General features: G+C 43.2%; 4 protein-coding genes across 5 annotated transcripts; 1 reads left to right on the top strand and 3 right to left on the bottom strand.

Annotated features, from left to right (window-relative positions):
* Positions 1 to 1,616: 1,616 nt before the first annotated feature.
* Positions 1,617 to 4,929, bottom strand: LOC136520646 (probable cinnamyl alcohol dehydrogenase 1). Of its 2 annotated transcripts, none has more exons than XM_066514226.1 (7): positions 4,671 to 4,929; positions 4,394 to 4,487; positions 3,783 to 3,896; positions 3,415 to 3,642; positions 2,811 to 3,096; positions 2,102 to 2,252; positions 1,617 to 2,016 (listed from the first exon to the last, which is right to left on the bottom strand). In XM_066514226.1, exons 1-7 carry the CDS (start codon positions 4,912 to 4,914, stop codon positions 1,820 to 1,822), a joined length of 1,314 nt encoding a protein of 437 aa, XP_066370323.1. In that variant the 5' UTR covers positions 4,915 to 4,929; the 3' UTR covers positions 1,617 to 1,819. The 2 variants fall into 2 exon arrangements, with proteins under 2 accessions (XP_066370323.1, XP_066370324.1); XM_066514227.1 differs by having other exon boundaries at positions 4,394 to 4,492; positions 4,671 to 4,816.
* Positions 4,930 to 6,906: 1,977 nt separating this feature from the next.
* Positions 6,907 to 10,024, bottom strand: LOC136520647 (probable cinnamyl alcohol dehydrogenase 1). Its single transcript, XM_066514228.1, has 7 exons — positions 9,869 to 10,024; positions 9,606 to 9,704; positions 9,105 to 9,218; positions 8,781 to 9,008; positions 8,173 to 8,458; positions 7,312 to 7,462; positions 6,907 to 7,228 (listed from the first exon to the last, which is right to left on the bottom strand). The coding sequence occupies exons 2-7, from the start codon at positions 9,692 to 9,694 to the stop codon at positions 7,032 to 7,034; spliced, it is 1,065 nt and encodes a 354-aa protein (XP_066370325.1). The 5' UTR covers positions 9,695 to 9,704; positions 9,869 to 10,024; the 3' UTR covers positions 6,907 to 7,031.
* Positions 10,025 to 13,790: 3,766 nt separating this feature from the next.
* Positions 13,791 to 16,235, bottom strand: LOC136519992 (ethylene-responsive transcription factor 1-like). The gene is made up of 3 exons (XM_066513393.1): positions 15,824 to 16,235; positions 14,143 to 14,990; positions 13,791 to 14,055 (listed from the first exon to the last, which is right to left on the bottom strand). The coding sequence occupies exons 1-2, from the start codon at positions 16,071 to 16,073 to the stop codon at positions 14,185 to 14,187; spliced, it is 1,056 nt and encodes a 351-aa protein (XP_066369490.1). The 5' UTR covers positions 16,074 to 16,235; the 3' UTR covers positions 13,791 to 14,055; positions 14,143 to 14,184.
* A 7,645-nt stretch (positions 16,236 to 23,880) lies between these two features.
* Positions 23,881 to 25,467, top strand: LOC136520261 (uncharacterized). The gene is given in 3 exon segments (XM_066513714.1): positions 23,881 to 24,177; positions 24,257 to 24,340; positions 25,100 to 25,467. Coding segments are annotated over 3 exon segments (510 nt in total). The 3' UTR covers positions 25,229 to 25,467.
* The last annotated feature ends 46,622 nt before the right edge of the window (positions 25,468 to 72,089 follow it).

Consider the following 72,089-nt stretch of genomic DNA (forward strand, 5'->3'; position numbering starts at 1 on the left):
GCGCAACTCCAGTGCCTCCTGGCCGACATCGATGCCCAGGCCACAACACCGGGCGCTAGCCTCCATCTGCCCTGTGCCCAGCACGCGCTCCATCCACCGGCGCCTACCTAGCCCGTGTGCCCGCGCCCACCATGGCCAACTCCGGCGAGGCCGCGGGGCCACCCGCAACTGCCTAGGCCGCGACGCAAGCCACGACCTCCGTCGGCCCCGCGCCCAGCCCATGTTCCGTCAGCCCGCGCTTGCCCAGGCCACGAGCCCGGTCCCGACACCGACCGCGCCCACCATGGCTAGCTCCGGCGAGGCCACCCACACCTACCTAGGCCGCGACGCCGGCCGTTCCACGCCCAACCTGCGCTCCGTCCGCTCGCCCGCCTAGGAAGTGAGCCCGGGGAGCTCGCTCCGCCGCCCGCACGAGGCCGGGGAGGCCTCATCGCCACCCGCGCAAGGATGGAGAGGCCCGCACCGCCGCTCGTGTGAGGATGGAGAGGGTCGCGTCGGTCGCAATCATTGTTCGTCGAAGAAGGACGACCAAATCGGCGACGGCAGTGTGTTATAGCAAATAGCCGGTGAACAACGGTTGAAGACGAGGGCAATTTAGACATTTGTCGTACCTTCTCTCTCCTCAAAACTGAAAAATGAATAAAATAATTAGCGCGGTGTCTCTCGGCAAAGAATCACAAATTTGTAATGTCCGCCAGCAAATTTCGACGTTGACGGTGTTCACTAGCCAATTTCCTGTTTCTCTAGTGTCCCACGGCAAAATTACCCATTTTAGTAAGTTTTCCCCAAAAATAATTTTTACAACTTTTTAAATTCTGTTATTTTCAAATTTTCTTTTCTTTTCCTGAATTCTATTTTCAAACCCATTTTCAAAAACATTTTAAATAAATTTGAATTTGGATCAAACCCTCATCACAATAAACAAAATGTGATGGCATGAATACACAAAAATGTTACTAAGCCCTATGTTAAATTTTAATTTAATAAAAATTATTATTTACCTGTGTTTTCATGAGCACAAAAATACCAAATTAAATATTTTTAACCCTATTTCAAAAAGAGAAATTTTTAGGGTGTTACACTATCCGCCCAATCTCCCTATCTCTAAAATTATGAATCCTCGTCTATTTCCATCCAATCTTATCCTCAATAAAAACACATCCTCACTACCACAAACATGTGTGCTAAAAAGTTAGCCTTAAGCTTTCAAATTAATAGGATGAGCTCAACACACCCTATGTAACAGCCTTTGCAAACATCTTTTATCAACTCTGTCAATGAATGGAGCCTGATTCTGTTTTGTTTGTGCTTGGATATGCTGCATTAAATACAGAGGCCGGTTCCGATTTCCCTTGTTCATTTAATTTCCAACATACTCCAGATATACTGAGTCTGGATAATTTTGATTCATTTATACTGTAAGATTTGTGTAAATTGTTTGTCTTGGACAGGAGTGTGAACTCAAACGATTTGCATGTAAATGAACACCAGTACAACACTGCTAATTTAGGCGTTGCAAACAGATTACTATGCTATTATTCGTCAGATCACGCTACAAATTAGGACTAGGAAATATTGTGGAACACATCGACATGATGCCTTATTCATAGAGCGACTTTATCATCACATCACAATATACTTATTTCCCCTTGCTGTCCAATTATGGATGCTTACATTTGCTATTTGACGCCTATGCCACAGGGTTTTGACTAGCATCGTAAAAGCTGCAGGATTACATCAAGTTTATTTGACATGACTTTCACATTTGTGTTTGCTCTAGTCTATTAACAGAAAGATTGAGAGCATGTAAACCAGCATGCTACTTGAAAGAGTTCTCGATGTCGATTACAAAGCGGTATTTCACATCTCGATTAACAAGCCTCGTGAGAGCCTCATTGATATAATCTATCTTAATGACCTCAATCTCTGGATAGATTTTGTTCGCTGCACAGAAGTTAACCATTTCTTGGATGTCTTTTGTACCTCCAGTAACACTACCAGACAAGGTCCGCGCACCTAAAAAACAGTTCAGGTTAAATCTGAATAATTTAGCTTCTAATACCACGTTTCTTTTTAGTAGAGTGTCAGAACAGAGAATTACCACGATTAAGGCTTGCAGGATGCATTTTTATCTCACTTGGAAAGCCCACTATTGCCATCACACCACCAACCTTAAGGAGAGAGAGATATGGATCAAATGGATGGTCACCAGAAGCGGTGTCAACTATGAAGTGCAGGGAGTTTTTCAGGGACTGCAAAAGCAAGAGATCATATATTCACGGTCAGTTTTCACGTAAAGCAGAACAAACATCACTTAGCAACATATCTTTATTCTCAGCATAAGAAAACTATCCAATGTCATATACAGAACTGTCTGCCTGGAACTTTAAAGTCAAGTAGCAAAATAATGAGAAAGATAGTGATCTGCTATCTGTTCCTTCCATGTGAAAACAATGTGATGTGCTTGTATCTTTGGCAATATAAAAAGAACCCCACCAAAAGGGGTGTCATATTATCAAGAAGGCAATCCCTTTCAAAATGTAAGATGTTTTAGTTTTATCCTAAGTCAATTTTCTCTAGCTTTGACCAGGTTTATAGAAAAATATATTGGCATCTACAATACCAAACACATTCCACAGTAGATTCAATAGAATAAATTTGGTGTAGTAGATACTAGTGCTTTTTTCTATAAACTAGGTCAAAGATAGAGTTTTTAGACTTACGACAAAGATAAAACATCTCATATTTTGGAAGAGATGAAGTACGAGGTACCTAGGTACGTTCAGATTATGCAATATCCAGGGCAGTACCTCCATCTGTTGTGTGTCTGATGATATAACAAAATTATCGGCACCAAGGAGGCTGATGGCTTCATGTCTCTTTGATTCACTTGTACTCAAAACTGTGACCTTAAGACCAAATGCTTTACCAAATTTCACTGCCATGTGACCGAGACCACCGAGTCCAATGACCCCAAGTGACTTTCCAGGTTGGTTTATGTTGTGTCGCATCATTGGAGTATACACAGTTATTCCAGCACACAGAAGAGGTGCTGCCTTCGCCAAAGGATAGCCATCGGGTATTTGGAAGCAATACCTAAAGTTCAAATTAATCAACAGAAAATGTGATTCCTTATCTGACAGGTTGTATCGAATCTGCATCAAGGTGTCAATAATGACTTATATGGACCCATATATTATTCTTTGATCATGTATTGACTGTGATGAAAATTGATGGACAGCAATGACCCAGATTTTACTCTCATAAGGAAGTACATAGCATCTTGAATACGACACAGTGTGATCAAATAGGCAAATGAAATTACAGTGGAACCTGTTTTCATCCCTATACTACCTTTTATCAATATAAATTTTTTTTTTGTTTGAACAGCCAAGTAAAACAGTACTGCCATACCTTTCATGGACTACAATGTGAGTGGAGTAACCCCCCTTGGTGACAGTTCCATCTGTATCAATGCCATTGAAAGTATAAACTCCTTTTGGGCAGTGGTTCTCTAGAGAGCTATTGCAGTGCTCACAATCCCGGCATGAGTTCACATATGTTCCAACACCTACATGGTCAGCCACTTTAAAGCCTTTGACATCTGCACCAACCTGAGTTACAACTCCAGCTATCTCATGCCTGCACCAATGAATAATATCATTGACAAATATATAATACAGACACCATTTTGGACAACGGGCAACACTTAATCGGCACTCCTGACTATGATGTTTTGTTTCCTCTAGAGGGGTTCAATGTATTGTTCTGAAAACGCTTACCCAGGAACCACAGGATATTTTGAATCATGGTGCATATTCCGTGTCCAGACAACGTCAGCATAACAGACTCCACAGTATATGATCTTCAGCGCAACATCGCTGCTTTGCACTGCTCTGAAAATTATTATACACATAGTAGCTCTCATAAGAAGAAGTTATCAAAAATGAAACCAATAAGCTAGCTGAACAAAAAGACAAGCACGTTGTTATTTGTACTCAAATTTCTGTAATCAATTTGTATAATTGTTGGCTTAGGCCGCTTCCCCTATTTTTTAATAAACGGCAGATCCTGCCCATTTACGTTAAACAAAATTCTGCAATCCCATCAGATCTAAAATGTTCACCCAATGCCCATCGTAAGCATCAGTTTCATGATTTCGTTTGATAGACCACGAGCAGAAATAGCTGCACTACTTGTTCCACACTGGAAGTGCTCATTTGATAACAGGTACCAAACACACTGAAAACAAAACGTAACCTGCATAGAAAGGCATGGAAACAATACGGTCCATACATATCCCAAAGAAATAGGTCTAGCATAGCAAGAAGACAGTATTCAGAGTGCTAAACATGACGCAACTTTTCTCCAAATCAGGAGAGGGGGAAGCCACCTGCGGTTAAAGCTGTATGGTGAGAGAACTCCAGAAGGATCTCTCGCTGCCCAAGCATCGCAGTTGCCGTTCTCTGATTCAGCAGCCATTTGAACTGAACTGCAGAATGAATTCGTGCCAAGTCAGTAAATCGAAAGACTCGGCTCTAACAGAAGCAGGGGGGATTTCAGATAGCCTATGCTAAACAAAGTCATCGCAGTGAAATCGTTGACCCTTGGGAGTCGAATCGAGGCGGGCAGTACAGGGCAGGGGAGGGGAGGGAAAAAAAAAGACTCACCTCCGTGTCGATTCCTTCCGCACCGGCCGGTCCCCGAAGTCTCCTCGATGCAAGCGCGGCAAGCAGGCTGCCGGCTGTCGCCGGGATGCAGGTAGCCGCCGACGGCGAGTGAGCGTAAAGGGAAGAAGATGCAGTTGCTTGGAAGGGCGGAGGCCGTATCATGTCCCGCTGACGGCTGACCGGTGGATGGATTGGATTGGAGAGGGTTCCGGCCTACGGAGTTACGGGGCTTCTCGCCAGCCATGAGTTCATCGCTGATTGGACGGGCTGGGCCCCCGAGGGCCCATCAGCGATTGAGCGCACGCGTCAAACCCTTTCCCTTTCTTTGACGCCTTCAGCTATAGGAATGAGATCAGGATACCGTCGGGATATTCAAATAAGGTAAAAAAACTAGTAATTAGACCCGTGCCTTGTAACAGGAGAGATAAAAGTACTTGTACATTTTTATAGTGTAACAGACATGGCAAAAAAAAAATCCTCAAGTAAACCCTCGTGAACGCTTGTGTTTGGCGGGGCTCCTGGCTTCGGCTCTGGCTTATCCGGAGGAGCCCTACCTAAATGTTTTGCCTGCAGGAGCCGTTTTTAAAAACATAGGAGCCGGGACCGTTTTGGAGGAGTCATAAAGCTCCTCCAGAGGAGCCTCTCACGAAGAGCCCTGCCAAACACCCCCTTAACGTGGATCCTCTTTTGATTGGCCAAATAGTAAGATAATAGATTTTTTTTCTTACAACATAAATTTTAGTGTTTCATATTGTACTAATTTTATTTTATAATAAATAGAAAATTAACATATAATTGAACATTATATCTGGATTTATAGATCTAATCATAACTTGAAAGTGTTCAACATTATAATATAAGTACTAATTGTTTGATAAAAAAAATGGATATTCAATTGAATACCCTTGACTCAAAGCAGACCCCGCATTGTAGCCCGGTAGTTAGGGATAGATCTGGACGTCAAAAGTATTCATCCGATTTAATATGGATGCTAAATGGATGTATTCGAATTCGCTTTCTATGCTTCTTCTCTATCCAATTTCAAATTCATATTAAAAAATGTGAAATATTTGACACTATCCGTATGTGAAGAACAAAGTACCATCTAAATAATATAACTCTTCTAAACTATTTAAAAGTTATCTCTATGACTAATTAGGCTGATCATAAAGGGTAATTTTAATTTATGATAATTTTAAAACTTATATTTATGATAATTATAATATTATAATTAACGATATATAAAGGTTAAGTTTAATTAACTTTAATATGACTACATATTAATTTTAAGTACTTTATTTTATTATAGATGAATATTATGTGTATTGAAACATTTTATCTAACCCTTTGTTGATTTTTTGTACATTTGATTATAATAGAAATATTTGTTTATATGTGTTATCTACGCTATCTTAAAAATGTTCCCAAAAAAATACACTATCTTAAAAACATAGTACATATCCGAATGCGAAACTAAATTTGGGATATCCATTTTGTATCTGTATTCAGATTCGAAATAAAATATGGTAAATAATGCTATCTAGATTCGATTCCATACCAAACCAATGTGAATCCATCCATATCAGGATAGGTAGCCTCGACCTCGAGTACCGTCACTGCTGCTGCTGCAAGATAAGCAATCATTGCATCTAAGCCATCCGCGAGAAGGAACGGCTTCGGTGAAAGCTCACCTTTTCCCTGTTTCTTGTATCATTTTATATTCAACCTCTATTGTCAGCCGGTTTTATTGAGTAAAAAAACAGAAAAAAAAAGAGAAGGCATAAATATTACGGTAAAATATTCAGTGGAAACCACATCTTCGATACAATCCGTGAAAACCCCATTAAAACCGTACTCAGGAGTTTTTAAAAAATTTGAAACTATGCACACCAATAGTGCATCTATAGATGTGCACTGTCACAAAATTTGAGATTCAAACTCGATTTGCAAAAATTCATATGAAAATAACAAATTTCATTCGCATTTACAAATTTCATTCGCATATGCACTAGAGGACAAAAATCCAGATGCGAATGAAATTTGTTATTTTTATATGAATTTTTGCAAATCGAGTTTGAATCTCAAATTTTGTGACAGTGCACATCTATAGATGCACTATTGGTGTGCATAGTTTCAAGTTTTTAAAAAAAATCCTAAGTATGGTTTTGCAAAGGGTTTTCACGATTGCACCGAAGATGTGGTTTGCACCGAATATTTTGCCTAAATATTACAATAATGAAATTAACACATGACTAGAATTGTAAATGAGTTGCAGCATTACATCAAGTTTATTTGACATGACTCACATTTGTGATTGCTCTTGTACACTAACAGAAAGACGAGACCATGTGAACCAGCATGCTACTTGAAAGAGTTCTCGATGTCAATTACAAAGCGGTATTTCACATCTCGATTAACAAGCCTCGCCAAAGCCTCATTGATATAATCTATCTTAATGATCTCAATCTCTGGATAGATTTTGTTCGCTGCACAGAAGTTAACCATTTCTTGGATGTCTTTTGTACCTCCAACAAGACTACCCGACAAGGTCCGCGCACCTAAAAAAGCAGTTCAGGTTAAATTTAAATAATTTATTTCTGTTACCATGTTTTTTCAGTACAGTGTCAAAACAGAGAATTACCAAGATTAAGGCTTGCAGGATGCATTTTGATCTCACTGCCGCCGCCCACTAGTGTCATCACACCACCAACCTTAAGGAGAGAGAGATATGGATCAAACGGATGGTCACCAGAAGCGGTATCAACTATGAAGTGCAGGGAGTTTTTCAGGGACTGCAAAAGCAAGAGATCATATATTCACGATCAGTTTTCAGGTAAAGCAGAACAAACATTACTTAGCTGTTATCTTTATTCTCAGCATAAGAAAACTATCCATGGTCATATACAGAACTGGCTGCCTGAAACTTTAAAGTCAAATAGCAAAACAATGAGAAAGATAGTGGGCCTCTTCGGCTGGCTGCACTGCTGGCTGCTGTTGCAAAACGAAAGTAGTAAATACGGTTCATCGCAGTTAAGAAACAAGCCAGCCGCAGCGTGCTGTAGCGTAAAGCCAGCAAAAAGAATAGGCAAACAGATGGTGTGATGTGCTTGATCTTTGGTAATACAATGAAGAAATAAAAAGAACCCCACCAAAAGATGGTGTCATATTATCAAGAAGGCAAACAGGGTATATTCCCTCCATTTCAAAATTTAAGATGTTTTAATTTTGTCCTAAGTCAATTTTCTCAAATTTTGACCAAGTTTATAGAAAAATATATTAACATTTACAATACCAAATAAATGCACCATAAAGACACATTTCACAGTAGATTTAATGAAATAATTTTTGTGCTATAGATACTCGTGCATTTTTCTATTAACTTTGTCAAAAATAGAGAATTTTGACTTAGGACAAAAATAAAACGTCTCATATTTTGAAACAGATAAAGTACAAGTACTAGGTGTCTAGGTATGTTGAAATTATGCAATGTGCAGGTTAGTACCTCCATCTGCTGTGTGTCTGATGATATAACAAAATTATCTGCTCCAAGGAGGTTGATGGCTTCATCTCTCTTTGATTCACTTGTACTGAAAACTGTGACCTTAAGACCAAAGGCTTTACCAAATTTCACAGCCATGTGACCCAGACCACCGAGTCCAATGACCCCAAGTGACTTTCCAGGTTGGTTCATGTTGTGTCGCTTCATTGGAGTATACACAGTTATTCCAGCACATAGAAGAGGCGCTGCCTTTGCCAAAGGGTAGCCATCGGGTATTTGGAAGCAATACCTAAAGTTTTAATTTATCAACAGAAAATGTGATTACTTATCTGACAAGCTTTATTGAACCAGCATCATGGTGTCAATAGTGACTTATATGGACCTATATATTATTATTTCATAATGTATTGATTTTGATGAAAATGAAAGGATAACAATGACCCAAATTTTACTCACTCTCATAAGAAATTACATAGCATCTTGAATAGGACACAGTGTGATCAAATAGGCAAATGAAATTACAGTGGAACCTGTTTTCATCCCTATACTAGCTTTTATCAATATAAAAAAAATTCTTGTTTGAACAGCCAAGTAAAACAGTACTGCCATACCTTTCATGGACTACAATGTGAGTGGAGTAACCCCCCTTGGTGACAGTTCCATCTGTATCAATGCGATTGAAAGTATAAACTACTTTTGGGCAGTGGTTCTCTAGAGAGCTATTGCAGTGCTCACAATCTCGGCATGAGTTCACATATGTTCCAACACCTACATGGTCAGCCACTTTAAAGCCTTTGACATCTGCACCAACCTGAGTTACAACTCCAGCTATCTCATGCCTGCACAAATTAATACCATTGACAAATATGATGTTTCGACTGTGATGTTTTGTTTCCTCTGAAGGATTCAATCTATTGATCTGAAAACGCGCTTACCCAGGAACCGAAGGATATTTTGAATCATTGTTCATGTTCCGTGTCCAACTAACGTCAGCATAACAGACTCCACAGTATATGATCTTCAGCGCAACATCGCTGCTTTGCACTGCTCTGAAAATTATTATACATATAGTAGCTCTCATAAGAAGACGTTATGAAAATGAAACCAATAGGCTAGCTGAACAGAGAGACAAGCACGTTGCTGTTTGCACTCAAATTTCTGCTAATCCCATCAGACCTAAAATGCTCACTCAATGCCCCATTGTAAGCATCAATTTCATAATTTAGTTTGACAGACCACGAGCAGAAATAGCTGCACTAGTTGGCTAGTTGCTCCACACTAGACATGCTAGTTTGAAAACAGCTATGAAACAGGCATGGAAACAATACGGTCCATAAATATCCCAAAGAAATAGGTTAGTAGGCGTCTAGCATAGCAAGAAGACACAGAGTGATAAAAAATGATGCAATTTCACCAAATCAGGAGGGGGAAGTCACCTGCGGTTAAACTTGTATGGTGAGAGAACTCCAGAAGGATCTCTCGCTGCCCAAGCATTGCAGTTGCCGTTCTCTGACTCAGCAGCCATTTGAACTGAACTGCAGGATCAATTCGTGCCAAGTCAGTAAATCGAAATAATCGGCTCTAACAGAAGCAGGGGAAATTTCAGATAGCCTATGCTAAATAAACTTATCGCAGTGAAATCGTTGCCCTTTTTGAATCGAGGCGGGCAGTACAGGGGAGGGGAGGAAAAAAGACTCACCTACTGTCGATTCCTTCCGCACCGGCCGGTCCCCGAACTCTCCTCGATGCAAGCTCGGCAAGCAGGCTGTCGGGTATCGCCGGGATGCAACGATTTATAATGGGTTAGCGGCCGACGGAGAGGGTGGCGAGAGCAGTGACGTTGTAGACCTGGCTAAAAAAGTGTTGATTACGGGGCTTCTCGCGAGCCATGAGTTCATCGATGATTAAACGGGTTGGCCTGCATCAGCGCATGCGTCAATCAATCCCTTTCCCTTTCTTTGACACCTTCAGCTAACGGGAATGGGAATAAGGGATGAGATCCCATGTCAGACCTATGTTTGGATGCACGTGCAGCGTTGAAGCGGATTAGAGTAAAATTGAACTAAATTTTATTTCATTCTACTCCAACACACATGGATTAAGGTGGATACACATGTATCAAATAAGACCTCATATGGGATTAGGATCATATGAGTACCGTCGGGATATTTAGAATTTTAAAGGTATATAATAAAACTAGTAATTATACCGGTGCCTTATAATAGGAGAGATAAAAATACTCGTGCATTTATATAGTGCAGTAACAAACATGCCAAAAAAAAAACTCAAGTAAACGCTCATGAGCGCTTCTATCTTTTTCACAATATATAGATAGATCATTATGCTCTTATATTAGATTTATATTATACGCTCATGAGCGCTTCTATCTTTTTCACAATATATAGATAGATCATTATGCTCTTATATTAGATTTATATTATTCTTTGCTTTATTTACTAGTATGTCTTTATTCTTTTTCTAAAAAAAACTCAGGAACGTTTGTCTTTTATTATAGAGGAGTATCATATTATTTGGATTACTACCTTAAATTTAGTATGTGGTTGGCTTCATGTTATTATTTCTTTTTTTATTGGTTTTATGTTTTTCTTAATGATAATGATGGTACATTAGGTAATAACAGAATAGGCAAGAGGGTATTTTGGACAAATTTTGGCTAATGATAGTAGTGGGCAATTTATTAGATGTCCACTGAAATTTGGATTTTATTTTCTTCAATTAATGTAGTAATTTCTAGACCTGGAGATTTAATATGGACCCTCTTTTTATTGACCAAATACTAAGATAATAGATTTGTCCTTTATTACAACATATAAAGCCTAGTGTTTCATATAGTACTAATTTTGTCTGTATAATAAATAGAAAATTAAAGATATAATTGCACATTATATCTAGATTTATAGATTTGATCGGAACTTGAAAGTCTTCAACATATATAATATAATTAGTACTTGTTTGATAAAATAATATAGATATTTAATTGAAGATCCTTGACTCAAAGCAGGCCAGCCTGGTAGTTAGGGATGAATTTGGATGTCTAAATATCTAAAACGCATGATATTAATATCTGTATTTCGGTATTTGCATCCAATTTTAATAAGAACGCTAAATCGATATATTCGAATTCGTTTTGTATGTTTCTTTTCTATCCGATTCTAGATTTGTATTTAGACAAATGTGAAATAATCAACATTCTGAACGGTCAACGGTGGGAAGGCATGCTGATTCGCTACAGTAGTACATACAATGCGACCATCTGATGTTCGTTTGGGTAAGGTTTCTAACAGGGGCGAAACCATGTATTCCTTGCCGAGTGCACTCGCACCATGGGAAAAAACTGGCGTTCCGACGGTTTGGCGCTATTTTAATTTGATCCGGCACATATAAACGGCTTAACAGTCTTTATCTGACATATTTCTCTTCCACACCGCTACTTTTCTTCCCAACGCGGCACTGGGGCGGGGCGTTTGTAACTGGCGACGCCATGCTCGCCATTCTCCTTCGCCGATGTCCGCCCTCCATCACTACATCCTCCTCCCTCACGGCCCTGCCCATGATCACCAGTAGCAGCCACGCAGACGCCGGACGCCGCGTATGGTCAGGTAGCCAGGAGAGGTGGCCGTCGCAAGCCGGGCCCAGGCCAGGCGCCGGCACAGCTGCCCGCTACCAGGCCGTGCCACCATCCTCGCCCGCCAGCTTGCTAGAATTGGGCGTTCTCCCACTCTGTGTTGTGTCCTACGGGAAAAAGAAGGGTGAAAACCGCATGTTGCAAGAGTATGCTTCAAGTATTTCAGATATTAGAGGTATGTTGCAAGTGTTGTATATCGATGTTGTAAAAGTAGATCTAGATATTGCACATGTTGTAATGGCTACATATGTATGTTTCAAGTGTATATTCTATGTTTTATCGTTCCAGACGTATGTTGCAAGTGTTTTATCTGGATGTTGAAAAAGTAGATATGGATGTTGCATATACATGCATGTTGTAAACATATGTTTCAAGTGTTTTTCAGGTGTTTCATACGTATGTTTGCAAGTGTTTCATCTGGATGTTATGTATATTTGCAATGGTTTTCAAATGTTTTTCAGGCGTTTCCGTAAGTGTTTTAGGCGCTTGTTTAAGTGTTTCATCTGTTTTCTTTTTGTATGTTACAACTGTTTCAAAAGTAGATCGGGGTGTTGCACATGGGATGCGCGTGGGAAGCGGCTGACGTATGAGGCGGCGTACTCCCACTGCTAATGCGCTCGCTTGCGAGCCCATCGCGCTAGGCGCTCGCTCGCTCCCTGTGCGGGCACCAATCCAAACACTAGCGTCTATATCGGACGTCCGGACGATAGCACGTCTGGTGATTATAAAATAATTTTTCACATTTGTGCACTCTATTTTTTTTTATTTTTTTGAGAAAATTTGTGCACTCTATTGGCCTAACTGCCTAAATACATGCACCACCATGTCAGCGGCGGCCCATCTGCACATGACACATACGGCCCACCCAACAGGCAGCAGTCACGTACTCATGTTTGACGGGCCCAAGCCCAACCAAACAGGCGGACGGCACGGGCAGGTAGCACCGTGGGTGGTGCATCGTGCGTCTCTGGATCCGCGCTTGCCAGTTGCGATTCTCCGGTTCTACCTCCTGCTCTGCTGCGAGCAAACGAAACACCGCCCAGGCGCCCTGCCGCCCTCCTCTCGCGTTCAGAAAGCAAGAACGGAAAGGGAAAGTCCTTCGCGACGGTGCCGACCATTGAAATGAAATCGCACGCCTCGTCGGAATCGCCATCGGAAGCCTGCGACAGTGCAACATTCTCATTCCTCACAGGCTCCTCTCTCGTACTCTAGCTGCACATCACAATGGTACACACATTTGATGTCTTCACAAAAACATTGTACAAATTGCCTATGTGCGTCTGGTCCTTCCTACGTGCCGATTGTAATTTGTTTGTGACTAGCTAATAAAATTCTCTCTTTGCTCGTAAAAAAACATTGTACAATGAAAATAAATTAGAACAATGTCTCCTATTTAGAAATGAAATTCTAACATGTTCTGTTCTGCTGTTTTTTTTTCCCGTAGAGTCATGTGTCTAAGTTTGCTAGCCCACGCAAGGCGTAAGGTTTCATGATGGCAGCTGCGGCAACCGTTGGGTACTAGGGTTCTTCAACATCCAACAAAACATTGTGCCCATGAGCCGTGTACACCTAAAATCCGCCTTGGTGTGTGGGCCAGAAATTTGGAGTTCATGATACACGACCACTTTTTTGCACTCGAAAACAAATGGGTAATGGCTAGTTTGGAGTTCCTGGTACACATCCACTTTTAGCCCATGCTCCATGCTCCTTTGTAAAACAATTATTATTGGTAATAAATGGGTAGAACTCGTAATATGGATTTAATTATAGGTATATATTGTTGTGCCATCCTAGACCATATGCATGCATCAAGAAACTGACTTCCCCAAAAAGAAAAATTGATTGTTATTCATCCATTATGAAGAAATTTGATTGTTATTCATCTATTTCGATGGAATGCTTTTCCATAGACGTGCTACGCGCACATGCATGCCCACAAAAGCCTATTCACATTGCAGCGAAGGATGAACTAGACTAATAGCAAACCAAGCACATAGTACACATATATTGGCTACAAACTCGCAATGTTCAAAGCCATTTGAAGTAAAGGCAGGAAGATAAAAATTGCAGACACATAGTTGTTGTCACGGATACATAGTCAAACTAAAAATAAGGTACATGTCCAGCGCCAATGGGTACTTAAGAAACTGACTGAACATCTAAGCATATACTAATACCACAGCTACTGCACGCCTGCAGGCACGCCACACAGGCGTTTCTTCATCTCCAGAACATTATTCCTGAAACACAGGGAGAGAAGAAAGAATTAAAGGAATGGAAATTGCAAGTATCAGAAAGAGCCAATCTCTATTACTACACATGCTTACCCTTTGTTCCTATGTACAAGCACCTGTCGCTGGGCCTCAACCTCAGTAGAAACCAGCAGACATGGGCATGTCATCAAAGCTCCAAAGGTCCATGTTGCTAACCACATCCTGGGATCCATCACAGCTCAAAAGGGTGTTGAGTGAGTCCTCTGAACCACTTTCCATCAGGAAATTCATATATGGGTCCAACTCTGTGAGATCAACACTAGCATTCCCCATCACAGGAGGCACCACAGCAGGATCGGCGTTCTGGACGAATGCAGACTCACCACCAACTACCGACGTTATGTCAGGGGTCCTGGTGTCATTCTCGAGGCTGAAGTCTGAGCAACTGAAGGAGTTGCTACCTTGGTCTGAAGACAGGTTCATGAAAGGTTCCTGAACGGGGGCGGCAGAATTCACCAAAGGAGCAAATGACATGTTTTGAGTATGCATAAATGGCTCAGGCATGTTGTGGCCGACAACAGGGTAGTGATATGCATTTGAGTTGGTCATGTTGTTGACTGCCATCTTGATAATCGGTTTCTCTTCAACGTCCATCTCAGGCACTTTCAGAGAGGTAGGCCCAGCACGGTGCTTCTGAGAAATCGCCGAAACCTCATCTGGGAAATTGACTTTAGCCTTCTTGCCACGGATCCTGCGTGCCTCAGCATCATAAGCTCTGGCAGCTTCTTCGGGAGAGTTGAAAGTACCAAGCCAGACACGAACGCCTTTGCGAGGATCTCTGATCTCAGCAGCCCATTTACCCCATGGGCGCCGGCGGATACCCCTAAACTGGTTCTTCCTCTTCCTTTTAACTGAATTTGCAGCAGGGCCATCAACACCAGCTGCACCGGTGTTCAATCCATCTAAAGCAAGGAAGGAGATCAACACAAGACATCAGCTGTGGCCATGAAATAGATTGAAAGTGTGCTACTATACCATAGTATAGACTTAGAATTGAAGCATTAATGATGCACATGAACATACAAATTCTACTAGACTGGCCAACAAATGAATATTCAGAATGAAAAATAGATAAATAAATAAACAGAACAATACTCCCAATCTTCGTTCAGACATATCAAGCTGCTGTATAGCCAGATTGGAACACACGATTGTCCCTCTTTTCCCTCGGTCACAAGGTAAATTCGAACATGAACGGCCACAATTCAATGCCAACATCATGAAAGAACCATAGATCCGATGCAATCTGGACAGATTCCTTGAAGTACACCAACACATGCGTGACTAAGGGGAAAATATTGGGACTAAAGCTAAAAATTCACGAGACCCATGATTAGCAACAGGTACGTTAGAGGAAATGATTAGGTACGTTGTGCTGATCTAATGATCTAATAACAGCAATCATTCATGGCAACAAAGGTCTCACTGCATTAATCAAGAACCGGATGAAAAAAAATGCAGAAACGAAATTCCTATAGAAGAAATAGTAAAGTACAGCAGCTACGGCTTTTCGAAGCAATCGGAGTAAACTATCATCTATGCGAATTTAGCTCGTCACCTCTCCCAGATCCAAGCAACAACCTACCTACGAACCCAAATCTACCTCCGAAATCACAAACAAGCCCAAACAATGGTACGAACCCCCAAACCAGTGGCCCAAAATTCCCAACTACCTACCGAAGTATACAGTGCATAGTTAAGACATAAGAAATCGGCGACGAACCCAGTCGAATACCTCTAGCGAGCGCGCTCCTGGGGGCGGCGAAGGGCTTGGCCTCATCGGACTCGAGCTCCGACTCGCCGGACTCCACCTCGAACACCTCGAAGTCGGCCTCGAAGTCCTCCTCCGCCTCCTCCTCCACGGGGGCCCTCCTCCTGCCGGCTCCGGCGGCCCTCCTCGGCTTCTTGCTCTCCGGCCAGAGGTGGCCCGCCGTGACCCGCCGCGGCGGCGGGATGATGTCCGACAGGATGGCGCCGCCGCACATGGCTGGCTGCTGCTGGCAGGCACTCGCTGGGCTGCGGGGCTGGACCGACCGAACGGGACGGTGCGCGAGGCGAGGGGAATCTGAGCTCGCGGGCGGTGGGTTGGTCGCTAGCTAGCTTTGCTTGTCTGCGTGATGCGGAAGCGGAATTGCGGAGTGCGTGGGAGGAGTGGGCTGGGGGGCTCGGCTGCGGGTTAAATACACGCAGGGAGGAGACGCGGCGCGGCGACAAGTGTGCGTCGATGATTGGGTGGGGCGATGGAGCATGGCGGAGGCCGTCTGATGCAGGGCCAACGGCTGCGATCGAGTGATCTTGGTACGAAGCCCTGGATGAGAGGTTTCTCGTGGAGAAATTGTCAGCTCCTCGTTGGAGCACGACTGCGATTTGCAACTGTGTTGGTGTTGCGTTGTGTTTCTCATGACGAGTGCTCGTGAACGTTTCTAAGGCGTGTTCAGTTTCTGAGCAAGCTTTGCCACGTTTCGTTTGGGTGAGCGAGCCTTTCCTTGCTATTTCAGGCGACTCGAAGCCCGTCTCCTGTGAAACCAAGCAAAATGCTCGCTAACTCATACCTCGAGGCCAGGGGCACTCGCTGGAAATTAAATATGGGTCTATTCGGATTCATTAGCACTAAAATTAGCAGCCAAAATTAGTACTAGTGGATCAAACATACCTGCTAATAACTTGCCAATTATTAGTTGAAGGGCCAGTAATAATTAGTTTCATTAGCAGGTTTGAAGTTGCTAATATATACTAATAATAGTTATATATACCTTCATCTCACTATCTAATTATCTATTAGCAGGTGGATCCAAACAGCATACCGCTAAAAATTAGCAGTTACAGAGTATTAGCTATTGGCTAGCTATTTTTTTAACCTAGCCACCTAGCTAATTTTTTGTTCTCATGGATGATGGATCTAAACAAGCCCATATATACCTTCATGTTTACTTTCTAGCTAACACACCGTAGCCATCCGTATGTGTGGGCTTATGCTATTTTTTTTTCTTTTTCCCCTTTTTTAAAAGGAGCCTAAGATACTTTGAAACAATAGAAAACATAAAGATAAGGAGAGAACTGTCCAAACTCGGGTGGCACATCTAAAAAAATCCATGCGGTTGTACCTTACACTAGGCCTGACCTGCGACACCGTTCGGTTTACCTTACACTAGGCCTGACCTGCGACACCGTTCGGTTTGGAGTTTAATTTGCATGGGCTGCATAAACGAGTTTATCCCCTTGATTTTTGGATAATGAAATTGTCCCACATCTAGCTAGAGAGAACACAGCCATCCTCAGGATGACTTTGTCCGGAGTGTCCCTGAACCATAGAGAAAATATATATACCCATATGAGAATGTTCCCGAAGCAAATACTAAAATGCTGTCCCACCCCAAAACCAAATGCTACCTTATTGAAACAATGCGGTGCCACTTGACGGTTGCATTCACTAGCAGAGGGACCGAGGGAGACACTAGCGGTTCGGCTGGTTATTTCACTCCCTTGTCATGGATACACGTCAGGTATCTAGGCGGTGTCATGCCATTGCCGTGCAACACTGATGGCATATTATATATTATAGGAATACTATTGTTTTTATATATTTGTTTTATTAATGTGTTTATTTTATTTTGGGTTTCTTATTGTTGTCTTGTCCATCTAGCTTCCTCGTTGTGTAACGAGCTTGTTGCGTGATGTTGCAATTGTCGTGTTCCACGTGCCACTGCTTCGAAACTATGCCTCTACAGTGATAGTCATCTCTGAGTAGGTACATAAAATGTTCCTAGACATGTAGGCGGCAGCATAAATCCGAGCATCCTACTAAAACTACCAATTTGCACTCTTTTACTCTTGGTTTTAGCTGCTAACTCTTCCGCAAACTGTTTGTTGAGGTGTCACTGCTGGAAAGTTAAAATTCCCTGTCGGTAGAAACGTAACCGACAAAAAAAATAATTTTATCCTGTCGGGTAGAGAAAAACGACACGAAAATTAGAAAACTGACAGAAAAATTGTAAATATCCTGTCGGTTTTTATCACTAACAGAAAAATTATAAATATCCTGTTGGTATTTTTGGTACACACAGGAAAAATTATATATTTTCTGTCGGGTACAAATTTTTTCTGTCGGTATTTTTCTAACACATAGGAAATTTATGAGAAAAAAATCAACGCGCCAAAATTTGCCGCCAGTCCGAACATCCGGCGCCAAGCGAAAACCCAAAAGGAATCCGGTCTAGCCTCCAGCGCCAAAAGGAAAAAAAGAGGCTCACAGCTCGTACGTTTTTTTACAGAGTCCATAGCTCGTACGTGACCCAGTGACTCAGGCTACTTAAAAAAATAAAAAACTCCCAAGAGATATAGCCATGCCCGCATCTTGAGGGGTTTGTGACCCCGTGAGGCCGTGGCTCCAGTTCGCGAGCTCGCGTCTTCCCTTCCGCGCCGCCAGCTTCTCTCACGTACACGCGCCGCCCGTACGCCGCCCCTCTCCTCGTGCCGCTGTCCGCCCCAAACGCCCTCGTTCCGACCCAAGGCGGCGGTTCGCACCCCTACCGCTACATTTGAGGTATTATCCTCTTCTTCGGTCTCTACTACTGCTGTGTTCATGGGATCCTCAATTCCATGACCAACTCGCTGAAACCCATAACCCTGATCCCCAGATCTGCCCGTGAAGGTGTCTGTGACCATGAATCTGCAGTCAGAGGAGCCCGTGATGGAGCCCTAGGTGGAGGAGAAACACTACAAAGGAGCCAAAATAGCCCGCAGTGAAGGAGCCGGAGCAGCCTGTTACATCGACTCAGATTTTGCTACTTCCACCTCAAAGGGTAAGCATTGTTTCTTTATCGTTTTGCTACAGTTAATTGGCCTATTGAATAAGTAAAATGTACAATTTATATGATCTGCAACATGTTTGAGGTATCGATGGAAATGAACTAGGGTTTCAGCACTATGTTTTGAGGGTTACACAGAGTGTATGGAGAAGCAGGTAGCTTTAGTTCACTCTTTTTTAATCTTAATAGATGAATATTTTTGTTGATGGTTAGTTAATGTGTCAAAAAATCAGTAGAACAGTGATGTGCTTGGTTAAATTTGATATTGTGTGCTTTGATTGAGGTGCTCTATGGATCTGCTTGTTACTTTGTGTGTTTGTCCTATTTTTTCTAAAACACTACAACATAAAAACAATGTGATGCCTACTAATTTTAATCTTTCAAATACAGCTAGTTAATATGTCACACCACACTTGGATGTATAGTGGCTGGCAGCGTGGTAAAGCGCCCTCTAGTGAATGGATTAATCAAACCACTCAATTCTTGGACCATGCATTTTCCAATATAGAGGTAGCTACAAATGACACCATCAAGTGTCTTTGTGCCATGTGCCGAAACTATTTCAGCCTCAAAAGGGATACTATAGAGATGCACTTGTGCAAGCATGGTTTTAGGGAAGGCTATGAAACATGGACGGAGCATGGGGAGACTCATATTGGGCATGATGAAGGTAATAGCATAGCAAATGGGAGGGTTTTGATGAGGTTGATCGAATGGATCAAATGATGATTGATCTAGCTGGGGACAATCCACCTATAGTAGATGAGCAACCAATACCATTTGCCACAGCTTTTTATAGGATGGTTGGTAGTGCAAGTGAGTTGGTGCATGAGAAGACCACACACTCTAGGTTATCTGTTGTGGCTCACTTGCTTGCCATAAAGTCACGACACAACATGTCAATTGCTGAATATGATGATATCATAGGCATAATACATGAACTTCTTCCTTTAGATTCTAATTTACCTAATGACTTCTACCAATCAAGGAAACTACTACATGGTCTTGGCATGCCGTATGTGAAAATTGATGTTTGTTATAACAATTGCATGCTCTTCTACAAAGATGACGCAAGTAAAGAGATATGTGATGTTTGTGGTGCCAACCGGTATGAGGAAGGCTGCCGAACAAAGGTTCCACGCAAAGTTCTGCGGTACCTACCCATCATAGAGAGGCTGCAAAGGTTGTATGTGTATGTGGATACAGCCAAGCTAATGAGGGCACCTAGTCCATCAACGTCTGGGAAGATGGTGCACCCTTGTGATGGAGAAGCTTGGCAGCAATTTGATGAAGACTTTCCAAAGTTTGCAAGGGATAGAAAAAATGTGCGGCTTGCTGTAGCAACTGATGGTTTTCACACCATTTAGTAGAGATGCTGCCCCGTACTCATGCTGGCCAGTCTTTGTGACGCCATTAAATCTACCTCCTGGAACACTCTTAAGGTTAGAGTATATATTTCTTGCCCTTGTTGTTCCTGGCCCTAAGCATCTTGGTAAAAACTTGAACATTCTAATACAGCCCTTAGTTGATGAATTTAAAACACTGTGGGAAGGGGTTGACACAATCGATGCTTCCATAGAACGTAGCTTCAAAATGAAGGCAACATACCATTGGTCTGTACATGACTTCATGGCATATGGAGACTTCGCTGGATGGAGCACCCATGGTAGATTGTCATGCCCATGTGGATATGGTTGCCTAGGTTTCCAACTCCGTAATGGTCATAAGGCTTGTTGGTTTGACTATCATATGCGCTTCTTGCCTATGGATCATGTGTTTAGGAAACAAGCTAATGCATTTTGTAAGAACACAAGGGTGTTGGATGAGCCACCTAGGAGGTTGACAGGGGAGGAACTCCAGGCCAACGTGACCAGATTTGCAGGTGACGACACCTTTGGTAAATTGCACAATTGGACACATGTACTTTGCTTTAGGCAGCTTCCATATTTCTCTAAGTTACTTTTTCCATATAATATTGATGTGATGCACAATGAAAAGAATGTGAGTGAAGCCATATGGAACACATGCTTTGACATAGGTAGTAAGACCAAAGATAATGTAAAAAGCTAGGCTAGATTTAGCTATGATTTGTAACCGACCTTCGTTCCATCTGGTCCAAAAGAACAATGGGAAGTGGGATAGGCCTAGAGCTCCATTCTGCATTAACAAAGATGACAAGCCAATCATTCTCCAATGGTTCAAAGAATTGAAGTTTCTTGATGCATATGCAACCAACATTAGGCGTGGTGTGGACTTGCAACATAAGAGGATTCTTGGCCTAAAAAGTCACGACTACCACATCTTTATTAAAAGATTGCTTCCTGTTGTGTTCCGTGGGTTTCTACCAGATAATGTATGGCGCTCTTTGGCTGAGCTTAGTTACTTCTATCGGCAATTGTGTGCCAAAGAACTTAGTAAAGATGCTGCTCTGTAATCTAAACTTGGTGATATTAAATCTGAATTTGGTGTTATGTAGCTACAGCTTGGTGTTATAGAATACAATATTCTAACTCATCGTTCCTATGCATTTGTTCAGTTCTATTTAGCTGATGTGTACTATTGAATACAATATTCTAACTCATCGTTCCTATGCAGATGGCTCATGGAATCTGTCATGCACGTAAAAATCATCTTCCTAGGAGGCATGGATCTGAAATGGGTGCTTCTCAAGAAACAGCCACCCAAACAAGTGCATCTCAAGGAACAACCACTACTAATGGATCCTCACAAAGGACTAGACCTGCTGCCCCTCCCGAAGTAGAGCCTCCTTAAAAACAAGGAAGGAAGCCGGGGACTAGAACCAAATTAAAACTAGTTCCACCATCTGGCCGGGTGGCTCTTTATCCAAGTGGTGACTCGTGAGTAAATTACCAACTAATTCATACTGTTAGGTTCCATTTTTAGTTATTTATAAAAGCATCTGTCATTTATGTACAGGCAATTTGGTTATGTCAACTACAACTGCAAGCCCCCTTATAGATACACTACTCAACTTGGTGTCATTCTCAAGAGAGAGTACCCAGGTTTGCTTCAAGAAAAGGATGAGGATGGTGTACTGATCAGGGAGTGGCCAGCTCTAGACTGGCCTGATTATTTTCTGGGTAGTGTGAATAAAGAAGGCATGGCAAATGGGGAACGTGTGCTCTATGAATTTTGGGTAAGAGGCATGTTTTTTGTTAGTTAGGTTCATTTTCATGTGTCACAACTATGTTGGACTTCATTCTACTGTTAATACATTGTAGATAAGAACTTGGATTTCTTAACCAGTCTTCACAATTCATGTTTCTTTTGTCATATAAACGTAGAGAGCATATTTCCATTTCATATTATTAACTGAAATTTCTTGGTACACATGCAGCGGTTGTTCCAAGTTAACGAAGAAGATCAAGCAAAGGCGGATCGTGTTCTTGACAACTATTTGAAGAAAAAGGTGAGGGACATCATGTATCAAGCCCGTGTGGATTGTGTAAAGGCATACTACAGAAAAAGGGGTGAAAGTTTAGATGATACACTAGCCCGCACAATTGAGCTTGAATATGAACAATACAAGGTGGTCAGGCTAGATTGGTTCAATGACACTGTGTGGCTGGTTCTATGTCACTATTGGTGCTCAGAGGAGTTCAAGACAAAACGAAAGATAGGACAGGAATGTCGCTTCAGTTCTGATGATATTGCTCAAAACCATGGACGGTCTAGACCCTTCACAGAGACATAACAAGTTCTAGTATGTTATGTGTATGTGTATCTTTGACTTAATATTTGCATACAAATGTAAACATGTCTATTTTGATGCTGCTCATTAACTATTTGTATTTGTAGGCACATAGGTTTGGACAACATAAGGGAACCCCTATTAATGCATTTGCTGCAATGAAATCTGGCATGAAAAATGTGGATAGCAGTGGTAATTGTGGTCCGATCAACAGCAACAAAGCACAATAATGCATGGTATGTAAATCTAAGTCTGGCTATGAAAACATACATTAATCGTTTAGTTTCTACAAAATTTTAGATCTTGAAATCCAACCATGATAGCCTGAAATGGATACATGACTAGTGATTTCTGTTGAGCTTCTCCTGTGCATTGTTCACGTGTTCTATGTGTTAGCCATGTGTGTAAAAAGGTATTGTACCTGATATCTACTAAGTTTGTTTTAGAAATGAAGCTAAACTTTAACCTTAAAGTTACAGTTGTATCCTGTTTGTCTCTTCATGTAACATGAAAGCATGCCACTTTTAAATATTTGGTTGTTCCACAGTCTCACTGTCAGCAATGCTTGAAGTGCTTATTTGTTTGTCATGGTTATGGCTACTAGTGATAGACTTCAATTTTGTTCACTTTTTATGATCAAGTTGGCTTATGGCTATGTGCTTACATTCAGTAAGACAAGATTACTAGAACTAGAATGTCAGTAAGACAGTATGGCTGCTGCTCATAAGCTTCTTCAAGGATCTCCCTATCCCGTGGAAATGTGCAAGTAGCTGTGGCTGCAACCTGTTTTCTATTAACTGCAATTTTCCTGACATTCGAACTCTAATCTGTAAATAGTATATCAACAATGACATATTAGTAATATAGAGGTTACATCTTATTTTGTGCTACATTCTAATTTGCATAGAGAGTCTAGGTAAGTTATTTTTAGGATGCAATTTGCTTAAAATGGTCTAGACCCTGAAACAAGAGTGATTAAAATACCAGCAGTGTTTTCACTCCATTCTTGGCTTGATATATATATATATATATATATATATATATATATATATATATATATATATATATATATATATATATATATATATATATATATATATATAATTAAAGGACAATTAAATTTCTTGTTTTTAGATTAAGCTAGTATCCTAGTAGCATCACAACATGATTACTTGGAATTGCTTGTAGGATGACTATATAGCAGGGGTTAAGAGGGTTACACAAGAGCATGAAGAACATGAAGACGACGGGGAGCATGAAGAGCATGAGGATATGGAAGAGGTGGAACAAGAGCAAGGGCTAGAACATGAGCAAGAGTTGAATGCAAAGGTGTTGTACGACATGTCGGGTGGTTTGTCCACCCATGGGCGCTTTGCTATAGGATATGGCACTGTTAGGGCAGCTGATGTCAGAGCAGCTGTGAAGAAGAATAATGTGAGTCAATCAAATCCAGTTTCAATGAAAGTGTTGGCCCAACAAAATGCAGAACTATGATGAGAAAATGCAAGGCTACATAAAGAGAAGGATAGTGTGATGCAGCAAGGCAAAGTTGCTATAGATCTGACAATGGTAAGTATGTGTGTTGATAGTTTTTTTCTACAGGCAAACCATTTTTCAAAATCTGAAATATTTAATGTCTTCACTATAGGCACTTTGTCGACGCTTAGGACTAGGACAAGAAATTCCAGAGGCATCCTCACAACTTGCAACAGTAGCAGCAGCGCAAGCAATTGTGAGTATAACTAGCCTAACTTATTATCTTTTCTATAAAATGGCTATAATTTTGATGTGGTATTCAAAATGGCAACATGCAGTCCACCAGTGAGGAAGTGGCCTCATCTTGATTCTTGCATAGCTACTGGACTTAAATTGAATTAATTGAGTACTAATGGTAAGGTAGATATTTGCATTGGTTCAGTTCCCATGGACCGGGACTCAGTTGATATCACTCCAGATTTCTCATCTCAACTAATTTTTGAACCAATGTGTTATCATGCACTTATACTTACTGCCTAATTTTCATAGATCTGATTCCCTAAAAATAGGTAGCAGTGTTCTGTTCTCACATGACTTGATATTAGCACATATTTTTTTAATATTGAGTGGCATTGATGACAAATGGGAATTGTATGTTTTTTCCTTATGAATGAATAAATATTAAATGAAACAATAAGATTAGCATTTTTAAGACGTCTTCTGTAAGACTGTAATATTGCTTGATGATAAATTTTGTGAGCATTATTTGAAATTAGTGATTTGTTCTGAGTGTATGCTTTGATAGATCTATGGTACAACTACAAGTACACCTTGGGATGGACAATTGGTGATACATTTTTGTTTATGTATGGCTAATTTGTAGTACATGCTGAAGGCAAATAATCTCTTTGCTTCCATCTGAAATGTGTTTACCTACTGGCTGTTGTTAGCATCTGGAAGATTACTACTAGTACCTGTAGCAATCTAACTAATATTTCTCTTCATATATGTATAGGCCACTGGTTCTTCTCATGCTGGCTTGAAATCGACCAATGATGACAATGCCACATATGGCCACGATGAAGACAATCTCAATGCCGCATACAGAGCTGCATTAGAAACACTTAACCAAAACCATGCATGAAGGTGGGAGTCATCACAAACAGATAATGCCATTTTGTGTTTGTAGAAGCTGTTGGTAGTTGCCACTTCTAACCTTAAGATAGTAAAGGTGCAGCCAACAAGTTGATGCCAGTTTTTGGGAAAGACAATCAACTAGTTGATGCTTTTGTGAAATTATTATTTATGTAGCTGCGGATGCAAGACCTATGGACATCTTAATTATGTAGCTGTGGATGCAAGACCTATGGGCATCTTAATTTGTGGTTGTTGATGCCAACCATGGCATCTAATCTATATGTATGGCATGTGGATGATGACAAATTGATGCAATATATTTGTGTTCTATTTGAAAACCTTATAGAATCAGATGTCATATTTGTGCCTATACTGTTATCATGAATATCGTATGAAATTATAAATAAATGAGGTGCTTTTGTGGCCCGGTGACTGCAATTATTTTCTGTCGGTACGTTATAATTATATTGTCGGGAGAGGATGACAGGAAAACTATAATTCTCTTGTCGCGGCTTGGTCGACAGAAAAACCAATATTTCCTGTCGGTACGAGTTTATTTTTCTGGCTGTTCAACACTAACAGGAAATTTTATTCCCTGTCGGTACACATATTTTTTTTCCTGTCGTCATTTACCGATAGAAGCAAAATTCAAGACTTGGCGACCCACAATTTCCCGGTCGATGCCCACCGACAAGAAAAATAGTAAACCGCTAGTAAATTAATACAACCGATAGGAAAAAGTTATTTCCCTGTAGCTTTAGTTCTGTCAAAATTTTCCTGTCGTTATACCGATAGAAAAAATATTTTTAATTTTCCTTGTCGGGTTTTTGCTTTTTTCTGTCGGTTTTTTACTGATAGGATTTTTTTGGTTTGCAGTAGTGTGTACATCGACAAAGATACAGTTGCGTGCATGCTCATGGGGACAGGGGCGAACACAAGAATGGATCTTAGGGTGTTTTTCGCTCCCTTTTCTTCTCTCTTCCTCTCTATTAACTCCATGGAGCTCTAGCGGGTAGGGGGCATGAGCCCCCCACGCTGGATCTGCCCCTGCTCATGGAACCACACGCACGCATGTAGGTGGTACAAGGAGACAACCATGCTAGGCTTACTGTCGACGAAATATGGTCGGCAGTCTACCTAGGGGTATGTCCAAGGTAGTAGATTGTCGGCAGACAGATGCGCGAGCCACAAACAAGACGGTAACGCAAGACAGACACGAGGTTTTATCCAGGTTCGGCCGCCAAGAAGGCGTAATACCTACGTCCTGCGTCTGATTGGTATTGCTGTATGTCAATGAGAGATGTTTTTTAGAGGGATCCCCTGCCCGCCTTATATAGTCCAAGGGCAGGGTTACAGATCTGCAAACTAATCCTAATCAGTTACAATTGCCATATGTGGCCGGATAAGGATTCCTATTCTAACTGACCAGGATCCTGCTTGATCTTCAAATCCGCCTTGACTCCTTGCGCGGGACTCCAATCAGGTTGGTTGGGCCGCACGTCGTCTTTCGGATGGACCGGACCCATCGATCCGGGCCGGCCCAAGCTTAGCCGTAAGGGTATAGGGGTTAATACCCCCACACTTACTGACGTTTGTCTTCAGTTCTCTCTCCCGTCTTTTTGGCATGCTTAAGCTCATGGCCACGACCAAGGCTAGATAGGTAAGTTAGAGGAAAATTTTCCTTTCATTCCAAATTTTATGTCGTTACATTTTTTTTCTCTATATACATGATTTTTACTATATATCAGACATAGCCTATATCTAGGTATAGACTACCAAGGAATGAAAAAATTTATGTCAGCTTTATGTATCCTTGATGGTTATATGCATCATGCATCCTTCTAGTAGTATGCTATTAAAAAATCGACCATAGGGAGAAGATGCCCCCCTAGGCATTGGAATAAGAAGTTGTACCAGTAAGCAGAGATCTCTGAGCATACTGCTCTAACCGGTATAACTCGTGAGAAGCTAGTTCTAGTAGTATGCTATTGTTTCTTTGATTTTAAATAATGCACACGTGTCAATGTTTTTTTCTCTCCGTTGACTGCAATGCAACAAAGTGTTGTGATGAGGCATACTACATTTCGAAATATCTAGATCATGTTCTGAAGCCTAGCTCCAAAGCTCTTGGTTCCAAGCCCTAAAACTTTCCAAAATCTTGCTCTTTTGGTGAAATTCGTGAGGATCTTTGAGTTGAGGTTTTCAGGTTGATTTCTTATGCTTCCTAGATGCCATGAGGTTGTGGAAACATGCTTATGATTTGTCTCGACCAGATTTCCCATGAACACCCCCATCTCCTCCATTTCAAGGAAATTGCGAAAACCCCAACTTGAGAGCTTGTTTTTCAATCTGCCATTCAAGATTTGACCTTTTGAAGCTGAATTTTTGTGGACACCTTCAAAACATCCTAGCGAAGGTGTGTGCAAAATTCGAGGTCATTTGGATTTCATTTGATTTAGTTTTGACTTCTTTTCTTCTTTGATTCAACCTGCTAGAATCTGCTTGCGTGGAACCATCGGTAAGCAAATATACCATAAGGATAGGTAAATGTTGTCTTATATATCCTGGTCCGATAGATGTATCGGAATTTGCAAGAAGCCTGAGTACCATGCTTAGGTCAGCATTTTCTTCGCCATCCCATCGTCATTGCTGCTAAGAGTGCAGTGTAGTCACACATGCAATAAGGTGATCTTAGTGTGTGAATAGAGACATCCCTTGATAGTAAGGTGATCATGGTGACTTTAAAGGATTTTTCGAGTTAGTCTGTTAGTCTCAAAGATGTTGATAAGAGTGAGATGCGTGTGTATATATTTGTAGGGGTGTGCGCACACATAAGTGTATCGATCTAAGCCTCTACCATGATGTGTATTGCCAAAAAAAGTATTGAAATAAAAAATAATCTTGGTGCATAACCGATCGAAGTGATCGCTGGTTAATAACTACTACATCATATCCGGCCATTAAGTTTTGGGCTCAACGCTTCGGATTGCAGATAATTAAGATCCTATCTCGGAAAAGGTTAGTCAAAGATGTGACCACATTTTTCTTCAAACGCGAAGGCCTCCGACGACCATCGATGGATGGAGGAATCATGCTATGGTGCGGCATGTGTTCAACACAAGCAATGCCTCTGTGTGTGGCAAGTGATCTCGCTCGGAAGTGGATTACATGCACTTCTCCAACTCAAAGGGTATCGTTGAAATTAACAAGACTTCCCGAATTTGTCCCTTGACGACTAATAAAAAAACAAATAGACATGTGTGAAGAAGAAACGTAGAGTCTGCAAGGTCAAAAAAAAAAAAGAGAGCATCTTTCTGAGTTTTGACCAAATAACTTGTGCAATGCAACTGGACAGGGGCCTGTCCCTGGTACTCTTAAAAAATGAACTACGACACATTGATTCTAGACAAAATGCTTGGTAAGACCAAACTACAGCAAGAAACTCCCCGGTGAGCGTGGGCCAAATAGGCGTGCATTCAGCTAGCTTTCTCCCTCGTCTTTCATCAATTCCTATCTAGACCCATGTTTTTCAATGTTTTTTTGGCATCGAAAAGAGTCTCATTGCAAATTCTAGCTAGCCTTCCAAAATCGTATCTTTGTGATGCATGAACCGTGCCCTTTTCAAGCTACTCTTATAAGTAGCCCAGCATTTTCCAAAAGATGTCAAACGGACCATGTGCGTGCTAGTTAAAGTAGCAAACATGAATGTAATCCAACATCCTCACCAGTTTTCTCTCGTGTTAGGCGAGGGTGGTTTATTAGGGTACCATAGACTGTTGTGCCACCCGTACTACCCAAAATTCTCAGCCGTGCCTCAGCTCCGTGCACTCTAAAGAGACGAGAGAGGTTTAGGCTCTGAAAATCGTTTGACGACTCCACTCCATCTTGCGAATCTGAAGAGGTGCACCGGACCAGCTGAGCCTGAGCATGGGCGACCGATCCGTCGGTTGAAATGTTAGGCTACCAGATTGACAACCTGAGCCCATTGACATGGTGACGACATGTGGGAACGAAGATAATCCAGTGCTTGGAGTCTATCGTGTCGTGTGTCATCGGTCATGTATTAGTTGCAACAGTGGGTTGATTAGCTGAGGCGACCAACTTTACTGTAGAGGCTTGTTCAAAATATATTGAGGAAAGCGACTCTTGTGATCTCCGATCTGCCAAAAAGCAGGGATTGGCAAGCCGTGCCATCAAGTTGTCCCGCCGGGTATATGTGGCGGCCGACGTGACATTTCTGCTAGTAGACAATTCGTAGTAGGAACCACTTACGACAGACAATTAAGGTTGTGTTTAGTTCACGAAAATTCTTGGATGCCATATAGGATGTTTCGAGGATGTCGGAAGGGGTTTTCGGATACTAATAAAAAAACTAATTACATAGCTCGCCTGGAAACCGCGAGACGAATTTATTAAGCCTAATTAATCCATCATCATCGCATGTTAGTTACGGTAGCACTTTATGGCTAATCATGGACTAATTAGTCTTAAAACATTCGTCTCGCGATTTCCAACCAAACTGTGCAATTAGTTTTTTTCGTCTATATTTAATACTCCATGCATGTGCCGCAAGATTTGATGTGATAGTTTGAGGTGAAAATTTTTGTGAACTGAACCAGGCCTAAGGTTGTACCAGTGCTATAATAGTGCTAATAATCATTCATAGCAACTTGATTGGCGTTGCAGGATGCTTCGAGTGGCGACAAAACATGAGGTTACACAATGCGACACGCCTCCACGCGGCGTCTCCCACCCTTTTCCAGCTTTTTCCGGGGGGACAAACTCGCGCTACGACGGATCGGTATATCTATCCATCCATCGGACTTGGATCTGAAAAACTCTGGCCTCTGACGACGCAGTGACCAAGGGGACAAACGGCAGGTGCGGCAGGCACGCGCGTGAGCTTCGGTCAGAAGAGGGCGAGCGCCGATCGAGCGGGGATCGATTCCCTCTTTCTGGGCCGAAGGAGAGGAGAGGAGACATGCGGTGCATGCACCGGGGGGACGGGGGTTTGCCTCATCACGTAGTGGCCGGTGCGCCCGACGAGCGACGAGGTCGGCAAAGGCAAGGTGATGCCGCGTAGTAGTACGTACGAATTAACGTGGCCACCACGTGCCGGGTGCCGCCGTCCATTGTCCATCTCGCAGGCACACAGGCACAGGCACCCAGCGATCCCACTGTCACGTCGCGGCCGTGCCGCGCACGGGCGAGTACCGTAGTGTGTGATCGCTCGTAAAATTCGTCCAGTCGGTCCATTTCATGCCGTATTGCCGTACCTACTTAGGAGTAGCGTGTGGAAGTGTGTAGATCAGATGGAGATCTTGGGTCCAGTTTAGTTCCCTCCCAAAATGCCAAATTTTTTAAGATTCTCCGTCACATTGAATCTTTGACACATACATGAAGTATTAAATATAAATAAAAAATAAAACTAATTACACAGTTTAGACGAAATTCACGAGACGAATCTTTTAAACATAATTAGACTATGATTGAACATTAATTACCAAATAACAACGAAATTGCTACAGTGTCATTTTGTCAAAAATTTCGGCATCTAAACATGCCCTTAGGAAGATCCCTTGTTTCCTCCTACCGGTAAGCCAGTGAGCAGTGCAGGCTGCGCGGCGCGGTGATGGAGTGCTAGCTGTGAGACTAGTACCAGCAGTGCGTCAAAAAGCTACTAGCCCGTCCGTCCGTGCACTGAAAACGGCACAAGACAAGAGCGCGGCTGCAGGTGTCGCAACTCGTCGACTTCATTGGCCAGGCGCGTGCAATCCTATTTGCCGGCATGTTTGGTTGGTTGCGGCGACGGCGCGGATGCAGATCGTGGTGTTGTGGGTGCCGTGCTAGCAATTTTCGTGGATGGTCACACTACGGGTATGTATTTTCTAGTACTATAAGGTGCGGGAGGGACGGTGCGTCACGTGGACCATCCGCACGCCCTGTCCTATGAAAATGGCAGAGGACACAGTAATAGCTTTGGCGAAAAAGCAGATGATACACTGAGGCCCCTCTGGCTCACAGGAGAAGCATAGGAAAAACGTAGGAAAGAAATCATCGTGGTCATTTGGAATGGAGGAAACTTTTCTCTGGAATCGTGCAGTGAGATGCCGATTTGACAGGAGAGCAACACATCACTTTGCAGTATGCAGTGTAGTGATTTGCGTAAATCATTGGCCAACCTTTACGCAGTGTAGTGCGGTTCAACTTGTCAAGTTGGTCATTTGCCTCAAACTTCCCCAAAACTTGAGCTCGAATCGGATGTTTTATTTTCCTGCGTTTTTGTGGGTGAACGAATCTTTTCCTCTGGAATTGGCACTGTGCTTTCCTCCGTTCCAAACACCATGTGATGTCAGCAAACCCATAGGAACTGCATTCCTCCATTTTTCCTACGCTTCTCCCGTGAACCAAAGGGGGCCTGAACGGGGGACGACCATGAGCTGACGACGGCCAGGAATATAATGCCGACATCTCAAGGCACAAGATAGGAAACATTATCCATGTAACTACAAGTGTGCATGACTTGATTCAGTTCATTGCAGGTCCGTGTGTGCTCCATAATTAATCCAACACAGCCTGAAAAAGCACGCATGTGTTGGAATGGTTATACTTGAGTCACTTGAATTGGTCGGCGTCCATCATCATCTGCAGCCAGCGTGTTTGGTCCATCTGTTCGGAATCATCCGATCCTAAAACCGAGCCTGGGAATGGCGTTTGGTTTGCAGCATTTGCTCGTGCCATCGGTCACCAAGGCCGTGATTGGTTGGTCGAACCGGACCATCCTCGTACCATTTAGTTGTCTGATCTCATTTATACGGCGTGTTTGGTTGTTCTGCTCGTACCTTTCGCCTGTATCCTTTCATTCATCTGCCCTCCTCCATCCCGCACGACTTCGTTTTCTGGATTTCTCCTTCCCTCATGGTGCAGGATGACTTGATTCACTCAGGATGCAGGGACCCATGCGTCAGACACCAAAAAAAACTGATGCATGCATGCAACCAAACACAACCCCGTCTCGTACTGAACCAACAGCAAAGACAACCAAACACGACCACCTGCACGAGCTCAACCCGACTTCTTCGGTCCTACACGGCCTGACCATCTAGCTCAAGACTTGCTCTGTAACCAATCACGCCCCAAGCGAATCAGTTTGTTGTCACCCCCAAGTGAATCTCCAGGACCGACCCATTCCTCAAGATAGTAGCGGATGACCCCATGCTGCACGAGTCCATGCCGGATGAAGTCAGTTCTCAAACCAAACACGCCGCTATTGGCCATCCGGCTCAGAGTGCATGCATGTATTGGCTTCACCTTTTCCACCGCCCGCAAGGCCGCAACGGACGTGTACGAGTTCGTCGGTAGATGCTCGCGCTCAGACACGGCAACGTACAGTACAGACGTAGAGTACGTGAAAGCTATCGCGTGGCAAACTGCACGGGCCAGCGGAGGACGGAGGTACGAAAGCAAGCGCGGATGGGCATGCACCGAGGTGGCCGAGCCACAGCGGAGCTTCGCGATCGCCAGTTCGCCACGTGGTCGGCGCGGTGGCCACAAGCTCACCCACAGATTCCGTCCATGGAGGCCCGGCCAGTGGTTGGAAGAACAACGTCGTCCCGGGCCTTGACAGTGGAACCGTGAACAACTGTTGCGCGTGAACTATATACAGCGGATAGTACTCGTACGACAGTGCAAGAAGTGAGCGAAAGCACAGCGCCAGAGCAAACTCGCCCGTGCAACGAGAAACCGCGACGTGACACCCGGCACGCGCCCAGACCCCAGATCGATCCGATGGCCGAGCCACCTGTCGACTGCGTCGCCGGGCCGGCCTTGGAGGCTTTGGACTCTTCGGTCGCTTTCGCCCGCGGACAGCGACTGGCGATCATCGGTACGGCCGGCTCAGGTTGTGCGTCGTGACGAGATACTGACGTGTACACGTCCTGATCATACTGACAGGTTAGTAATACTGTACGCTGTACGGAGTATCATCAGGACGGACAGGCCGGGCCGGGGGACCTGTCAGGCTGTCACGTGGGTGGTCATCGACTCGCCCGTCCTATGAACACGCCGCCGGGAAACGATAGATATGGTTCTGCCGAAAGCATATCGACTCGTAGGGACAGGTGTGTTGGGACGTCGTCAGACGATGATGGGCTGGGCCAGGTGCACCGATGTCGCACTTTTTTGTTTTTTTTCCCCCTTTTTTTTTTGAAAGTTTTTTCATAAATATATCTTTGAAAGTATGTTTTTAAAACCTGGACTCTTAGCTCGGCGTCATCGTTGGTGGCGCCGAGCTTACAAGTCTCAGCACCAAAGGGTTTGGCGTCTAGGTCGGGGCCACATTGGCGGCGTGGACACTGACTTGGTAGGCAGCACGGTGCCGGGGTTATTGGTGCCTTGGCGCCGTGGTTATTGGCGTCGTTATCGGCGCCAAGATCTATGTCGCCGAGGTGGTGTTTTAACCCGGCGTCCAACCTTCCTGCCCGAGCCTTCTTCCTCTTCTTTCTCCTCCCTCTCGGGTTTTTTCTCTCCCCACTTTATCCTACCTCACGAATTGACATATTGGACCTTGGAAACTTTGATTTGATATGTAGATCTTCGAGAGCAAGGTATCCTCGCTCCCTCCTAGTTTTTTTCACATCGATTCAGTATATATTAGTCAAAATTTTCAACTTAAGAATCGTCATTACTTAGGGTTTCATGTAATTTTAATATTTATATTATACAGCCGTAGATGCCAAGGCATGGAAAAGCTAGGAAACCAAGGTAACCTCAGCGCACGTTGTTATGTTATGGGTTCATTGTCATGGATGAAATGGAAAACCCTAGGTGTAGGGTTTAATGTTAATTGCTTTCGATTCTTAGAACGAAAATAGCTAAATTATAGTTATGGCCGGATGACCGACCCATTGCCTCTGCCTAGTGGTGTTCCAGTGCCCATGTGCTTTTGCGACGATCCTTGCAAGGTAGCCAAGTCTGATGAAGAGGACATGTATAGGCAGAGGTATTTGATGTGTTCCAATTTTGCGTTTAAGCTTATACTTCGTCAGCGCCGCATTAACAAGATGGTGAGGAATTGATGTTGTGTAATAATTATTTTGTGTCATATGACATCTTGCATGATTTTTTTTGTTTTGTAACAATTGCATTTGTTGCAGACCCCTCCACCGCTCTGTGATTTTGAGCAGTGGAACAACACTGAGATCGAGCCTGAAGACAAGGAATGGATGCAGAAACTATTACGGTGGGAGGCAGAGGACAAAAAGATGATGAAGAAGAGACGTAGAGAGGAGGCTGTAGAAAAGAAGCACAAGGAAGAGGAGGAAAGGAGGCGTGTTGCTGCGTACAGGGAGGAGAGGGAGAAGAAGCTTGAGCGTGCACACTGAGCAAAAGCAGCGATGGAGGAGAATCCCGATGTCGTGAGGAAGGGAAAGTGGCCTCGTTGCACTCAGTAGTCTCCATTACTTGCTAATTCTATGGTTTATTCATGAACAATGTTATCTACTGTTGGACTTTTCATTGTGTTGTCATGTAATGCACTTTAAGTATGGGCATGCTTAGGTCATATACTACGTTATTTAGTTTGTCGGCATGTACTTCTAGTATTATTGTGTTGTTTAATGTGTTATAGTATTGGACTTTTCATTATGTAGTTGTTTTTATTATTTATGGTCATAATATTCAGTTTAATATTACGGACATAGTGAAATATGATCACATGCTGCAAACAAAACCTAATGAAGTAGGGCATTATATAATTCATCACACACAACACATGAAATGGCATGTGAGAACATGTACCGAACTAGGGTATAGAGGTCCTGAACTAAACCTAACATGTCTTAGGTAATTAAAGCGAACAACAAGCACACGAAATGGCATGTGAGAACATGTACCAAACAAGGGTACATAGTTCCTTCGACTAAACCTAACATGTCTTAGGTAATTAAACCAAACAACAAACACATGAATGTGCCATGTGAATAATATAGGGTCGTCCTAGTAGTGTATCCACATAGCAAATTGTGTTGCACCTTCTCCATAGTAGCCTCCCATTATTAGTGGTGGTGGTGGAGGGGGTGACGGCGGAGGCCCCTTGTTCTTGTGATTAGGGCAGGTGCAATATGAATCATTGCATAGTGCCTCCTGTGAACTTGCACCACTATTGTTGTCATCGTCTTCGTCTTCCTTGTACCCGCTGCTAACTTTCCTTTGTGGATCGAAGATTTGGTCTTGCAGGTAGTAGATGTACGGCTGATGCGGATAAATTGGTCGAGGATCGACCCACCTAGTGAACCCACAGTTTTCTTCGGACTCGGAAGACTATAATAAGTATGTCTGTGAGTTATAAAGGTATTCGAGAAACATATTCAACAAACGAAATGTAATAGTAATTACCCATGCTCGCGGGTATTTAAAGAAGCGACGACCTCCGTCGATCCCCTCGGTGAACATCTGCACTAAGCAGTCCTCACCATGCATTTATTTTGGCCAATCTTCCTTCCTGTTATCGTATCCTCTGAGTGGGTACTCTTTAGTGAAATCACTCTTGCTCTCGGGGGGAAACTGATACACTGGTTCATCAAAGAAATCAGGCCCAAGAGACCCCTCCCACACAATGGTAGTTCCCTTCATCCCCCCTTTCCTCTCCCACTCCTGAAACCCTTTCCTCTAGATGACTCTCCAGACATTCCCACTCCAACGAAACTGAATACTAGTTTGGTTTTTCTTTTGGTTAGCAATGCATCCTAGAACGCATATATATAGGCGGAGGCAGGATTGCTAGCCGTTGTATTGTGCTATAAATGCTCCTGGAAAGTCTACTCAGAATCACTAAAAATCCTACATCGTAGGACACTAGAGAGCCTAGATTCCATGACTGAAAAGCCTATTCGATTTTAGACTTCAATCACTATTTTGAAGGACACTGAAAAGTCTATTCGATGGTGACATGACAAATCACTGTAAATGCTACATTATTTTACTAACCGCAGTTGGAGACTATGACATAAACGTACTTACCCGCTAGTCTACTCCGCTGCTGCTCAGTGGCTCCGTGCTCGGCCACTCGCATGCAAGATTGGCTCACACGCATGCAATGTACGTAATCACGTTCAGTTCTTTTGCATAAAATGGAAGGAAAGAAAATAAAATCTCAACCAATGTGGTACATAATCATGTTTGATTCTTTTGCATAAAAGAAAAGATAATCTCAACCAATGCGGTAGGCCGAGAGGCATACATGCATACTCATAACAAAAAACAAATTGATTACTTAATGAACCGGAAAAAACTGATGGTGCTGATTAATACGTACTTTAGGCAAAAAATTTCAGCAAAATTTCCTCTATTTTTTTATGCAATCCATACACAAATATGAGATGAATATTTAACCTCAATACAACATGTTCAAACATACAAATATATGCCACATTCATCTAAAACCATATATAAGAGCATATTAATAGTCCACACAGTCCATAATTATAGTCCATAGTAGCTCATAGTTGATAATAATAGTCCATACAGTCCACAATAGTTCATAATGAAAGTCCACAAAGTCTATAATAGTACATAATAACATCTACCACAAACCCTCACTGCCTCCTAGTCTTAGCCTTACCCTTGTGACCAAGAGCGTCGGTGCCTGGAGTGTAAGGGTTAGGTGGAAGGCTTCGCCTAGTGCCTGAAGGATGCTACAACTCGAAGGTGCCACTAACTAAAATAGAGACCTCAAACGTAGAATGTATTGGTATGCAACTTAACATAGAAAAATAAGGCAATTAACTTACCACTCTATCCAAGATTGGTCCTGCCTCCACCTGCCTTCCAACACAAGTAGTTTGGTCGTAAGCCGTGTCTTCATCATCGGAGGACTCGATGTCGGTGTAGTCATCTTCTGTCCATTGTAGCCTCAGCTTGCAATGTGTCACACCTTGGTACCAAACTTGGTAGCGCCTGTACTCACATTTCGTGTGTGACTCATTCTTCTCGTCCATGTTGTCATGCAATAGCTCCCATTGTTTAATGTAGTACTAGTGGTGCTTCTCCCAATAAAAAATCTTCCTGTTCTTCTAACGGTCCAACCTGCACATCACGTAAGATGTTAGTTTCTTAGAGATGAAATTGATGCTATAAAACGATCGCGCCTAATCTGTATGACGTGACTATTTGATGTAAGCTTCACAAGAAAGGTACAGAGTGATTGAAGAAATCATACGTAACAATATCATCATATGTAAGCTTCACTATGGAAAATGTTACCATGTGGGTTCCAAAGAAAGAATAGAAAATAGATCATGACATGGGTTGAACCCATAGTCCTATAACTTGCCATAATGATGAGAACAAGAAATGCCCATACACGCACATTCTTCTCAATCCATGTACATGTCACCATATTAAAAGTACATGTATGTCATCATTACTCAATCTTATATAGGAATTAATGGAAATGGACCATCACGAGACAATTGAAATAGCAAAACACTTACTTGTGTAAGTCAACGCCAGTCGAGAATGGAGCCGTTGGCCAAAGCTGTCTCACTCCAAATTGGCGTGCAACTCTATCTAGTAGGTAGAACTCGACAACATAGAAACAGATTAGAGGGCACCTCATCCTGTAGAAGTCGTCGTCGTACCCACACATGTTGCTCAATTGAAAAGGAAGTGCCCCCTCTCCATCGTACGACTCCCATGACACCTGCAACATGTCCAAACAAGATGTTAGATGCTATACTAAACTATTTCAAACCAGCATGGAAAATAAAATTTACTTACACTAGACGCCGTGAGCATGTCTAGCTCGTTCGTGAACTCAATGTACGCTCGCTCTAACCTCGCATGTGGAACCCTAACCTGGTCCTAAAGATATGCCCACGTCGGTTGCTGATGCGGAGGCTGACCTAGAAACCACTCATGATGAGCCAGAACCTCATGACGGCCAACTAGTAGATGAGCCCACATCCACAACTAGAGCAGGTACACGCATCCACCAAGTGACACTGAGGACAAAGTCCGATGACACACCTCACAAAGCTATCGGTAAAGAAAACCCAACACTGTAGAGCCCTAGCTATACTAACCCGCCTGGTCCCAGTCACTGAGGCAGTGGACCCACATCCACGACATTGTGTCACTCGTGGTGTCGGGGAAGAGAATGCAGGTAAATAGGTGTAGGATCCACGCCCTATAGTAGTACCCAACTGTTTCTTCATCTGCCTTCTCGGGGCATTATGCGAACTCTTGCTGGAGCCTAGAGATTAGAACTCCAAAAGTGCGAGCCTCTTGCTCGCCAACCTCATGCCTAAGGAAGGCCTCTACTCATGCTCTCCAACCTTCTAACCTACACTGCCCAATTACTGCATTGCCATGAATCCTCAGACCTAGCATCTTCTGACAGTCCTGGAGCGTGACTGTCATCTCTCCGAAAGGCAAGTGAAAGCTATGAGTCTCCGGCTGCCACCTACATTTTAGACAAAGCAAGATTACATGTCAAAAAGGCAAGCGCATGAACAAATGGCCATGAATGGAGGCAATGATTGGAGCCACGGAATCCATCTCCACAGTGCACTTGCACAGCAACAGGGGTGAAAGCTCTAGTTTGGTTTTGGTAAATTGATGAAACCCTAAGTGCTAACCTAGTTTATCAAAATGATTATGAGATAGGTAGCACTACTCCAAGTGGTGAAGCAAATAAAGATCATGACATGATGATGGTGATGCCATGGTGATGATCAAGTGCTTAGACTTGGAAAAGAAGAAAGAGAAAAACAAAAAGCTTAAGGCAAAGGTGAAATTCATAGGAGCTTTTCGGTTTAAAGTGATCGAGACACTTAGCGAGTGTGATCACATTTAGGATCAATAGCCATACTATTAAGAGGGGTGAAACTTGTATCGAAATGTGGTTATCAAAGTGTCACTAGATGCTCTAACTCATTGCATATGCATTTAGGATCTCATGGAGTGCTAACACCCTTGAAAACATTTGTGAAAATATGCTAACACATATGCACAAAGTGATACACTTGGTGGTTGGCACATTTGATCAAGGGTGGTGAAGTTCAGGGTCAAAAGGAGAAGTTTCATATTGACTGTACTCTAACCCCACGTCCGGTCAGTGACGCATAGTGAAGGCCGCCCTCGGTCCCTTGACCGAACGCTGAAGAGAAAGAGGGACCAAACGCGCAAGGGGTGTGTCCGGTCACCTAGTGACGTACGCTGACACAAGCAATAGAGAGGGCTGAGTTGACCTGACGTAGGCCTGGGTCCAGTCATGAGCCACCAGAAGCATCCGGTCATGAATTTCTGCCTCTAGAACCTTACTGGAAGTGATCGGACGCCAGGCGACAGTGCGTCCAGTCCTACACTATAGTGCATCTGGTTGCAACTTAACACGTGGCATAAAGCTGACTAGCCATTTAGATCGGGCACTCAGCATTTGAGGCTGATGACACATGGCGAGCATCGGGCGACTAGACGCTGGGGTCTTGCGTTCGGTCAACCTGACCGACGCGTCCGGTCTGCCCGTGTTTCACTGGACAAAGGAGCCAATAGCTCTATTCGTGGGGGCTCTCTATTTAAGCCCCATGTCTGGCTCAAGCTCACTCTCTTGGCCACTTGATTGACATAACAACCTTGTGAGCTTAGCTAAAGCCCTCTCACTCATCTCCATCATTGATTCATCATCTTTGTGAGATTGGGAGAGAATCCAAGTGCATTGCTTGAGTAATTGCATCTAGAGGCACTTGGTGTTCATGTTTTGCTGTGGGATTCGCTTGTTAATCTTGGTGGTTGCTGCCACCTAGACGGCTTGGAGCAGCGAGGATCATCGAGCAGAGGTTGGTGATTATCTCCGGCTCCGATCGAGATGATTGTGAGGGGTTCTTGTCCTTTCCTCGGTGGAGAGCCAAAAGGTACTCTAGTAAATTACTCGTGGCTTGTGTGATCCTCATCTTGTGTTGGTTGTGCGGCACCCTATTGAGGATTTGGCGTGTGATACCAATTAGCGCGTGAACCTCCAAGTGAGTGAATCACCACAACGAGGACTAGCTTGTCGGCAAGCAAGTAAACCTTGGTAAAAATCATTGTGTCATCATTTGATTCTAAGGTGATTGGTCTTCATTGGTATTAATTCTTGTGATTGATTGGTTCATTCCTTGACTCAGCGGTATAACCATCTTGCTCTCTCTCTTTACATTACCGCAAACTAGTTGTCAAGCTCTTTAGTGTAGCTAGTCATGAGAGCTTGTTAGTTTGGTTAGTGTGGCTCTTTAGTTAGCCTTTGAGAGAACACTAACTTATTATAGTAACATAGCCATTATGTGGATAGAGACTATAAGAAACTAGAATTGTGGTAGGTGGCTTGCTTTTTAGTAGGCTAGCCCAATACTTGCTTTGCCTCATATTTGTCTAACCGGTTTGCTAAGTGTTGTTGTAGAAATTTTTAATAGGCTATTCACCCCTCCCTCTAGCCATTTGGACCTTTCAAGTGGTATTGGAGCCGTGGTCACCGTGATTTGAGGCTTAACAACCTTCGGTGTCAAAATGGCTCAAATCAACAATACCAAGAATCCACCCCAACTTGATGGCTCAAACTGTCCCTATTGGAAGGCTAAGATGACAACATATATCAAGTCAATAAATAGGAAGGTTTAGAAAGTGGTGGAGACCAAGATTGAGATAGAAGATCCGGAGAATCCCACCGCCACTGAAGAATTGCTTCTCCAATTCAATGACATTGCTCTTAGTGCCATTCATGATGCCATTGATGAGAGAACATTTGAGCAAATCAAGAACATTGAGATGCCTCATGAAGCATGGAAGATGTTGGAGGAATCATTTGAGGGCACTCAAGCCATGAAGGGTGCTAAGGCATATATCCTCAAGGAGAAGTTTGCTAGTTTCAAGATGAAGGAGGATGAAAGTGTGCCAAAGATGTTCCATAGGTTACAAGTGCTTGTCAATGATCTCAAAGCACTTGGTGAGAAGGTGGAGGACAAGGACTTCTCCCATAAGTTCTTGAGATGCTTATCCTCAAGATTTGGCACATTGGTCACTATTTTAGTGACGAGTGGTTTGGACACTATGACACCAAACCAAGTGTTGGGAGATATAATGACCGATGATACATATAGAGATAATGATGAGAAGGAAGAAAAGAGGGAGAAGAAAGATGACAAGAAGGATGACAAGAAGAAGAGTGTGGTGTTCAAGGCCATATCATCCAAGGGCAAGGCAAAGCAAGAATCATCAAGTGAAGATGAAGACTTGAGCTTTGATGAGATGGATGATGAGAAGATGGCTCTCTTTGTCAAGGTCAATGAGCTCACTCACACCTTGGCTAAGGTCTATGGTGGTGAGGACCGCTTGCTTATGTGCTTGGTAGCCAAAGAGCTTCTCTCTACAAAGAGGGATTGGGCTATACCCCTAAGAAAGGCAAGGCGGCCTTTGCTCCTCATAAGACTAATTTTGTGAAGAACAATGGTCGGTTTTGCACTAGTTGCAAGCAAGTTGGTCATAAAGAGCATGAGTGCAAGAACAAGAGCAAAAATGCTAATGTATCCTCAATTAAGATTGATTCTTTCTATGTGCTTACTAAGGTGTACAAATGGTGTGAAAGCTAAGTTCATTGGTACACCATGGATGGGCTCAAAGAAGAAAGCCATTTGAGTGCCAAAGAGCTTGGTCACTAACCTTCAAGGACCCAAGCAAGTTTGGGTACCTAAAAAGAATTGATCTTTTTTTGTAGGTCAATTACAAAGCCGGAGGAAGGCCTTGGATTCTTGATAGTGGGTGCACTCAACACATGACCGATGATGCAAGAATGTTCAACTCAATCAATACCAATGGCAATGATGGGTATGATAGTATCACATTTGGTGACAATGGCAAAGGCAAGGTCAAAGGGCTTGGTAAGATTGCAATATCCAATGATATGAGCATTTCCAATGTGTTGCTTGTAGAGAGATTGAACTTCAATTTGCTATCCGTGACTCAATTGTGTGATCTTGGATTCAAATACATATTTGGGGTAGATGATGTAGAGATTATAAGTGTATATGGCTCTAACTTGATCTTCAAAGGCTTTAGATATAAGAATCTATACTTGGTTGATTTCAATGCTAGTGAAGCTCAACTATCTACATGTTTGTTCACTAAGTCTAGCATGGGTTGGTTATGGCATAGAAGGCTTGGTCATGTTGGAATGAAACAATTGAATAGATTGGTTAAGCATGACTTGGTTAGAGGCTTGAAAGATGTGTTTGAGAAGGATAAGCTTTGTAGCTTTTGTCAAGCCGGCAAACAAGTTGGAAACACCCATCCTAGGAAAAGCATGATGAGCACTAGTAAAGCATTTGATTTAGTGCACATGGATTTGTTTGGGCCAACACAATATACTAGCATCGGTGAAAATAAATATGGCTCTATGATAGTGGATGATTATACTAGATACACTTGAGTATTCTTCCTAGTAGACAAAAGTGATGTGTTTGCAACATTTAAATAATTTGTCAAGGGCATTCACAATGAGTTTAAAACAACCATCAAGAGAGTTAGAAGTGACAATGGTAGTGAGTTCAAGAACATTAGAATTGATGAGTTGTGTGATGAATTTGGAATTAGACATCAATTCTTGACCAAATACACTCCACAATCAAATGGCCTTGTTGAGAGGAAGAATAGAACACTCATTGATATGGCAAGGTCTATACTTAGTGAGTATAATGTGAGTCAATCTTTTTGGGCCGAAGCTATCAATATGGCCTGCTATTGTAGCAACCGCCTCTATTGTCACCCATTGAAAGAGAAGACATCATATGAGCTCTTGAATGGTAGAAAGCCCAACACCGCATATTTTTAGGTCTTTGGTTGCAAATGTTATATCTTAAAGAAAGGCACTAGATTGGGCAAATTTGACAAGAAATGTGATGAAGGATTCCTACTTGGATACTCAACTACTAGCAAAGCATATAGAGTTTGGAATTTGGATAGTGATACTCTTGAGGAAGTTCATGATGTTGAATTTGATAAAACCAAGGGTTCTCAAAATGAGAATGGGAACTTAGAAGATGTTAGAGGCATTCAACTTTCAAATGCCACGAAGAACATGGATGTTGGTGAATTAAGGCCTATGCAAGTGAATGATAATGAAGATGAACAAGTACAAGTGCTCTCTAACACAAATATGCAAGATGATACAAATCAAGCTAGTACAAATGGCTCTCATGACAATGAATAAAATCAAGTGGCTAGTACATCATCTCAACCAAATGATAAAGCAAGTGCAAGCGATCAAGTTTCAATACTCTAACCAACCAATATTGCAAGGGATCTTCCATTGGACACTATCATTGGTGATATTTCAATAGGTGTGGAAACTAGACCAAGATTGGCTTTATTTTGTGAGCATTTCTGATTTGTGTCATTCATTAAACCAAAAAAGATAGATGAAGCATTGAAGGATGTTGATTGGGTGAATGCTATACATGAAGAATTGAATAACTTCACAAGAAATCAAGTATGGGAATTAGTAGAGAGAACAAAGAGACACAATGTGATTGGAACCAAATAGGTTTTTGGAAACAAGCAAGATCAAGATGGGATAGTAGTAAGAAACAAAGCAAGATTGGTAGTACAAGGATATACAGAAATGGAAGGTCTTGACTTTGGAGAAACATATGCCCCCGTTGCTATATTGGAAGCAATTAGAATCTTACTAGCCTATGCTTATGCCCACAACATCAAGCTCTATCAAATGGATGTTAAGAGTGCTTTTCTCAATGGTTACATCAATGAAGAATTATATGTTGAGCAACCTCCCGGTTTTGAAGATAACAAGAAGCCCGACCATGTGTACAAGTTAAAGAAGGCATTGTATGGCTTAAAGCAAGCACCTAGAGCATGGTATGATAGATTGAGGGACTTACTATACTCTAAAGGGTTCATGATGGGTAAGGTTGATACCACTCTTTTCACCAAGAAGATTGGCAAAGACTTATTTACGTTGCAAATCTATGTTGATGACATCATATTTCGATCAACCAATCAAGATTTTTGTGAAGAGTTTGGAAAGATGATGGCTAATGAGTTTGAAATGTCTATGATTAGGAAGCTAAGTTACTTCCTTGTTCTTCAAATCAAGCAATTGAAGAATGGTACATTTGTGAGTCAAGGCAAGTACATCAAAGACATGCTCAAGAAGTTTGGCATGAGTGATAGCAAAGCCATTAGCACACCAATGGGGATAAATGGCAACTTAGATAGTGATGCAAGTGAAAATATGGTGGATCAAAAATTGTATCGGTCTATGATTGGAAGCCTACTCTATGTGACCGCATCAAGGCCGGATGTCATGTTTAGTGTATGCATGTGTGCAAGATTTCAAGCCTCACCAAGAGAAAGTCATTTGAAGGCTACAAAGAGAATATTGAGGTACTTGAAGCATACACAAAACGTCGGTTTGTGGTATCCCAAAGGAGCAAAGTTTGAGCTAGTTGGTTACTCTAACTCGGATTATGCGGGATGCAAGGTTGAAAGGAAGAGCACCTTAGGCACATATCAATTGTTGAGAAGATCACTTATTTCATGGTCATCAAAGAAACAAAATAGTGTTGCATTATCAACCACCGAAGGCGAATACATATCGGCCGGTAGTTGTTGTGCACAAATACTTTGGATGAAGGCCACCTTGAATGACTTTGGAATCAAGTTCAAGAAAGTGCCATTGCTATGTGACAATGAGAGTGCAATCAAGTTAACTAACAATCCAGTTCAACATGCAAGAACAAAGCACATTGATGTCCGCCACCATTTCATAAGAGATCACCAACAAAAAGGGGACATTTGCATTGAGAGTGTAGGCACCAAAGATCAACTTGCCGATATATTCACCAAGTCATTGGATGAGAAAAGGTTTTGCAAGCTAAGGAATGAGTTGAACATATTGAATTTCTCAAATATGTGTTGATGCACCCCCCCACTTATATGACATGCCTCTCCTTCGAGCAATCCAAGGTAAAAGTTGATTGGCATGGCATACATCCTTACTAAGGACATGATTAGTGCATCTAGTCATCTTTCACATTTAATAGGCTCATTCATGAAATCAAATGAATTTGTTGATTGTATGGTACCACTATTACTTCTATGCTTGACTTGATCTAGTGGTAGCATATGACATGTTTGTGGGCTTGTAAACCTAGTGTTTGATCTAGAAAATGAGCTCTAAGTGTTTAACTCAACATGGTACAAGATAACCCTTATTTGGAGGTGTGAAGAAGCTTGTCCTTGGATCAATCCGAGTTAAATATCTTTGGCAAATGATCTAGATTGGATCAAATTTGGGAAAATGATCCTCACCCCATTGATTGACATTGATAATCTCAACCTATTTAAAGTTAAACCTTTGTGGTCATTAATGACAAAGGGGAGACATAGTGTACAAAGATAGTGAGAAGATAACAAAGGGGGAGAAATTGACATAGGGGGAGAGATATGACAAAGTAAGGGATCAATTAAAATTTTGAGCACACAAGTAGGGGGAGCAAGCTCATAAACTTGGTGGATGCATTTGAATGAGCATTTCATATGTTTGCTTGCATGGTGCAAGTTTTAAATTTAAATATACATGCTTGTGTGGTGTATGCTAGTTGTAGGTTTGAATGATAAAATAAAAAACTAGCATGCATAGGTTAAGTAACTAGACTCATGATCATATTTTGAAAACTAGACCCTTGCTTCTAATATTGATCTCATGGGGTATTCTAGTTTTTGTGTATGTTACTCATGGTGCCAAGGATGGTATATTGGTGCACTCCGATTGGTATCATGCTTCAAAGGTCCATCTCTTATATCTTAGCATTATTTGGTAGACATTGTCTCCTATATTTCCTATCTAAGCATATGTGCAAGCTACAATCCAAACTCTTAGCACATATGTAGGGAGAGCAATTGCTACCGTTTGGGGTTCATGAAACTTGTCCATATCCTTTTATACATGGTAAATATGCTTGGGCAAGCAACATAGATTCAATTAAATTTCAATTCATATCTTTGTGTAAGGGTTGTCATCAATTACCAAAAAGGGGGAGATTAAAAGCTCTAGTTTGGTTTTGATGAATTGATAAAACCCTAAGTGCTAACCTAGTTTATTAAAGTAATTATGAGATAGGTAGCACTACTCTAAGTGGTGAAGCAAACGAAGATTATGACATGATGATGGTGATGCCATGGTGATGATCAAGTCTTGGACTTGGTGTAGCACCCGGTTTTAAGAATAAAACCAGATACACACCATATGTGAGCCTAGGAAGTCAAATCTCACATATAGCTACAAATAAGGGTAATATCATAAGACAATGCTTATTACTTAGCATATTAGCATAAAGAATACAACCTCATAGTATAGACAGCAGAAAGGCAACTCCGATCTTTAGGTGAAGACTCCACTTCCACAGGGACAACTGACTGGTTGATCACAAGCCTAATTCCTCAAAACTCTAGCAATCTGGCACCCATCCGGGATTTTTATCCAAATAATTAAAAAAATAAAGCAAGCATAAGTACATGTTGTACTCAACAAATATATCATGGGGTTCATGAGGCTCAAAAGGCTGACACTGGTTTAACTACGATTAGCTTTTAATGAGTCATCTTTTAGCAATTGGGTGGCAACAAGTTTATTCACAAGCCCATATAAACACATGATCAGGTAAACATGAATAATGAATAGCATAAACATTAATCATTAATGAGCATCTTTATCATTAGTATCATCAGTGTTCATCATCTATTCCGTAAGGGTCCAAGGCGAGGACCGTGAGCATGGCTGATATACCAGTTTTACACTCTGTAGAGGTTGTATATTTTCACTATAAGTCATGATTTACCCTTTCGCTCGAGGTGATTAGCCTCTTGACCCACTACCAAGGAAGGTCGGCAGGGTTCACTATGAAGCCTTTCAAAGGTTTATCTAACAAGTTAGGGCCGCTAAGGTTTCCCCATCAATAAGCATGAACCCCCCTTCGAGGAGTGACTAACAAAATACCAAGAAACCAAAGTGCACCCTCTTGGCAGGCCGATATCATACCTATCGAAGCCCCTCTTGCACCATAATGGTAACCACTAACAAGCTAGAAAATGTCCTCATACTGAGCTAAAGCCAGAGCCATGTAGCCCTTATAGCTGTACTATAAGTCCCGGATGATCACTTACAGATAAGTCCTTAGGGAGAGGAATCTAGAGCACCATAAAAACCACCCAATGCTCTAGCCCCCTTGTTCCATATTGCTAAAAAGCATCTTTTAGTGTTTATTGCGTATACCATTAGTCAAGTTACAAGATCATGGCTTTGGTTGAGCACTAGCATCATACTACCCAATGCAATAACCCATAGGAATCAAGGAATCCAGGATATCAAATACCTTAGAAAATTACTATGGTTGTCAAGGTAGACACATGCATATGATTAAAATGATATTAAGGTGAATAGGATAACAAGGAAGATCCCATGCTATACTTGCCTTAAAACACCGATCCTTGGGTAAGCTTTAATCTTCAACGTTCTTCTTCTTGATCACCACGTATTTCTCACCGACTGAACGTAATCGTAGAACACCACACAAACATCCATACACATACATGCATAGCATACAATTACATCTACATTAGAACAATACACCAATCATAGAAAAATAAGTAAAAGAGTTTGAAATACGATTCTACGCATCGCTACGAACACACAGTCGCGAGAGGCACGCTATTCGAAGCTACGGTTTGAAAGAAATAGCTTCCGAAAGATCTACTCATAAGAGAAAATATAAAACTATAAGCTTCATGTGTTTTAACTATATAAAAGCTTATATAAATTGAATTAAGTCAAATTTAGATTTGAAATATAAAACTAAAGTAAAACAAATCATATTTTATTTATAAAATCTAGTTGCATAATTATTATTCAAATGAGAGTTTAAACCATGAAATTTTAGAAATAATGACATGATAAACATTGTTACTAATGCATAGATCTCGTTGTAATGAATCTAGCGCAACTTGAACAGGTCAAATCAGAGCTAAAATGTAGAAGATATGAATTAAACAAGATTTCCTTTAATAAAATAATAGATTAAATCTAACCTTGAATTTTAAAGTTGAAAACATACTTCACAGTAGTATGAACATGTAGATTATGGAATTACGAACCTAACGCAAGTTGAACGGGTCAAATCAGAGTTAAAACAGAGAAACTACGCATAAAATAAGATCAATGGCAATTCTATAAATATTTTGAAATCAATTTCATATTAAAAAATTAAAAACCAAATTAAAATAGTTCTATGGACCGGGGGTCATTTTTGAAAAACTATAGGGGCTGAAACAGAAAATCTAGGGGCATATGTTGAATTATTTTCAACAGAGAGTGGACTGCGGGTTGATTTAAGTAAAACAGAGGGTCTCTTTAGCAAAATGTCCGCACAGTCAGCGCGGTCGCTGGCGTGGCGCACACGTGGTGATAGGTGGCGGTCTTTGAGTGGCTGGTCCATGGTGAACCACCTACGTGGCGTGCTGACGCAGACGATGTGCCTGGTCTACACTGTGCTCATGGACCGAATATGTATCTTCTAATCTAGGCCGTTGATCTCAGATCGGGCGACTACCGAAGGTTGGGAGGATTTCTTCGGCTAGCATAGTGACTCCGGCGCGGTGGTGACCATTAACGGCGCCGTGGAGCTCACCGACATGCATGGGGAAGCACCTACGGGACATGTTACGACACAGGAAAGGCACCGGGAGAGAGAGCAGAGCATGGCGATCTCACCTAGGGTGTTCCCGATGGCAGAGGAGGCATGGACACGACTTGTGGCTTGGTGGGGTGATGGCGGATGGTGGTGTGAGCTTGCTAGGGCAAGGGAGGTAGCTGTGGCACTCTAGGGTTGGGGTAGAGAGGTGACACAGGGTCCTGGCCCATATTTATGAGTGCAGAGGAGCTTGCGGCGTGTGACAACGAGGAGGCAGGGCGGACGCAGTCTCACCGGCGGTGGTCGTGACTGACGCAGACTCAAGTGAGGAAGAAGGAGGGGATGTAGCTGACACATGGGCCCCACTGTTGGCGACTACGTGGGAGGGAGCAAGGGAGGAGAGCGCGGCAGCGGTGCAGGCCTTCGGCTTAGCTGGGCTGCGGCGTAAAATAAAGAGAGGAGCGTCCCGAGAGGAGGGAAGAGTGGGCCGACACTGCCGCTGGGCTGCGGTGGCATGCTGGGCTGGCTAGGCTAGAAGAGGGAGAAGAGTTTTTCCTTTTCCAAATCCTTTTCTTTTTTTTTGTTTTCAAAACCAAATCCAAATGTAAACCAAATCAAATTCAAATAGTGTTTCAAATATACTTTTCACTCAAATAGAAATGAGAAATTTTGGTAAGTTTTCCAAAAATAAATTTTACAACTTTTTAAACTCTTTTATTTTCAAATTTTCTTTTCTTTTATTTCAAAGCCATTTTCAAACTCATTTCCAAAAGCAATTTAAACCATTTTGAATTTTAATCAAAACTAAACCAAATAAATCAAATGCACTGGCATGTATGCACAACCATGTTGCTACCTCTTATGATGAATTTTAATATAACGAAAAATATTATTTTTCTTTTATTTCATGAGCACAAAAATTCAAAATTAAATCAATTTAACTACATTTCCAAAGTAGCAAATTTTAGGGTGTTACACTTGGAAAAGAAGAAAGAGAAAAACAAAAAGCTCAAGGCAATTGTGAAATTGATAGGAGCTTTTTGGTTTAAAGTGATCGAGACACTTAGCGAGTGTGATCACATTTAGGATCGATAGTCGTACTATTAAGAGAGATGAAACTCGTATCGAAATGCGGTTATCAAAGTGCCACTAGATGCTCTAACTCATTGCATATGCATTTAGGATCTAGCGGAGTGCTAACACCCTTGAAAACATTTGTGAAAATATGCTAACACATGTGCACAAAGTGACACACTTGGTGGTTGGCACATTTGATCAAGGGTGGTGAAGTTCGGGGTCAAAAGGAGAAGTTTCGTATTGATCAGACTCTAACCCCGCGTCCGGTTAGTGGCGTGCAGTGAAGACCGCCCTCGGTCCCTTGACCGGAGGCTGAAGAGAAAGAGGGACCAGACACATAGAGGGTGTGTCTGGTCACCTAGTGACGTACGCTGACGCAAGCAACAGAGAGAGAGAGGCCGAGTTGACCTGACGCAGGTCTGGGTCCGGCCGTGAGCCATCAAACACGTCCGGTAGCGAATTTCCACCTCTGGAACCTTACTGGAAGTGACCGGACGCCAGGCGACAGTGCATTCGGTCCTACACTGCAGTGCATTTGGTTGCAACTTAACACATGGCATGAAGCTGACTAGGCATTAAGATCGAGCGCTCAACATTTGAGGCTGATGACACATGGCAAGCATTGGGTGACTGGACGCTGGGATCCTATGTCTAGTCAACCTGACCGACACGTCCGGTCTGCCCGTGTTTCACTAGACAATGGAGCCAATGGCTCTATTCATGGGGTCTCTCTATTTAAGCCCCATGGCTAGCTCAAGCTCACTCTCTTGGCCATTTGCATTGACATAGCAACCTTGTGAGCATAGCTAAAGCCCTCCCACTCATCTCCATCATTGATTCATCATCTTTGTGAGATTGGGAAAGAATCCAAGTGTATTGCTTGAGTAATTATATCTAGAGGCACTTGGTGTTCATGTTTCACTAAGAGATTCACTTGTTACTCTTGGTGGTTGCCGCCACCTAGATGGCTTGGAGCAGCGAGGATCATCGAGCGGAGGTTGGTGATTGTGAGGGGTTCTTGACCTTTTCTGGCGGAGAGCCAAAAGGTACTCTAGTAAATTGCTTGTGGCTTGTGTGATCCTCATCTTGTGTTGGTTGCACGACACCCTATTGAGGGTTTGGTGTGTGATGCCAATTAGCGCGTGAACCTTCAAGTGAGTGAATCACGATAACAAGGACTAGCTTGCCGACAAGCAAGTAAACCTTGGTAAAAATCATTGTGTCATCATTTGATTCTGAGGTGATTGATCTTCATTCTTGTGATTGATTGGTTCATTCCTCAACTCGGCGGTATAACCATCTTGCTCTCTTTCTTTACATTACCGCAAACTAGTTGTTAAGCTCTTTAGTGTAGCTAGTCATGAGAGCTTGTTAGTTTGGTTAGTGTGGCTCTTTAGTTAGGATTTGAGAGCACACTAACTTAGTGTAGTAACATAGCCATTGTGTGGATAAAGACTATAAGAAACTAGAATTGTGGTAGGTGGCTTGCTTTTTAGTAGGCTAGCGCAACACTCGCTTTGCCTCTTATTTGTCTAATCGGTTTGCTAAGTGTTGTAGAAATTTTTAATAGGCTATTCACCCCCCCTCTAGCCATTAGGACCTTTAAGGGGGCACATCCACATTGTCAGGAATGTCTCCTGCAACATAAGTAGAAAAATGAGAAAAGAGTGAAAAAATGGATGTAAGGAAGGGGGTAAACTCCCAATAACCATGCAGATAAGACACTTACTTGGATGATTCTGTGTCAAAGGGATCTCATGAGGAGGATCTGCTACAACATCATGAGTCTGATAAGCATCTCCAATTAGCTCATTGGGGGCAGATTGAGCATCGGGAACCATAGGTGCAACCTCCACATCCATATCAGGTTCTAGGATGGGAGGGTCGAAGTGTGCCTACTGACCCATTGGTGGGGAAACCCCATGAGGGATGGGATCAACTAACACCCAATGCACAACCGCGTCCAAACTTTGGAACTGGCACTTCATAGCTGATCTCACATAGTTCTCCCACTGGCCTGCACACCCAATTAGGATCATCTTCCTAAGGATGTTGGGAGGGAAACCTAGGTGAAGTACACCCTCAACTGTGATGCCATCATCATCATGGAATTGTAGCTCCTCTTGAGCCCTTGCAACCAAATCACTAAATGAAGGCTTCCAATTGAATAACACAAGCACGCTTTGCATGTCAACAAACTCAACATATCCATAGCAATCTCTTTCCACGGAGCCTCTATGATATATGCTCACTAGGTTGTCCATCTATTTCATACACAAATCCAAACACATTTTGTTTAGTCCAAATTACATGCCAACAACTACATACTAGGTAACTGCTAGCTTTGCAAATAACATAATAGCTAGCTCCATACATGTCCAACAACTAGGTTATCACCTTATTATCACTACATCACCAACTAATTAAACTAAATAGGTTATCATAACTTACTAAGTAGATAGCAAACTAAGTAAGTAAATAGTCTAACTAGGTTATCACCTAATCTCTAGATCACCAACTAATTAAACTTAATAGGTTATCACATTACCATCCTAAGTACATCAATAAACTAACTACTACACCACAATTCAACCTCACTATCTAACTACATTGCATATACATGAAATTTACCTGTCCAATGATGGCAGTGCACGATGCGGAGGAGAGCAGGAGGAGGCATCGGGCGCGGTGGAGGGTCGTGGGATGGGGTGGTGGAGAACGACCTACCTGTCTGGTCGAACATGGAGGACAGAGAGGTAGCAGCGCCTGGCCCAGTGCTATGGGACAGGCAGGGCGCGGTAGCCGTGGTTGGTTGACTGGCTATGGCGGGGAGGCCACCTCGAGAGGGGCACAGTGGCGGCCAGGGCGGTGGGCTGGCCAGATGGTGCAGCGCGGCCGGGATGGGGGCGCGGTGGCGGGAGCGGCGTAGGTGGCGGGAGGCATCGGGCGAGAGAGAAAAAAAAAGAGAGGAAAAGGAAAGGAAGGAAGGGAGAAAGGAAAATGACCCACCTATATGGCCGGCTCGGCGCTAGGATCTATGGTGCCAAACTCAATGCCAAGATCTACGGCGCCAAGCTTGGTGCCAAGATCCACGGCGTTGAGCTGGCTGCCATGTCACCCCCGGCTCTACTTTGATGTCGACGTGGCCCCCCGACCTAGGCGCCAAACCCTTTGGCGCCGAGACGTGTAAGCTCGGTGCCACCATCGATGGCGCCGAGCTAATGGTCTAGATTTTGAAAGCATACCTCCAGGGACATATTTGTGAAAAACTTTAAAAAAAGGGCAAAAAAAAATTCAGCACCGATGTCGACATCGCCGGAGCTAACGGACACAAACACATTAGCTTGGGCTAGATACTACCAACGATCGTCAGCTCGGTTCATTGCATTGCTCTTCTGCTCCGTCCTTAGATTGATTATTATCAATTCAACGAATGAGTGATTGATTAGTCCAACAACAGGGACAAAGCCAGAAAAAAATTTAGGAGGGGCTGAACAAAAGAATAGAGGCTTTTTTATCTTCTTTTAACCTTAGTCCCTCCTACCTAATACATATATGCATAAAATTTTAAAGGAGGGCTTAGAGGGGCTCCATGTGTCTAGGATCAGTAGGGGGGCTAGAGCCCCCCAGCCCCACCGCTGGCTCCGTCGCTGTCCAATAGCGCAGGGAGGAGGAGTTAGCAAGCAAAGACATACTTATGCATCAATAATGGACACAAGTTGGTTGTTATAGTTGAGTGTGTGTTATGCAACTATGCCTATGCATGCATCAGACGATCGATGCAAAAAATCTGTACCGGCCAACTAATGATAAGGACGTAAATGGATCGGATAAGGACGGATATCGCTTGTTTTTATTTATTTCCATTCGGATTCAGATTTGAATACGGATAGTATCAGGTATGTCAGATAGGATATGAATGGATATCGACATGATACATACGTGATTTGAGTACTTGGATATGGATACGGTATCAGATGCTGAATATCTGGACTCAGATACAGACGGATCCGAAATGAATTCGATCTCGAATATGGTAAGAAAATATCCGTACCATTTTTCACCAAATGCAGCCGATTTTCAGTACACCCAACCAAAAGGACAAGATAGTCACGTGAATAGGATATATTAGTGCCTAGCATAGTACTTCCTCTGTTCAAAATTATAAGTCGCTTTGATTTTTATGGTTCATTCATTTTGCTATGTATCTAGACATATTATTATATCTAGATATATAGTAAAATGGATGTACCAAAAAAGTCAAAGCGACTTATAATTTGGAACGAAGGGAGTACGTGTCGACAAAAGATGCTCGGCAGTCCACCGAGGGGTATGATCATGATGGTAGATTGATCGGTAGAGGTGCACGTGATCAGAAACCGGACGGTAACACAAGCACAAGAACACAGAGACACAAGATTTAGATAGGTTCAGACCATCAGTATGACGTAAACCCATACGTCATGTGTTTCAACGACTTGTATTATTTGTATCTGGATGGGATGAACGAGGTGTCATCTAGGGGACCCCTACCCCTCCTTATATACTCTGGAGGGGTAGGGTTACAAGATAAATATCCTATTTGGTATTACAATATCTAATAAATCATATCTTCTTGTAGCCTTGCGTTGCACGCCGATAGTGCCGTGCGCCTTAATATTGTGGGTTGGGCCACCTCTGATGGTGCAGCACATGTATTGTCTTGTGGGTACCGAGGGTCATATCCCCCACAGCTAGTCCCCAAACACCTTGTATCTGCTAGGCAACGCCATCTTGATCAACTCCGAGCAGTTTAACACAAAGCCGATCAGTTTTGCTGATGACCTGGGCGGTGAAAATTGAATTCGACCCATTAAACTGGTGACCTGGGTGGTGAAAGTTAAAGCCAACCAGTTAAACCAGTGACCTGAGTGGCGAAAGTAGGAGCCAATCAGTTTAACTGGTTAACCGATCTCGGACTTAGCCAAGTAAGGCTTGCTAGAAGGATGTAAGGGGCTCAAGATTAAATTGAAAATTTCTCAAGGTGAAGTGTAGCCACTTAGACTCCGTTTACGAGGAATCATCCTTGACTTAGTCAATAAGGAGGGTAAATCAAGAAAAGAGCACTACATTCACTGCCATGTAAAGTGTAACCACTTAGTCCTCGAGCCTGCTGGAAGATGAAGAAATAAATCTTGTAGCAGGGTCAAAGAAAATAAGTCAGAAAGTTTGCCAATGTCATCTGGCATGTGCGTATCAAGACCCTAGACATGCTGCCCATGATTAGCACCCAGATCCGAATAGCGTGGAGCAACTTGATGGCACACCGATGAGACATAGCAAGATCCGACCACCAAGGGTGTCCCCAGCTTAGCTGGCAACTCTCGCACAAAGAATTCGAACGCCGAGGAGTCCCCAGCGTAGCTGATGATGAAGCGATGAACAATCCGACCAGCTGGTTGGTGAAGAATCGAGCACCGAGCAGCCCAACCAACTAGTCAACAACGAAGTGAGCTCTGAGTAGAAGTGAGCGCCGAACAGTCCGACCAACTGGTCGGTGGTGAAATCCGATTGCTAGGTGGTGTGACCACCTAAATGATGATCCTCTTGTCCTTCTTGATTGATCCAGTCCCCGAGCGTGAAAATAAGTTCATAGACTGAACCAGGCCCCTGTAATAGAAATATGTAGAATGGATAGTATATAATGTAAAAATAAAGTATATGAACTCGACGATGAAGGCAGCAGAGCAGAATAGATAAACATTATGTTTACTTGGAGTTTGTTCATATTTTAAATATGAGTTAGCTTTCCTTCCAGTTGGTTCTGCATTGTATCACCAGCCCAGACTAGCCCCAAACTCCATAGCGTGGAGTGACTGGCACCCGTGTACGTGTAAGAGAAAGAGCATCGCCAAGGAGCCGCTGCTGACTGTCCATAACACAGAGCGTGGCTCGGGCACATGTAGGAGCGAAGTCGAGGACTGGGTCATCTCTGGGTAACACAAATAAGAATGTGGCTAGTCGACGAGTTGGCGGAGTGGAGTATCTTAAAAATATTACGTATGGAAAAACAAGTGGAGCTTTTTAAAGATGTTAAACATGGAGAGCAAATGGAGCACCGCATGGAGAATAAATGGAGAAGTAATAATTGGAGAAAAGCCATGGAGAAAATTGTATTAAATACATATATAGGAAGGGTACTTATCTTTAGTCAGAATGTCTGGTTGGCGGTGTATGACGTTATCTAGTCGGTGATAGCGAAATTGCCCGGTCCTTGAGCTTTTTGGCCTGTCGTCATGGCGACGGTCGTGATCATCATAGCGCCATTCTTTGTGGCGATCATTATTACAAAGCGGCATGGCTCACTTGATGGCTTGGGCGGCTCAGTTAGCGGCTTGATGCAGTCGGACGAGTGTATGGAGTCATAGGTGAACGGGCGTTGTTGGAACCTGACGGAGTCAATCTGCGTGGGGAGGCAAAGCCCTCAGGCGTGTCTGACCGAGGCAGGGCGCAGTCGGAGATCTTCCTTGTATGTCTAACGTATGTGAAAGCTTGCTTGCATGGCGGTGTAGATGCAAGTACCTAAAGCCTGCACGTGATGCATGTATATGCAAGTTGATCTGTCGTATCTTGGTTTGGCTTGCATGATGTCATCTTCATGGTGCTGTTTGATGATGTGTGTGTGGTCTAGATTTTGCTCTCTTGCATATCCGATCGAGCCGGAGTAGGAAACCCGTGCGGATGCGTCTCGGAGTAGGAATGCCACACAGTCACGCCGCCGAGACCTCGATGAATCGGCGAAGTCAGAGAAGATGCCGATGAGGAGGTTGTGTGCTTGCAGCTGTAGGCCGTGCATCTTCCCTTGGTGATAGCTTGGAGCCTTGCTCGTTGATGCATGAATGCCCTCCTAGTTGCAGTTGGCTTGCATGTAGGTCTAGCTTGGTTCTATAAATTGGCGTGACCTTGATTGGATCTCAGAGACTAGACATCGATGCACATTGTGGCCACGAGCAAGATCCGGCACGTGATTGTGGTGAAGCTCCTCGAGATCAGATGGTGCGGTGATCTTGCTGTGTTTGTGCACCTCCCCAGCGGTAGCCCGTATGAGAGATTGGATGCACGGGGCCATTGCTAAGAACATGTTGTTGATCTTAAAATCCATCTGGTTCGCCATGGGATCAAGCGCACACCTCTATCTGGTGCTCCAATTGTCGATAAAAGAGGCTCGGCAGTCCACCGAGGGGTATGACCACGATGGTAGATTGATCGGTAGATGTGCGCTTGATCAGGAACCAAACGGTAACATAAGCACAAGAACACAGAGACACAAGATTTAGACAGGTTCATGCCGTTAGTATGACGTAAAACCTTACGTCCTGTGTTCCAGCGACTTGTATTATTTGTATCTGGATGGGATGAATGAGGTGCAATCTAGGGACCCCTACCCCTCCTTATATACTCTGGCAGGGTAGGGTTACAAGGTAAATATCCTATTTGGTATTACAATATCTAATAAATCACATCTTCTTGTAGCCTTGCGTTGCACACCAACAGTGCCGTGCGCCTTGATCTTGTGGGCTGGGCCACCTCTGATGATGCGGCCCATGTCTTGTCTTGTGGGTACCGAGGGTCATATCCCCCACAGTACGTATTTATGTTTGCACTAGATATATGCCCGTGCGTTGCACGGGGGGTCATATTTTTACTCACGCGCATCTACGTTGACAAATTTAATTATTTTCAGAAAATATTAAAAAACTAATACACAAATTTATATTGGCGACCCTAAACTATTTCTAAATTTCTTTTTTATATATATGAAACCATATTATCTTTTCATCTACTCTGTACATCCTTGTCCTTTTTCTCATGTTGGAGTGTCCGTCCGTGAGGATTTTGTTTCCTGTGGTTTACCTTTGCGTACGCCCCTCGCGGCCATGAAGCTCCACAGGGCACTCTGTTGTCACGGATGATCTCCGTCACCGTTGCCACACCGGTTCTCATGACCTGCTTGCCCTGCCGTCGTCTCGTTCTAAGATGCCAACTTTGCTGATAGTTTTTTTGCAAATAACTCCGCTAATAGTTACGAGTACATACGTTGCACCTCCTCTTCATCCTTTTCACCGTTGTCAATGACGTCTCCGCCTACCACCTCCTTGTCTTCAAAGGCGTCTCAGGTCAACTCCTCCTCGCCTTCATCGTCTTGGGCCACCCCATGGAGGCATGCGACCTTATGCGGGCCAATGTGTGCCAGACGATGAGGCGTCTAGTAACGTGCCCATTCATTGGCTACATCCTCTAGAACATCATAAAAATGCCCGTTGATTTATTAAGTACAAGCGACGCGGGTGCTGATTGGACTCGACGTCGTAGTCAGTCGAGAGACCAAGTTTTTTTTGGGCCAAACTTGATGATCTATTTCATCGGCCTGTAATCAGTCGTTTTGTTTTGGAAACATTTTTTTTTGCTGTATATCATTTTTTATCTGGATGAGTTTGTTTCTGAAACAATTTTTTGCCATATATGTTTTTTCGCAAACATTTTTTTGCTGTATTTGTTTTTTTGAAATGGTATTTTTTTGGAAACAGGGATGTGGAAGAGTTTGTTTCTGATACATTTTTTTGCCGGGTTTTTTTTGCCATACCTTTTTATGCTGTATTTATTTTTTTCTGGATTGGAAACGGGTACTGACTTTTTTTGTCGTACCTTTTTTGCTGTATTTAAATTTTTTTCCCCAGATTGGAAACGGGGACGTTGTTTTTTTTTTGCCGTGGGACGGGGCGACGCTGATGATACCTATAGGGATTTTTAAGTGTAATAGAATAGATATATGCAATCGTATACATGCGCAATACTACGTACTACCCTGCATTGTATCTATATGTCGTATAAAGCAAAACCCCACTAGAGAGTTTATCTGATCCCACAACGATCCACAGCATCACTTAATCCAATTCGTCTGATCAATTGTGTCAATCAGATCCATCCATTGATTCATCCGTTTCATAATTTAAGTCCATGCCTCAAAACCAATCACGTGACCCACTATGCACGCCCCGTGTCTCCTGCGTTGCTACTGCCCACGGACTAAAAAGAAAACATTCTAACTTCTAACTGGAGAAATGCGGCCTTCCACCGAGAATAATCTCACGAGGAGGTAGAGAGCAAATAGTGTTAGTTTGATCCCGCGCCCTGATCGGGGACGCCCAGCCGCACACGTAGCTGGTGGGCCCCCATCGCGCAGCGCTATATAAAGGAGGTGGGGTCTGGGCTCACGACACGAGGTTTATCGACACCGCTAAATCCCCACCTACAAACCCTAATCCAATCTAGAGGGTGTGCTGTGAGTGACGAGAAGCACCACTGCCTCACCGCTACCGGGATGCCACCGCCACTGCACCGTGCTCACCCCTCTCCGTCGACCCCAACTATTTGGCGTCCTTCTTCACCGACGCCATGGCTTTCCTCCTCCACCAAGCCCGATGGTCAGCGACTTCTATCCCCCCTCTCTCTCTCCTTTTCTCTATCTAGTTCATGTTCTAGGAAGAACTCTTTGTTTTATATCGAATAGAGTAGAACTCACCCATTGATCTACTCCTAGTTGATCCTAGACATCTAACAATGGTATCAAAGCCTACAATAGCGTGTAGATCTCATTTGGGGAAGAAATTAGAAGGAGATGATTCGATTCGAATCAAACCCTAACTCTTAGAAGAAAAGACGGAAAAGGGAGGGATCTATCCAACCCTAACCCTAGAAAGCAAAGGACCGGGGCTTACCTTGCCGTCGGTCACCACCGCTGACCGTCCTCAAGATGGCAGTGGGAAGGACCCGAGCCACCGGAAGGCGTGATCTCGTCGTCGCGTGGATCCTCCCGTGATCGGGATCAGAAGGCGCGATCTCACCGCACAACCGTCTAAGCAGATCAGTAAGCATTTTCTTTGTACTTACATGCTCGAGACTAATAGAACGATCCCGGACTTTGTCTTTCACAACATAAAACTTTATGTCAATGTGTTTGGCAGCACCACTTGACTTATTGTTGTGAGCCTAACATAATGTTGGCTCATTGTCGCAGTACAACTTGAATGGCCTATGAATGTCATTGACCACTTTCAACCCGGGCATAAATTTCTTTAGCCAGTTCACCTGCCCTGTGGCCTCATAACATGCTACAAACTCGGCATACATCATGGACGATGCAGTGATGGTTTGCTTGGAGCTTTTCCATGCTGAAGAGAAGGGGAGGTAGAGCAATGACCTAGGGTTAGGGGAGGCTGGTCCGAGGGCATGTTTTTGTTCCTTCGATCCACATGGATGGTCGTCGGATCGCGCTTCGACGGTCGATAGAGCTCGGGCCGGATTCGGCCCAGGCAGGAAGTGACTTTCCTAGCCCAGGTCTAGGTGCTCGAGGAACGTGGGAGCGTGGCGCGTGTAGCTAGGCCACGACAGAGCGCAGTGCTCGAGGAGGCCTTTGGGCCGAATTTACAGTATGATTTTGAATTTGTTTTATTCTTTTCAGAAGCCATTTTTGATGAATTTTGGCTTAGTTTTCATCTCCATTCAATTTGAACCGACAGGATAAATTGTCTAGAGAGTAGAGAAGCACACAGAAATGCTTCTGATTAAGAATTATTATTTTTAAGATTTTTTTCTTATTTCCGCTGCTATGATTAAGTTAATCCTCTAATTAAATTAAAACCAATGGGGAAATTTTAATTGGAGGAGTAGTTATATTTGTTTAAGTTAAATTGTGGTATTGTTATTTTTCTAACCAACATTGATGATAACAATACTATAAGTTTATTTATGAGTTTTATGCATTAGTTCTATTTCTGCCCAACAGTGATGTAGAGTTAATGTAGAAGCATATTGTATTTTTAATTTTAACCAACGTTAAATTATGGCATGCAATTATTATGTCAAATGTTTCTCACTTTCTCTGATGTTATTTTTAGGAAACAACCCAATGATGTTTATCTCATCCATTCCGCCTCTCAATGGAAGACTGTAACATATGGCGAGAGAAGCTTGAGATAGCACTAGCGCTGTCCGACAATGATCTAGCGCTAACCTCTCCCTATCCCACTCAGCCTGAGGACCCGGTGAGGGCAGAAAATGATACTGATGTAGCTTTCGCTACTTGAGAGCGTGACCATGCAACAGTAAGAATGAAGTATGACCTTGGTCATGCGAAGTGGGATAGTTCAAACTGCAAGTGTTTGATGGTGATTAAGGGCTCCATTGAGGATCCAATAAGGGGATCAATTCCAGAATATACCACCACCACTGAGTATCTCAAGAAGGTGGAGAGTCAGTTTACTGGCTCTTCAAAGGCTTATGCGAGCACTCTTATTAAGAAGTTAGTCAATGAGAAATACACTGGTGGAGGGATTAGAGAGCACATATTGAAGATGAGCAACATGGCATCCAAGCTCAAACCAATGGACATGGGGCTCAAGGATGAGTTCCTAGTTCATTTGATTTTTCCATCTTTGCCCAACGAGTATGAGACCTTTGTTGTTAATTACAACTTATAGCTAGATAAGTGGGACATTGAGAAGCTCATTGCCATGTGTGTGCAAGAAGAGGAGAGGCTTAAGAGCTCACATGGTGACTCCATCAACCATGTGAAGGAAAATAAAAGAAAAAAACTTTAAGAATGCTAAACCATAAGAGAAACCTCAGTGGGACAGTAGCTCCCCTTCTAAGTCACAAGGAAAGGCCCCACAGACTGATTGTTGGGGTTATAACCCCGGGGTGTCTCAGGGCTCCGATTAGTTAGCAGGCCACGTGGCCCATAATACGTGTTGGTGGTCCTAACTCACAATTTTAACCGCCAACATCCATATAAAATTCACTCCAATGAAAACCAAACCAAGTGATAGGGCTTTAAACTAATGATTTCCATAGGTTTTGGTGAGTTGTGCATTTGCAGGACACATACATGGAATACATATGGAAAACATTAAAAATCCACAAACAGAGAAAGCGTAACGTAGATCCACTCAAGCAAATAGAAGGAAGGCCCATTGACCTTGCAAACTTGGGCCGAACACCAACGTGGCTACACTCCAAGCCCATCAAGAAAACCACTAGGCGAAGGCGGTGCTAAGGCGGCCCAGCTAGGGTGAACTTCTACAATGCCATATGAACTTCTCCTCAACTCCTTCCACGATGGTTTGTGCAACACTATCCTCACTCCCTAGTTTTGAATAAAAACTAAAATTGAACAAATTAAAACATGATTTTTCTACAACGCTCCATTTCCATGTTATCCTATGATTAAAAATTTGCATACTCTTTATTCCTCGCCAATATTCCTACACTTATGAACAACTTATCATAGGGACCCTATTTTATCTAGGTAATTGGAATATGAGATATAGTAGGATGGAAATGAAACTTGCTTACTTTTGCAAAGTACTTGGGATTTATTTATAAAATCAAAATCTCGATTAGCATGCTTCTCAAATGATTATAATTCCTACCAAGGCCATTTGATAATATTCCAAGATACAAAACCTTAGTCATATGCTGCATGTATTTACATTGAGCTTTGTCTAATTGTTGTGACCCTTGTTGAGATTCTCATCATGCACCCATGATCAAGATTCACGTACACCCACAAATAAAATACTGACTCTTACACTGAGAGTTACGCAAAAAACATGCCTTTCATCCACAAAAATAAATACTCCATTCATATGACATGAGTATCTCTCTCAAAAGTTTTCATGTGCCAAAAGAAAGTATGGGCTATGCTAAAAAAGAAGAAAAGAGAAAATATCCATGCCAAAAGAGCATGAGAAAAAAATACCAAAGAGCATGAATAATCCCATGCTAAAAAGCATGAAGAAAAGAAAAGAAAAAAAGAGAAAAAAGATAGCCCATACTTTCAAAAGGCAACCATCAAAAGAGAGAGAGTCATGCACAAAGGAGTTTAAAATTTTAGAAAAAAATTCAAAATTTCACACACTTGCACAATCTGATCAAAGTGTATGACTTGCATCTCCTTAGATCTAGTTTTTGACTTAGCAATATTATGTGATGCAAGTATGCCTCTCTTTCATACTATGACAGAACTGCCCGAAATAACACGCTTTCAGAGGCGCTCTTCTTCCATTAGACACTAAGCACCCCAAAAGTTAGCTACATCAAACAGTTCCGTTGAGCTCACCCCAAGGGAGAACTCGAAACAATACATGATTTACCGCTAGAATCCAATAATGAGTACGAGCTTTCAATACTTAGTCCATTTCATACAACAAGAGTTCTTGGAAATTATTTATTACAATACCAGAGTTCAGAGTGTGATAATTAAATAGCGGAATAAAAATAAACATCTAGTGGAAATGATTCAAGGATCCGTCTGTGCTCACCAGAAGAATCCTCCACACAAGAGCTACTCCTCAAGCTGCACCTACAACATGGGTAAAATAAACCCTGAGTACACAATATACTCGCAAGACTTACCCGACTAGTGTGAATAGTTTCCTGACTCTCAAGGATATGATCGACAATATGGGCTTGCTGTTTTCTTTTTGTTTGCGGAAAGCATTACTAATAGTTCATCCTTACAGTCAAGTTTTATTAGCAGTCATGATTACTTCATTAGCTAACCATTCTAAGTAAGCACATGTTCTACTTTCAAGTAAGGGTTGAGCAATCAGAACCATTTCACCATCTTTCATCTTCTAGTTCTTACTACGATGCTAGACCATAGCCAAGTCGTACCGTCTCACGAAAATGGCAATTCACGAACCAATGTATCCCAGCTAGGTACCCCAAAACACACGCCCCATTTGTACCCTAGGAACAAACAAGACCAACCCATTCCACTCCTATCACGGGGTCTAGGTCCCCGTCTAAATTTGGACTCCAAGCCCCCACACTTGAGACCCGATCTCAATATGGTGCTTAGACCTCCACCTTTTCCCGCCTCCAATCAGTCAGTCCAGAAAGAGCCCAAACCCACGACAAGAGTGTAATGAGCCTTCCCGCTCCCATAAGCAAGTATGTGCTCAGGATAATAAGTCTATGACCTGACTACCATCCACAGCAATGGACGGTCCTTAATCGACATGAACAGAAAAAATAGTGTAACCAAGCTAAGCCCTGTTGGCCACGGGACATAACCTGTTACACCCACCATAACCCATACCATATCCCTACCCTATCTCTATTTTTCCTTTCATCATTTTATTATGAGAGTAATAATAATCACTTATTATGAGCAACGACAGGTTACTCACGCTACCAAAAATCTAAGCATAGCATCTACTCAAACCTGCACTAGTAAGACTCATAGGATAGATATATCTATGCTTGTGGTTTCTATAAAATTCCTGTAACATAAATGCACAACACATATATATACGGTGAATTATAAAATAGAGGTTATGCACTGGGGCTTGCCTTGGGAAGGCGCGGTGTCAGCTGAGTCAGTTAGTGGCAGCTCTAGGAGCTCCTCCTACATAAGAATCTCCTCCTTGTACTCCTCAATGATCTCCTTGAACTCATGATCGTTGGTGGTCACGATCTCCATCAACTCATTCTCTACACGCATACGATGATGATGCAACACTTAACATTTAGGCAACAATAACTCTTAAACTAAGAATATGCATACTAAGCTACTAAGCTAGCTTTAATGACTAAGGTACTAAGCTAACTATCATCTTCATCAAGCAAGGTATTGGATTCAACTAACAAACCCTTAGCTTGGTAAATTAAGGATATATCTTTATTGGTACTAGTGATTTAATGTATATTGAAACAAAAAGCATTTAACTACCCTAATGCTTAGTCTATTCTAAGGCTACAAAAATTATAGTGAGCACATAATAATACAATGAAGCTACCATAAAAATTTTAGGACTAAAGCTATCACCAATTTACCATAAAAATTTCCTACAATATTTAACCTAATAATATTGAGCACTCTCAAATGATTTAATAGCTTCTGGTATTAATATGTATATAGATGAACTAAATACACTATTAGATAGAGCACAATTTTGGGAACCTAACAAAATTTGTTTCACAATTTTTGGACATCTACACAATTTTATATTAATTGCCAAAGATTAGCTCAGAAATTAAATTAGAAAACTATTTCTCATTCCTTATGAAAAAGAAAAATGAATTGTCCCGAGTGGCCCACACGCATGGCCCAAGCAACACAACGCACACGAGGTGGCCCGCAGGCACGGCCCACGTGGAGACAGACCACGCTGGGGAAAGCCCGTGCGCGCTGGCGATTTAGCAATAGAGACCTCAAACTTCTCCCGAATTACAACTAAGTGCTAACACTATTCTCCCTCTCTCAAACCTTCTCACTTAACCCCCTAGCTTTCCTAGAATTCCCCCACGCACACCCCCAATGACCCAGCGCATGGTGGCACGGTGGTCGGTGACACAACGTGGCTGCGTCGGCCACCAGGGACCTACGACAGACCACCTAACGGGCCAGTCACCATCTCTGACCTGAGTGGCTACGCTAAGCGGTGGTGTAGGGCGACACGACTAGCTAGGAAAGGCTCCAGTAGCACACGGCCATCCGCGATGGTGGCGCCACTGTTCTAATGAGTTGGCGTAGCTACAGGCCTAATTGGTTAGCATGTGAGCATTAGGAGGCCACCATGGACCAGTCCGAGGTGACGGTTGGGGCAGAGGATGACAGAGGAAGGCTAGCCATGTGCAGCCGAGCTGTGCGATGGTGCACCATGGTGGCACAGTCGCATTAGCAGCGACAGGAAGGCGGTAGCAGTGCTACTGATGTGCGCAAGGTGGAGAGGGGGCAAGGCGAAGCTAATGGTGCAAGTGAAATGGCTCGAGAGGGATGGTAGGAGGGCTACCCTCGTCCATGGCCAGATGCGGCCTTAATGACACGGCGGTGGAAAGGAACCAAATTGGTGCTTGGCCAGGGTGTCATCATGGTTGTGTGGGGTGGGCGGTGAGAAGATGGGAGGGTGAAGGTACAGATGGGCGGAATTGAGTAGAGGTGACCGCTCTCTGGCTCGCACGTGGGCGTGGCTCGACGACGGTAGAGAGATGAGAAACACAGAGAGAGCGGTGGGGTACGGCTGGTGGCTCGGCATGTGCGCGCCTTGGCTAGATGTGGTCAACATGACCGTGGAGACCCACGTCCAGGCACTAACAGATAGGCACGTGTTCATGACTGGCATAGCCCATGGATCGTAGTGCCATCCATGATAAGGCGACGGTGAGCCCAGCCACGTGCGCGCGACAGAGGCGGCATCATACTAGGCCGATAGCGGTGCAAAGATGCAGAGGGAGGCACAGACATGACGGCAAGGCGATAGCATCAGCAGTGGCTGCGTCGTGGCACAGGGCGGGTCAGTAGTGCGGTAGCGTGGCGGGGCCTACAGCAGCACTGCCTGGCTACGCAAGCAGCAGCAGCGGCTCAGCGCGCCAGGAGCCAGCGGCAGCCAGGCCTCAGCCTGGCCAGAGCAGCCGTGGCCGGCCATGTCCGGCAGGGCACGTGTGTGTGGGACAGCAAGTGTGGCAACACCGAGCGTCCGAGCATGGTGACCCCACCCACGCGGCCAACCAGCCCAAGACCGTGTCGTTCACGATTTTTAAAGCGCCTATAAAAACTAAACGGCTGCTTCTAGACCTTAACCATCTTCACCATGCTCAAAATGGCATATGAGGCTACCAAACTGAGCTAACACATGACACCTTTTGTTAACCTGATTTCACAAAATAAATTGCCAAACATGGCATTGTCGAACTATCAACATACTTGAAAATATTCTAAGTCTTTTGAGCTGAACTTGATTCCAATTTGCATTTCTAGGCTATTAGAAATGTTATCTAGCAATGTTATTTTTCTACAGCAAATATTTTATTGTCATCTACAAAGTTCATATTCCAATCTTTATTTAAGCGCCACCTATATGTTCTATAGCATTTTTGTTCAATAAAAATTAGTTTTAAACCCTACTTGATATACATGAGCTATTGAATCAACTTTTGTTTAACATTTTTATTAGTCATTTTAGGTTACAAGAAATTGATCTACACACTTTATCACATGCACTAACACATAAACATGATGCTCATGACATGTTTTAGTAAATGATTTAGGGTGTAACAATGAGGGTGTTACACATACCTACCCAAAACTCCACAAAACACCTTTAGAGGTAGGATGAAAAGAAGGCAAATGTCAAAAGCCTTTGGTGAGGACTATACACATTCAGTGATCGAGTGAATCATTTTGGGGAGCAAAGCTAAATTTCATATTTTCAAAATCAAACAAAACCCAAGTTTCTGAGCAAAAGTGTAGTAAAGGGATTTGAATCTTTACTGTTCCATTATCCAATCACTCAAGATTCTATGGTAGACACTCAGAATGTTCAAAGGTGTAGGTGAAACTTGGAATAACTTGTAAGCAGATATCATATCAAGGAGATGACCCATCTTAGTCCTTAAACTTTACTCGAGGATGAGCAAAGGACTAAGTGTGGGGGAGCTTGTTGGTGGTCCTTAGCTCATAATTTTAACCACCAACATCCATATAAAATTCACTCAAATGAAAACAAAACCTAGTGATAGGGCTTTAAACTAATGATTTCCATAGGTTTTGGTGAGTTGTGCATTAGCAGGACACATACATGGAATACATATGGAAAACAGTCAAAATCCACAAATAGAGAAAGTGTAACGCAGATCCACTCAAGCAAATAGAAGGAAGGCCCACTTACCTTGCAAACTTGGGCTGAACACCGACGTGGCTACACTCTAGTCCCATCAAGAAAACCACCAGGCGAAGGCAGTGTTGAGGCGGCCTAGCTAGGGTGCAGCCGCACCACCACTGGCACACCTTGGGCCCACCTTCGGCAGGGCGGTAACATTAATGCTCCTGAGGTCGGTTGCGGTGGGGCTTTCCTAAAATAACTCGGTAAACCGTCCTACTTGATCTATAAAAGTAGGAGGCCACCCTCTCACATTTCATCCATGAATCATCAACACAAGATACAAAATGTAGCAAGAAGAGGAGGAGCTCCACTTTCATATCTTAGCTCTTTAGCTTAGTTTAGGGGGTGAGTGAGGAAGAGAAAGAGATGGAGAAGTACCAGAATTGTTAGCTACCTCCATTTGTGTACTTGGGGCCCTTGTACGCATAGCGGAAGGAATACTAGGAATGTGGGCTCCCTCTTCACTTGTACCTCGGCGAATCTAGTACTATTTGGAGTGCAAAGGTTCATGTTCTTCTACGATGGTGAGCTCTTACTTTAAGTGAGTCTTGTTTACTATTTACTTGTGGGTTCATCATCTGTCCCCATGGCAGATACTCTAGTAGAGGGCTCTTGATAAAGATGGATAACCCTATATGGTGCTAGAGTAGTAGTCGATAGCGTAGACATGGTGTCTATGCTAGAGGCTACCTTCATTTGCCTCGTTCCCTATGGTTGAGGGGTAGGAGACAGGTGGTGATAGCCTTGTCCGTCCCTTGTAATCCCCCACATTTGGGTTTGGCATAGAGCTAGAAGCCGGAGGTACTTGATAGACCAAGTATAAGCCAGTGCCCAAAGCAAGTCTATAGTGGCAAAGCTATCTTAGCTGAGGATCTCTATCCTTAGAAAACCTTGCTACCCAAGCTATCTTTCTTCTTGTTATCCTAGGTGAACTAGCTAAGAGATTTTTACACATTTGTTCCTCGTGGAAATACGATACCCTGAATACTTCCGAGCGAAGTGCTGCAATGGTAATTTTGTGCGCTTGCTGATTATTTCTATATGCGTTAAGAAATACCAATAATATGCTAGCTGGAGAAGGCCCGAACGATCGAGGACCAACCAAGCCAAGCAAGCTAGGCTAGATGCTAGGGCTAGGGTCGACCCCAACCTCTTCGCCCTGCCTTAGCCACACGGTGCATGAAAAGCGCATGACCTTGCCTACGTCACGACCCCTAAAAGGGACAGGGAGAGGTCGAGCGCCGCTGAGTACACCTACTCTAGCAAGGGCACACATGCCTCGATGACTCCGCGAGGACTGAGGGAACAGTAGTCACCTTGGTCCAATCAGATGTGAGCCCTAGGCCACAAAGGTCGGACAAGACAAGATCGCCCTGAGGTGGTGACAACAGGCACGACAACCGCTAGCTAGATATGGCCCTACAAGACGCGTGTACGATCTCACCCACTATGGGATGGGATCTAGATGGGGGCCTTGACTTAACGACCACCTAGGCTGATGAGAGCCATGACCCTAATGATTGAGATCATGGCCCTCAGCCCATCAGCGATGACCCAGTGATCAATGACCTAAGGGAGGCTACCACCCCATGTACCACGCCCTAGGAAACTAGGAGACAACGATGAGGACCATGACGGACACTGTGTTGCATAGGACAGCTGATGAACCACCATCGAGGCTACAGTGCCAAAACAACCATCATAGTAGCGCCACGCCATACCCTATCGCAACGTGGCCTGAAGACCATGATGATAGCCATGACTGAACGTGCACTAGAAGATGGCGTAGCTTGCAAGCCAAGTTAGCTAGGACCTCCCTTAGGCTCTTGACCCTTCAATCGGGAGAACCTCCTGGTTTATATGTGCCCTGGCCCCGAACTCTATATAAGGGCAGCCAGAGCACCCTCTCTAGATATATTCTAAATCCTCTACCATTCACCATTGTAGTAGAGCTCCTGGAGCTTCTCTTCAGGCAGCCCTTTGCCTAGCATAGGTCCTTCCATCTCTTCCACCATTCCTGCACTCCCCATTGAAAGAACTTCAGAGCATTCAAGTGAGGAACACGTACTCGATCATCTCTGAGACTAGACGTATGGCTCCGGCCTAAACCAGTATAAATCATTGTGTCTATTGGATGCTACCATCGTCTTCCTAGAGCAGTGCAGCAATCATATAAGTTTACTAGTCTGGTTTATAAAACACCGACAGTTGGCGCGTCAGGTAGGGAACAGTCACGCACTCTTGATCGTAGAGAAGGAAGCGATGGCTCCCTACACTTACGTCAGATTTGCACTTGGTGTGGCCCCCAGTGAGGACTTGCCGACATCAATAGGCCAGCTCCCAAAGACGGTCTTCTCCCCGGTCAAGCTTTGCACTTCAGGGACTTAGACTTCATGGCTGACCACCTGGGTCAGCTATGACTGAGCGAAGAGAATGCGGCTCCGCCACATATCTTGATGCCTGATCATGGACTGGCCCAAGCCAATCCCACGATCATCGACTCTGAAGCACTAGCATGCCGAGTCGATGCCTGTCTCGGGGTGAACCCCAAGCCAGAGTTGAGCTGACTCATGTTTTACATGTTGGCAACCAGTTTTGCCTAGCTCTCTGGAGGTGGGCCCCTACTAAAAGAGGATGAATTCTAGAACCCTAGCACTCAACTGCCCTCCAAAATGAGGGATGCAATCGCACTCTTCGAGCAAGAGCTAGCCAGGCACAATGGCCGAACAACATCACCAGATTCACCTAGGTTTGTGGGGATGATGGAGAGGGATCTAGAGTCTCTCTATGACCTCCTGCTAGCCAACCTTGAGAACACGGACTCTGACTCTAATTCTGAGGGGAGCTACCATTCGCCGAGGGAGTGCAACATGTTGCATCTCTCAGAGGATGGCACAACACCGGCGAAGGATGTAGATGATGACACCTATCCAATTCCACCCACCCCTGGGGAACAGGCTGAGTACGACCAGGAATGCCTAGAATGAGCTAGGGCCCAAGAAGCTGATCAGGCCAACAAATGTCATGACAATGGATGCCCTAGCCCACAACACCTCGACACTGAGGGCGCACGGGCATGGGCATGCCATGTGTATGATCAAATCCAATAGGGTAGGAGGGAGACACCTGTCTTCCCTCGAGCTAGCCAGAACATCACAGCGGCCGCCATGATCATGTCGATGGTCCCTAGGCCCTCGACCGATGAGGGAAAGCGTGTCCATGGGGAACTATGAGACTTGCTAGAAATCACAGCGATACACGAAGCTCAAAGTTTCATAGGGAGGCGACATCCCGAGGCCAGCCTCGTACACATCTCCTCGGCACATGGCACCCCCGAAGGACACCACGCACTAAGCATGCTCCGACTAGATGATAGCGGCACAACACATAGGTGGGAACCCTCCCCAACGAGCAGCCGCTACATCAAACATCACAACACCCATCCAACTCAAGGCATCAGGTGCCCTGGGCTAGACTGGGCGGTGGAAGATCAATTACACTATGGTGACAGCAACCTAGATAACCATGTTCAACATCCCAAGGTGCGGGACGCTCGCCACAGCCTGAGTCTAGATGCCTATGACCCGCTCGGCAGACGCCATTCCCGGTGTGCTTTTGCGCGCCGCCAAACATCATCAAGTACTCTAGGGACTCCAACCCCATTGTGTGGTTGGAAGACTTCCACCTCGCCTATCGTGCAGGCAGGACAGACGATGACCTCTTTATCATCCAATACTAGTCGCTCTACCTTGCGAAAAGTGCCCAAGCATGGCTCGCGCATCTCCCCATGAACAGCATCCACTCGTGGGCAGACTTAAAGTGCATCTTCGTAGAGAACTTTTAGGGCACGTACGTGTGCCCTAGAAATTCCTAGGACCTCAAAGCCTACAAACAAAAAGCAGGAGAGACTCTACATGAGTACATCTGCCGCTTTTCCAAGCAGTGCAATGAGCTTCCTGATATCGTGGATGCGGATGTGATCAGAGCGTTCATCTCCGGTACGACCAACGAAGCGCTTGTTCACGAGCTCGGATGCTACAAACCGCGAATGATGTGGGAGTTGCTTGACCTCGCAACAAGCCATGCCTCCGGTGAGGAGGTCGTCTAGGCAATCTTCTACAAACATAAGGGCAAGGCTCAAGCCAAACCTATGGACGAGGCTGGGGACCACAATCGACAAATAAAGGGCAAGAAGGATAGCTGGAGGCACCATGATAGTGAGTTCATCGTGACCATCGACAGGTTCCACGAGCAGAAAATTGGCAAGCTCAACCATGTCAGTTTTGACAAGTTAGTCAAGATGCCATGCCATAATCACAGCTATTCGGTTAAGCACACCCTTGAGGAG

Source organism: Miscanthus floridulus, chromosome 18, assembly GCF_019320115.1.
Source record: "Miscanthus floridulus cultivar M001 chromosome 18, ASM1932011v1, whole genome shotgun sequence".
In the NCBI taxonomy this organism is placed as follows: domain Eukaryota; kingdom Viridiplantae; phylum Streptophyta; class Magnoliopsida; order Poales; family Poaceae; genus Miscanthus; species Miscanthus floridulus.

Excerpts from the sequence above, each read along its gene's own strand:
- LOC136520646 (XM_066514226.1), bottom strand. The coding sequence starts at position 4,914 with ATGGCTGGCGAGAAGCCCCGTAACTCCGTAGGCCGGAACCCTCTCCAA. Across the intron at positions 3,897-4,393 it reads CCATACAGCTTTAACCGCAG|AGCAGTGCAAAGCAGCGATG; the intron begins GTGGCTTCCCCC and ends AATAATTTTCAG. Across the intron at positions 3,643-3,782 it reads AAATATCCTGTGGTTCCTGG|GCATGAGATAGCTGGAGTTG; the intron begins GTAAGCGTTTTC and ends TCATTGGTGCAG.
- LOC136520647 (XM_066514228.1), bottom strand. The coding sequence starts at position 9,694 with ATGGCTGCTGAGTCAGAGAACGGCAACTGCAATGCTTGGGCAGCGAGA. Across the intron at positions 9,009-9,104 it reads AAATATCCTTCGGTTCCTGG|GCATGAGATAGCTGGAGTTG; the intron begins GTAAGCGCGTTT and ends TAATTTGTGCAG. Across the intron at positions 7,229-7,311 it reads TCCTGCAAGCCTTAATCTTG|GTGCGCGGACCTTGTCGGGT; the intron begins GTAATTCTCTGT and ends CTGCTTTTTTAG.
- LOC136519992 (XM_066513393.1), bottom strand. The coding sequence starts at position 16,073 with ATGTGCGGCGGCGCCATCCTGTCGGACATCATCCCGCCGCCGCGGCGG. Across the intron at positions 14,991-15,823 it reads CAGGAGCGCGCTCGCTAGAG|ATGGATTGAACACCGGTGCA; the intron begins GTATTCGACTGG and ends TCCTTGCTTTAG.